The 72,089-nt window shown below is 52.7% G+C and overlaps 2 protein-coding genes across 2 annotated transcripts; both read right to left on the bottom strand.

Moving 5' to 3' along the window:
- Positions 1 to 17,049: 17,049 nt before the first annotated feature.
- LOC119109380 (transcription elongation regulator 1) lies at positions 17,050 to 29,275 on the bottom strand (the record flags this gene model as incomplete). The annotated part of the gene is made up of 15 exons (XM_037232996.1): positions 17,050 to 17,705; positions 18,262 to 18,367; positions 18,629 to 18,846; positions 19,346 to 19,483; positions 20,224 to 20,574; positions 23,608 to 23,758; positions 24,109 to 24,317; positions 24,685 to 24,827; positions 25,133 to 25,335; positions 25,830 to 26,115; positions 26,592 to 26,724; positions 27,365 to 27,633; positions 28,027 to 28,153; positions 28,521 to 28,787; positions 29,111 to 29,275. Coding segments are annotated over 15 exons (3,069 nt in total), but the record flags the coding sequence as incomplete, so codon positions are not given.
- A 6,631-nt stretch (positions 29,276 to 35,906) lies between these two features.
- On the bottom strand, positions 35,907 to 38,801 carry LOC119109671 (zinc finger protein 668). Its single transcript, XM_037233394.1, has one exon. The coding sequence runs from the start codon at positions 38,665 to 38,667 to the stop codon at positions 37,156 to 37,158; it is 1,512 nt and encodes a 503-aa protein (XP_037089289.1). The 5' UTR covers positions 38,668 to 38,801; the 3' UTR covers positions 35,907 to 37,155.
- Between the last annotated feature and the right edge of the window lie 33,288 nt (positions 38,802 to 72,089).

Below are 72,089 nucleotides of genomic sequence, written 5' to 3'. Positions count from 1 at the left end.
GAAGCGCTCTGCTGCACGACTCGACGTAGCAGAACAGTGCAGAGGCTTGAAAACCATCATCATCGGAAGTAGGGCTAGATGGAGGCTGTACCTCGCCTCCAGCACCAATAAGTTTACCGTAATCAGAACTTTGGGGATGAGAGGTGGCCTTCGGTCGTGTCCGGCCGTTTTCTCAGACACTTCCGTCACCCACTGTACCCCGACAACGACGTCTTGTGAGTGACGCGGGAGGTGGTCACAGCCCATCGGACCTGCCGCGGCTACTCTCGCGTCATCAATGCATAGTCACGCAGTCAAAAGGACACCGCTACCGTCAGTGTATGGGATGAATGCATTGTGGCGCCGCGAAGTTTGCCTTGTGGATGACGAACCGCCTGCCATGTGATGTTCGCTTTCTCCTGTTCACACTTAATCCGCTTTGGCATATTCTTATCTGCAGCAAAGCCGCCCACCCAACTTCTTGCTGCTGCTAGGGGGGTATTGCTGCCAGGATGGTCTCGCTACATTTCTAAAATTAATTTGTCTGTAGTTAAGTTTGGGTAATGTCTTAATGTCTCAGGCAAGGTCCCTGTCAAAGCAGTTAAGTGGAAGCAGATATTGAACCCGCGCGGTTTTTTTTCGCTGCGTGTGCATCCTGTACCGAAACCGGGGCGTACTGACATGGCACACAGAACATTCAACATTTCAAAGATGGGGATGGGTTCTTGAGTGATACGTGCAGCCAGAGGATGCGATTAGCGAGTGTTATCCGTCTCGCCTGATCTAGTGCCCGAGGTTTAGATGCCGTCAGATTTACTGAAAATGAGAACTCTGTACGGGCTTGGTGCCATATCCATATCCGCGCTCTACATGACTGTAATGCTTGGACCCACCCGCCAAATCTACATGAGGGCTTCAACCGCACGCTGAATGGTCAACGTGAAATATCATGCCTTCTGGCCGTATACTCACCAATTTTTAAAACTATATTTTTTGTCAGATTATGTGTCTATAAATCACATTGTTACAATTTTTAGGTAGATAAATTATTTTATTGGATGCGTCTATTCAAAATATGGATAAGACAGTGCTGATAGTCTTATCACTTTTAAAAAAGGAAAACTTAGAGATAGATGCGTGGATATTTCGACAACGTGCCTTTAGCGAAACGATCATCAGAGGTAAACGATTATCAAAATTGCCCTCCGATTCTACTCGACTTTTCGAGTTTTTTTTTTGAAGCAGCGAGCCACAGTTTTTCACGGGTTTTAGTGCGTCTTCAGTGAACCGCGCGACTGAGCTTTTCTTTCGGCAGGCAATCAATAATTTAATGCGTAGTTGAATTTTACCTAGTTTCTCTGGGTTCTTGAGAATTTCAGTTAGCACTTTCCGGCAGCTGGTATTCGGTTCATAGAGTTAAAAAATTGCTTGGGTCTGAGGCAAATGTACGCTTTTTGCCTGCAGGATAATGTCCTCCACTCTTTACATCTTACCCATTTATTGCAAGTGGGTGCGTTATTCATATATTTCGCGCACCCACATTGTAACCTACGCACTTAAAGTTGCATACGTTATCCATTTGTCTCACAAGCATTGCAGCAGGCTGCCAGGGCATCGAAGCAGGTAACGATACATATTTATGTTCCGCTAACGCGCGCCCGGGCGGCCGGTTGAATGCAACGCGCTCGGGTGGGAGGGGGTCAATTTGCCACCCACCCCGTTGAGATATACACATATAAGGGAGCTGGATGCTCTAGCATCACAGGGTAGGTAGGACCCTGTGTGAGCTCATCTGTGTCAACTTGGTATGTCTCCAGGTAGTATCAGTTGGGTTGAATAATGTCAAACAAGGGTAAAGTTAAGATCGTGTGCGAAAGGCCATCAGACCCACTCATGCAACCAGCTGTAACCCAGCTGTAGCATTACTAAAGCAACTGCTCGATCGGGATCACGTCAGCTTAGTAACTTCATCCGACCTTTAGATAGAAAGCTAAGCCATTTAAGATTTGAGATTTAACAATTTTATTCCAAATTAACGTCAGAAACTAATTTAGGTAGCATGGTCCTCAAAAAACAACAAACAACAAACTGCTCGCGGTTATTTAAAGCCAACGGCTCCCCTTGGCCTTCATGAAGTCAAACTACTATGTCGGCTGACCTCCTTGTGAGCAATGAATCCGAAGTGAACGGTGGAAGCTATTCTGTAACGTAAGTTTCCAGGAAAAAAGTTGCTTTGTTTGGACCTCGAACTCACCTTCATACCTGATCCAAGGCCGAAGGACTTGAGACAGTCTTAATTTCAATTGTCTTATTGTCTCAGAAACTCTCAACAAAATCTCAAGGTTGTGTGACCGCCTAAGCCCTGTTGTCACATCAGTTTGAAAGATTTCCCAACAATGACAGCCGCTGACAACCATGGCTTTATGTTGACCTGCCAAGGCCAGCGACCTAAAAATGTATTCACGGATGACATCAGTCGGCCATTTGGTCACATCAGCTGCTCTTTCGCTCTTTGGACATACGTGATACACGTACCTGTCAGGCGCCAACGCCGAAAACGGCCATTTACCGTTACAGTCGTCACATCGCGATGTGGCAAACCCCGAAGTCGTCACATCGCGATGTGGCAAACCCCGAATTGACGAACTCCGATGTGACGTCATACTTGGGCTTGCAGCCGTTTTGAACTTGTCTCATCTTGATTTGACAGTTTCCGAAATATCAAAAGGCCAAGTAGATATGACATGGTGTGGCTAACCCTCAAACGCGATCACATCGCTATCTAACCAGTGGAGTTTTGTAAGAATTGAGATGTGATGTGGTAGACAATCCACCACCTGTCATTAACGCATGCACAAAGCCAAACGTTAGTGTTTGGCGCGCACCATGGGTCTTTGCATGAGTTATGCCATACAGTGGTTTGCAGGACTCTCGGATTTAGGATGGTTCAGTCGCGTTTCGGAGCACACCGCTTGAGCCACACCGTGAAGATCTTTGATGGCTGTAGGATTTAGGATAGCTGACGCGCCTTTTGTGATGCCAGGATTGGGTGAAGCTGTGCAAGGAAACATGTAAAATGACTTGGGGAGGAATGAATTTTGTTGCTTCTGTGCTCCTATGACACTTTTTACAACCAAAAATATGATGCAAGAAAACGTCGTAAAGAAAGAAACACTAACCTATATTTGTGTTTACATCGGAATCATCGCGTCAAGCATACCTTCACCTAGAATTACTTTTACCGCAAAACGTCGTGGGCGTGGTGGGCCATGGCCTAACGTTGATGTGGCAAGACACGATTTGCCTCATTGCGATGTAATGATCAGATCAGTCTTGCGTAAGTCAGCTGCTGATCGATCCACGATGCCAAATTGACCGCAAATTTTCGAGACGTTATTGATGTTGTCGAGAAGCTACCGGTGATTTGGCCCACACTCGCGTCGTCTGAGTTGTGCCCACCGAAGGCTCATTAGTAATGCCTTCGTAATCCCTGCTTGAAGCATCGAAGCATGATGTAGCATCTTATTCTTCTGTCATTGGTGCGGAAGGATTTTTCGGCCTGTTCAGACTGATCCTGTTCGTCCCAATAGCTCCTGTTCGTCCAAATAGCGACGCTACTTCACATTCCTGTCCCTCTCTTTCCGTCAATTTTTATTATCCGCTATTGACTTCTAATGCACGTTTCTGGTGTGCAGCTTTCAGATCACGCACTGGCCTAAAAGCTATGGCCCTAAAGACAAGCCATGCACATTAATGCCGGTAAAATGCGACGGAAATTGCCAATAGTAAATAGCAAGCTACCAGTAATTTCTCGCTGATTTCCCACTGTCCGAGCCAGCGCAAAAACACGCACCCCGGAAGAAAAATATCCGTCGGAGCAATTTATTACGGCTAAAAGGGTGTGGAACGTCTCTAAACACGTCAAAAGGCATGACAGACACATAGGTTTATTTCCACTTACCAGGAGTCATTGAAACACTTGGTAAGTCATCGGAGCATATGATAAAAATGCATGTCATGCACATATATATATATATATATATATATATATATATATATATGTGTGTGTGTGTGTGTGTGTGTGTGTGCGTGTGTGTGTGTGTATGCATGTACATATTTGAATGCACGAATGAATGAATATGAATAAATGGACGTAAGTGGATGAATGTGTGGATATGAATGCATGAATGAATGCAGACGTATGAATGAATATGAATATGAAGGCACGTAAAACGACGACCATTTGCGATGAGAATAGAACGCTGGCGTCACACGGAAAAGCGTAGCTTTGATCGCATCGACGAAGAAACTAAACCCAGTCCCGGCCCATGGATTTCGAACATCCTTGCTTGCGTTGTGTTGTGTTGCGTGTGTGGAGCCAGACAGACTTCATGGCACCAAGCCCCTGTCTTGACTCAACGAACTCCACGTCACCTCGTGATGTGCGGCTCCTGGAAAATCCTTGGTAACGTACGCCGTTCATTGGTCAAACCGCGAAGGTCAACGCGATGGGGATAAAACACACATTGAGTCAAGTTTTGTGGGAGACCTTGCATCAACTTAAATCACTAAGTTAAGCCACGTGAGCAGCTACCGTATGGTGCAACTTCAGTGAAATCTGCCAGATAAAGTGGGAGGTACATGAAACAGCTTTCCGAAGATCGCGCGTTTGACGGGAATGTGCCTTATTTGTATGCGGGTTTGAACTAAACAGCCGCCTTGAAGATCATTTGGTGCGGTTTACAGCCCTGCCCTTCATAGAGACTTAAGTCCCTCCAGTTTCAGAGTTACATGCCGGCAAAGATGTGCAGTCTTTTTCGGGGATTTCAAGGTCACCCAGGCATCCATGGCGCCATAATTGCTCTGTTCAAATCCTACCATTCCATTAGCCATATGACGATCAAGGTCAAGAAAAATAGAATTGTGGATTCATTCCCATCTAGTGCTTGTGAGCACGATATTCAGATACGTCAGCTGTGGATTGACCCTCAATCAATGTTGTACAAGGTACGATGACATCAGCAATGACGTGTTGAGAAGCATACTAAACAGAGAAATGGTGTTGCGTAGAGCAATCTCCCCATTTAGAAGCATACCAATACTTATAAGTGAGCCTATTTCATCACATCTGATATTATGTTTGATGTTCTCAAATGTGGAGCATTCTATTTAACACATGAACCCTACTGGCTGGCAAGTTTTCAATTTTGCACAATTTAATTTGACAGATGCGCTGTTGGGATGAAAGGTCTAGCTATTCCTTACATGTGAGCCATAATGACAAACTATAAAGCATATTCTACTTATTCAAAGTTGAAATAAATATTGAGAGTGAGTTACGTTGAAAACCAATGAAACACAGTAACACGATGATATCTACGGGTATGCATTGTGTGCCACACTTGAAGTCAATGTAAGCTTTGATAATCGGCTTTGTAAAACCAGTTAAGCGACATTGGCAATAAGTCCTGACACCTAATGGTGCATCTTTTCTCGTCACCTTTACCAATGACTGCTGCATGGTTTCAGACAAAATTGTTGTATGAACAACTACGCATACCCAAGTACGTGCACCATAGTTCATAGGCAAATGTGTGTTGTGTTTAACCTTCGTATGACAGCAGGGCGCCTGGAAAAGTTCGTATGCGAAAGTTCATAGGAAAATGTCTGGCATTAAAGAGAGCATGAACTACTAAGCCGACCGTTCGCGGAACATTTGCATTTGAAGACGCACGACGAGTTCACATGTGATCTGTTGCCAAAAAACTTACTCTGTCAAAACAACTTTATCTCTGAGAACATTTGCGTGCGAACTTTGCGTACTTGTATGATACACTGGCACACGAAACTTTGCATAGCACCAGGAGCGTAGTTTCGGGATATGGGTTTTACGACTGAGCACAAAAAAATGACGCTATTTCCCCTTAAAATACGCCAGCGAATGTTTTTTCTTGGGTTTAGTCTGTTCCTTCCCAAAATTGGGGATTGCTGGAGGGCTGGAGAGTAAATCGGAGGGAGGGGTGCTGAACCATCCCCCGCCAGCTGAAGAGAAAGCTACACCCCTACACCCAACTCTTTTGTCGAACGAATTTTACCCTAACGAACCTTTGCCTACGACCAGTCCTGTTGCGACATTTTTCCAGATGAACAGCTTACCATACAAGCTTTATCCTATATGGACTTCTAAATAAGGAGCTTTGCACGTTACGAACTTAATAGCCGACGTAATTTGTATTGACGAACTTAATGCAAGCGAACCTCATTTTATGAACAATTTTCCAATGAACTCCTCTTTGCGCACTTTTATCTGCAGTGCACAGGCTGTAAAGCTTCATGATTTGTTCTGTCTGTTGACTTTATTTGCTTTGAGGCGTTACGGCCCGTTCGGACATCTCACACCCAGTAGTTTTAAAACTGCTGTCATTAGGTCACTGTGGTGTGATTGTGTGGGGTGTGCGCCCGCGCCCTCGCTGTCTTCCGAGCTCTGCTTCTGACTGGGTGCCTGGGGGCGTCACGTGAGCGCGGGTCTCCCGATTCCCCGGGGTCAAGGGTCGGTCGCTGAGGCGGCGGCAGGGACCCGACGCTCGCAGGCGCCAGACGGTTTTTGGACGAGTCCAGGCGAATCCACCCTACGTTGCTACTGCGTTACGTTACTCTTACAAGCCACTTTGGCCATCATGCCCGAAACCGCCGCGGCCAGTGGCGACGCTGTGACAACGGCTGCTGCGAGTGTCCCAGCGCCAGTGATGTTTACTACAGCCGGAGTGGACAGAGAGGCCGCGGTGACTGGTAGAGGCGCATTCGACCCGCGACTTATCCCCGAGTACGATGGCACGGCCGACGTCGTAGACTGGTTCACGGGGGCGGCCGTGCTCTGCGGTCACCGTGGAGCAGACTTGCCCAGCATTCTGCCGGCGCGACTCACGGGTGGCGCGTTTGCCGTCTGGCTGCGGATGCTGGAGCAGGCGCGCGCATCGAGTGACGCCGTGCGTGACGCTCTCTATGACGCCTTTGCGATGGATCGCTTTGCCTGGCTAAAGATGCGAGTGAACGGTCTGACGATCGGGTAGGACGACCCAGCGTCGGATGATGCGTTGCGCGCGCATATCCGGGAAATCACAACGCAGGTGAGGGCAGCTAACCCTGCTCGTCGGGCGTGGCGAATGGTCGCCGGGAACACGTGGTGTGGACTGACGCGAGCGCCATCGCGAACGGGGTAGTCCTGGAGGATACGGAGGGCGGCGTTCTCGCGAGGATGCTGCGTGACTCCGGCCAGAGTCCAAGGCGACGGACCACATCAACATGGTCGAGTTGGACGCGGCGATGAGTGGCGTGAACATGACCCTAGCATGGGGCGTTAAGCGCTTCAGATTACGCTCGGACTCGGCCACAGTGTTCAAGTGATTGAGTACGCCTTGAGCGGACGCTCTCGCCTCAGAACAAAGGCACAGGGGGAGATGCCGATCAGATGCAGGATCGGCCTCATCACACAGTTGGACGACGAGTTCCAGCTCTCGGTGACCCTCCAACTGGTGCGGTTACAAGACAATGCTGCCGACGCGCTCGCCCGAGTTGCCCAGACCTGGCTGCGAGTAAAGCCTCGAGATGCGACTTCCGCCGCAGCAGCCGTCGCGCCAAAATGTTTCACGGCACCCCCGCGAGATGCGACTTCAGTCTCCGCCATATCGAGCCGGAAGAAGTGACGGTGCCCCCGGCGGGCTAAGAAGCCGTTCACGAGCCCACGGCAAGCGACGTTCGTGCCCGGATCAAAAGTACACACGAACGGACGGGGCATCAGGGGATTCGCCGGTCCCTGTGGTACGCCAGACGGGACCTCGGCGGATACGTCGTACGGGCCGACGTGCGAGCCGTCGTCAGCCAGTGCGATGTGTGCCGTTCGATTGACCCGTCGCCGACTCGCCGGCGGTCCGGCTCACTCGGCGTCCCGACAACATGGACCCGACTCGCGGTCGACGTGACCCAGTGCCACTGCCGCCTCTACCTCACGATCGTAGACTGCGGGCCGTCCCGGTACAGCATTTGAAGCGCACTGCGACGGTCTGACTCGGCAGAAGTGACGGATGATCTGCATCGAGTGTTTCTAGAACGCGGCGCGCCGGCTGAGCTTCTACTTGACAATGCCTATGAATTCCGGAGACGGCGAATGGCTACATTTGCCGCGAAGTGGGGGTTCAGCTGCGGTTTCGCGCGGCGCACGAGGCCAGCGGCAACGGAATCGTGGACCGCTACCACCGAATTATCAAGGTGATGGTCGCCCGCCAACGGTGCTCCGTCAGTGAAGCGGTGCATCGGTACAATGCGACTCCGCGGGACGGGGCTAACTCGCTGAGCGCGCCGATGGCGCAGGTATTCCGCGCAGCCGGTGCCGACCTGCCGACCGGCCAGCGCGCTACCGAACCCGCGCCGCCGCTAATGCAGGAACCCGTCTCATCGTCGTTTTGCGTTGGCGATGAGGTGTGGATGCGGCGCCGGGGGCCCGCCACGCGGTGTACCGATGTGTCACGCCAGTGCGTAGTTACGCGGGTCGTGTCGGACCAGGTGGTTGAGGTCGATGGCACGCCCTGGCACGTGCGGTGCCTGCAGAGCCGGAACCCACGGAAGGACTCAGACGGAAGTCGAATGCCCGGTGCGGGTGAGGAGTTTGGGGACGACACAGGCACGCTGCCGATGACGAACACCGCGTAGAATCATGAGTCCACGGGAGGCGGTTCAAATCCGCCTGCCGTGCCATCAAGCCCTTTGGTCGCGGACCCTGCTGAGCACCCATCGCTACCGTGGAGTGATCGCGATGAAGTGTGGAGCGCCAGTACGAGTTCTCAGTCAATGTGCTGTGGTGAGCGTGAATTGAATGAGCGCGGTGTGCGCAAAGATGACTTGTTCGTGTCCAGCAACGGTGCAGCGCTACCAACGCCTCGGCCGGATCCTCCACAGGGAGAGCGAGAGTCGCAAGAACCGCGGTTGAGCGGCCGCGCTCGCCGGCAACCAGCCGAGTTGTACGGCTTCAGTGTCCCCACCGATCTCATTGACGATTATGAGTGTTTGTAAATTGGTAGAGTGGCATGATTGCTGACAATCCGGTGGAGATGTGACGTGATTGTGCGGGGTGTGCGCCCTCGCCCTCGCTGTCTTCCGAGCTCTACATCTGACTGGGTGCCGGGGGGCGTCACGTGACTGCGGGTTTCCCGATTCGCCGGGGGTCAAGGGTCGGCTCCTGAGGCGGCGGCAGGGACCCGACGCTCGCAGGCGCCAGTCGGTTTTTGGACGAATCCAGGCGGATGCATGCTACGTTCTCTTAGTCACTACCCCCAGCCCATGTGCCTCGGAAACCTTCGTCTTTAACGCGTGCTGAGGCTGACCGGTATTAATGATCATTTGAATCATCATGGTTTGATTATCCCCTGGCTGTTTGTTGTCATAGGCCATACAGCCGGTCTACGGAATGCACGATTTGCTTCAAAATGTACGTAAAGGCTTTAGCTTTTCTGTATTTGTTTAATGGAAGTCCGAAACCATTATTGCTTTGTAATCTGTACGGGCCGTATAGGACATTTCACAGTTGTGACATCACATTCCATCAGCTGTTCTTCAGTTCGTGACGTTAGGTCACCATTCTGACTTTTGTATGGTGCCTGTTCGAAAAGCACTGGAGTTCAGCTGGCGCGATCGGTCTTTGGAAATTGACTGAACGCTCGCTTACCTTGGTTTTGATTTCGATGTAAGCTTTAGAAATTATGTTTAGCTGCATCCCAAAGCAGTAAGGATTGCGCCAAGTACGCTCATTTTTCCCCCTTCACCTTCGCTAATCAAAAGCAAACTTCTCCGTACTTTTTGTTCAATGGTGTGCTGGGAAAAAGCGTGCATTTAATCGGAGATGCCCTGATGGTCGAGTGTCGTTATTTACCGTTGAGTTCTCAAGTTTTCAGAATACTTGGTTGAACGGGCCTTCAGCTTTCCTCGACCCATGGCATAACTAACACGATCTCAGTGATGCGGATAATGACTCAGCAGTCGGTGGATTTCATTCAATGTAACTAGGCATGACATTTTATTCCTACAGCTGTTACGTCTTTGAGAGACGATTCTTGCGAGAAACGAATGGAGTTAGGATGCGCGCACATCACTCTGCATTGAATTCAGTGTTCAGTTAATGTTCATTGGGGTATTTTGCACGTCACGTGGCCATTGTTCTAAGGGACTTCTCGCCAAAGATCTTCGGTGGTCGCACCGGGTGTTAGTCTTGTTGGCACTGCTCTCCTCATATCGGAAGGTGTACGCGGTGAAGGTGAAGGTGTACACTAGAATAGCAGAGTTTGAATGTCCTTTTTACTGGATTATTATTTGTGACTCCAGCTTAGCTCCAGCGGCTAGTCACATCATTTCAGACCCATTTACTTCACGACGGACAGCCGGGCGACCATGATGGTGACACCATCATCATCACCATGTCACCACGTCACCATGATGAGCGTACGAGAGCAAAACACTTAACATGGTAAACAGCTTACGCTGCCACACATCAGAACAGAAAAGGCGCGAAGGTTTTCATTCTGACCAGCTTAAACTGACAACACTCTATGGTTTGCCTTAAACGCAGTGGGGGATTCCCATGCAAATTGTCAAGTTCATCTGGAAGAGAGAGTTGTCTGCGACTGGCGCAACAGCCGGTTTCACCGGATCATAACCTGAACGCTCGTTTCTACGGGCCTGTGACCTGTGACATGCGCGTACGTGCGTTTGCGCGCGTGGCCGTTTCCTCCCCTCCTGATTACTCAGTTACCTTTGAAGCTTCGGACAAGGGCGCGTGACAACCATAATGTGCATGGAGGAGACCCATGGAGGAGTTCAACTAGATGATGACGATGATGGTGGTGATGACAGTGGCAATGGATAAGGCGACCCATCCATTGCAACCGTCTCGTGCAGACACGTAACACGAGTCAGTCTGCTGTGTCAGGCCTTCAGATGTGATGGGCAAGGGCCAGGTAATCATCGAATACAATCCTGTATATTCACCAACTAGACCGAAATATCAACTGGACAAATAGCGCATCTAGCATGGTCATTCTGGCAACACCATGTCGCGAAGAACCTGTTTTCGTTAACTCCTCCTCTTGATAGACTCTCGATATTGGCATAAAGTGGTTTCGTCTTACTCTTCGTGAGCAGCCTCAAAGGGACGATCACCCTGTTCCCAGCCGCCAACAGCGCGTGCTGTCAACGTCATTCGTGACGTCGTACCTAAATATTGTGAGCCTCTTGGTGTCTGCAGCGACACGAACGACAAAGAGACTGCGTAGTGTTGCGCAGAATCTACATGACGCGTAGAATCTTGTCCGTTACTTGATCGGAATGGGACAGACATGGCGCATCCGATTTGTTCATTTACAAGTCAGTTTGCGCATCCAACTGACGAGTGGTAAAGAGTGTGCCATAAGCCGCAAACAACATAATTTGCGATTTCCATGGGCAAGATGTACGGGTAACACATGTGCACAAAGATGCCCGTGTCTGGCACGCGCGATTGTTGTCACTAAAATTACGAAGATGTTAACAAAAACTCAGTCGCGCTGCTACCACTTCCGGCAAATATTCTCCTTGACGTCACATATCATAGTGTATAGGTCTGCTTGTAGCCTCGGCTGGTTCAGCTGCTCTGGTCTGTCCTGGCCCATCTGGGGCGCTGGGCCAACCTTGACCTGGACCGTCACCTTGGCCGGCGCGACGCACCGGGTACAGCCCCGCGTGGTGCGCAATGGTTGGCCCGTGACCACATGGCCTGTGTCTGGGTCGGGTCGCCGGGGGCAGGATTGGACAAGCGGAGCGGGGAGGGCGCGGGCATGCCAGGTGTCGCCCAGCGGAGCTCGGGGCTGAGCTGCCGAGCACGTACACCACCAAACGTACATCGCGGTCGATCTCCACCACGCCTACGGTAGAACACTCTTGGCTCGCGGTGAATACACCCTTGGTCTCAAGCAAAAGGCTAGCAGGAGAGGGATAAGCCGATTACTGGCCGACGGGCCCTCACGAACAGATGAAACACGAGCCAACACTGCGGCTCGTCTTGCACGTATTCACATGGCGAACGTAGCTCAAACCTCGGTTTACCTGTCGCTTACATCCAATTGGAAAATATGTGTAGGATTTCTGGATTAGCCCAAGAAACATTGACCGCGCTATGTTAACGCTGGGCTGTTTGTTTGCTTTTCTTGTTAAAGATTTGGTCCAAACCTTTCGATTGGATTGATTTCTTTGATCAGCGCCCGTGCTAAGCAATGTCTGTTACGCGAGCCCCTAACACACCATCCGATCGTAAATTCCGTGTTAATAGCAGGGTTTTGCGGCGAGGGCTTGGCGTGCCGCAGCGCTCGACACGGTCCGTCCTGGCCTCTGACGTCACCCGATATTTAGCGCGACCGCAAACTGGCCTTGGCTGCAGATCATTCCAGTCCGGGCAGATAGCGAGCGTCTAAATGGACTCAAACTTACCCGCCACGGGTGGGTTAACCAGAAGGCATACGCTCTAACCAACTGCATCATGAGGCCGGAGAAAGCTTCTTCATAGCGTTGCGTGTGATACGGTAAGCCACGAGCAGTGTTCGATTATTTGACGGATCAATTATTTGACATCTATGCAGATTTCTCCCACCGTCTAGTTTACATTTTTGAGGCATATATTAGGTATTTTCCTAACATGTGTGTAAGTTCTGCGGGAACATGTTTTTAGCGACCACAAATAATACTCCCTTGCTATGGGCCCTGTATGCGCTGAATGCCTCGCCCACTGCAGACTGGTGGGCAGAAAGTGGTTCACGCTGATCCGTGGCCACACGCTTTCTCACCTTCTCACGCTGACATGTAGGCAAGAAATTCTTTGAAACCAGGCGATTATCTGTGGTAGTGTTTTCATTCTATCGGTATGGGCATACACACACATGCACAGTATTCATGGACCCAGTTTTCGCGGACGCAAAGTGTCCCGACAAGAGTGGATGCAGCGGAAAGCAGGCACGGTCGCCTGCGTGCTTAAAATGTGTAAAGTAGCAATAAGGGGTCGTAGGACGAAAATACGGGCGCGGGAGGGGGCCTTAGATGGGCTTATAGCCTCTGAGGGCATGCCATACCATGAGCTCTGGCGTTTTATCTTTCCCATTGGCATGGGAGATGGAGGAAAGCATACATAAATATTTTATGGTGGAGCACGCTGGAGCATGATGAGCAAGGTAAATGTCTGACTGCGTTGTTGCGCCATCGGAACAACAACACTTTTTTAAAAAAAAGACTCTTCATTGTTGGTTTACTGTTACCGAACGTGACGGTCCTGCATCGTTCCTCTAAGTTGGAAACGCCTGTGGCGTGCCCTGACAGATGCCCCGAACTTGCCTCGTCCCGCAGATGGGTCCCACACGGCAGCAATAGAGCAGCCCCCGGCAGTATCACTTGCCATCTGTCTCACTTCCGCGGACATTGCCGCCCCAAACCGCGGCCACAAACACGTCGACACTGCCCACGGTTCGACAAGCGCCTCCGTCGCCCCCGAGGCCGGCAATCGGCGCCGCCGGGGGGGGGGGGGGGGGGAGGGACTGGCGGTGCGTGCCGCGGGCCCAGCAGGGCACCGGAAGCCGGTCGGCCAGCGCGCCGCGGCACGCTACGTCGCGAGACATCCACTCTGCGCCCTCCCCTGACGCCTGGTAATGAGAAATTTCACAGCTGACGGCCGGTGCTGCTTCGTCGCCGACACTTGGCGGTCTGGTCGGCCTTCCACTGGCATCGACCGGCAACTCTGCGTTGCCCCCCCCCCCCCCCCCCCCACCCATCCCGACATATTCCACTCGCCCAGATATGAATGGTGTTTCTGTGTTTCTGAAATGATGAATAGTGTTTCTGTTTAGCGAAGGTTTTCAGGGTTCCCTCGGGGCAAAGGCCGTCAGTGTTTCGGCTCGCTGTGATGATTCGGCTTTTAGAGCCACATCCCATCTGGCTCGTGCGTGGTCGTCCGAGGGAGGCCGCCTCCCGGGATCGACGTGGTGCTGAGGCATGTTCCTGCGGCGTCGGCAGCGCTGGCTGCCGTGTACCTGGCCGAACCACGCAGCCTCCCATACAAAAGAGTCAGGCTTGAGGCTCGCCTGATCACGGATGGGGGTCGCTTTCCTGCGCACGGAGTTGTAAAACAGTTTCATCATATTTCCTTTCAGGTTTATATGTTTGGTTGCACTCTGGCGGAATTGGTCCAGGGACTCGGACTCTAGTGCATTACACCGACTCTGACTCAGGCTGCGGGCAGCACAGCTGAATCTGGAATCGACTCCCATGCCGATTTCAGATGTGAGCAAACTCCGAAATCCATCCCGGCGGAGTTGAATCCGCTCAAACGGTTCAGGGTGTAAGCCGCTCCATCCGTCGTAAAAGGGTCGCATTGAACATTTCATACGAGACGTCAAAACGTCAAACGCGCCATTCACTGCACAGCTGTCATCTTACAGAACAATACTGCTTGGCGGGATCTGCAAGTAGGTTTGAGTTGGCTGATCGGCGATTCCAGCCTATGCGGCTGACTCAACTCTGACCCTGACTAGCAAGTTAAGGGTGGTGTTCCACATTTGTAAGGGGTTTAAGCTGAAATAACCATCTTGGAGATTATTCGACGCAGTCCACAGCCCTGCCCTGCTTAAGACCTAAGCACTTCCAGTTTCTAAGCTACACACCCGCAAAGACTTTTTGGGTTGACTATTTCAATGTCACCCAGACACTCATATGATAGTGTCATTAAGATTCTGTCATTTCGTCGGACATGCGTCGTTCAACGCCAATAATAGCATAATTGTCGAGACGTTCATATCTGACGTTCGTGGGCACGACTTCCAGATACAGCGACCGTTAATCGGCTCTCAATCACTGCTGAGCAAGGTGCGATGACATAATCAAGCAATGACGCCTTGAGGTGCATATTTACTAAACAGAGAATCTGTGCCGCCTACAGCGACCTTTTGTACTTCAAAGTATACCAATAGTTATGTCAGCTCATTCCACCATATATGATTCTTGCCTAAACGTCTTCGAATGTGTAAGATTCCCTTTCAGTGAACCGACTCCACGTTGGCAGACAATGCAGTCCATCCTTGAGCTGACCCCGGCTCCACGCGAAGGCTAGCAAAGTTTGCTTCCTATTTATGTTTGGTTCGATGGATGCGCCCAAACTCACTTGCTGGCGCAGTGTGTGTACTTGCACGCCTCATGGCAGTCAATAGTCACAAATAGTGGTTGTGTGGTGGGTATGGCCAGGAGGAGGGGCGCGATACGGCACCACCAGGCGGGGGCGGCACCACCGCGTCGGGCTTACCAGGGAGGGCAAACATTTTTTGCCCGCCTTGAAGTTTCAGCGGACCCTCGAAGGCCGCTTTGGGTCTACTGCACATGGTCAGCATGTGGTCAGGTTAGGCCATTATCAACTGCATGATATAAGCGAGAGGAGTCCCCCAGCTTATGAAGGGATTAGTATGGTCGGGAACGCTCGTGCTGCAGAAGACCCTTATGAATGAGAGGAAGCCCAGGACTTGCGGTGGTTGAGAGCTACGACACGACAGGGCGCTTTGAACGATAGGGCCCAAACACGATTCAGGAACGGATTCATCGTACCGCTAGGTAAGTTGGATGTCTTCAGGCCACCGTACAGCAAGAGGCGCTGCTCCTTTTCCGAGATACTTTTTATTTGAAAAGGAAGCACCATCGTGAACGAGGTGGAGCCCAAGTAAAGTAAGGATCTCGAGCTATAGAACGACGTTAAGAAATCCATGTCATCACTGAGGTAAGAAATCCATGTCATCACTGAGGTAAGGTCAACGGTCTTCACCATGGATGTCGTGCGCCAGAAGCTTTTCTGTACTCTCTCAGGTGTACCGCTGTGAAAAGTGTACCTGATACGGTGCAAAATTGCATCTACGGGTACATGTCAAAGAACGCGTGCAACAAGTTTACAGCGGCACTGGCATTTTTCTAATATTTTCGACACTTTTTGCACTTACCGCAGATTTACCTTAAGCCTGGACAGTTGGTGCATCTTAAGTACAGGATAACGCCTTCGCTCGCGTGCTGTGTGTGAACGGTAGCATCCCGCGAATTGTCAGCATATTTGGGACCAAAAATCCTTTAAATCACACGAACTACGTTGCTGCCCGCGAAGGGAATGCAGCATAGTTATGGAAGGACGCTGCGTCTTCAGACAGGGCGCCGAAGCCGTGGTCGGCGCCACAAATTTGACCAACGAACTGAACGATGGGATGCACTGGGGGAAACGCGCTTGACTAAGCCCTAGCAGGCAGTGTTTCCGACTGGGCCCGACCCAAGGTGGAGCCCAGTTTTCAGCCCGCGTTTTCAGCCCGACCACTGTGGCCCCTACCCAGCTCTCGCCGCCCGTTTTCGGTGACGAGCCAGCCAGATGCCGCCGCGCCGCCGGGATTACGGCACCGTTGGAACTGCCGTCCAAGAGCCGGGCAGTTCCGCAACCGGTGAGACCCGAGCCGTCGCCGCGCCGCGCCGCACGGGTCTGGGGCGCAGCCGCCCGGCTGCCGCTGCCAGCGCGGGGCGCGGCTGTGCTGCCCGACACCGCACTGCTGGCCACCGTCGCCACGCTGCGCCGCCCGGCTGCCGCTGCCAGCACGGGCCGCGGCTGTGCTGCCCGACACCGCACTGCTGGCCACCGTCGCCACGCTGCGCCGCCCGGCTGCCGCTGCCAGCACGGGCCGCGGCTGTGCTGCCCGACGCCGCACTACTGACCAGCCCGAGGTCGGGCCGGCCCCAGGCTGGCCAGCGCGAAGCCATGCCGGCGCGCCTCCGGGTTCACGCGGCTGTGGCCACGCACGTGTCTACGCGGCTGGGTCATTGCGGACGCTTCTGGCCGCCTCTGCCACGCCGTCCCACTACCCCGCCCTCCACTCGCAAGTGACCGGTGCCCGACCGTGGTCAGCGGAGCCATCTGGTGGCGTCACGAGATCGGCGGGCGCCACACGCGGACACGTCGCTAGAGAGCTAGCACGAGTTAATCACAGACTGGTGCACGTTGTCTCCAATGTATTCGTTTCCTGTAAAGGACATTCATTCCCAGCGGACGTCACCAATCGATTTGGAGAAGACCGCGAGTGGCAACGTAAAACGAGCCGGCCGACAATCAACACAACGATATGTGTACAAAGGAATCGCACTAGTTTCCACGGGGTCGGCGCCCAGCAAACGAAAGGACTGGCGCCGAGCAAGTCCGGCCGCCGCAGCGGCACTCCCGCCTGGCGAGCGGCGCCGCCCAAAGTACACCGCACAGGTCGTGGCCGCGAGCCCTGCACGATTCCACACGGGCCGATCGCCGCCGCAACAGCGCCGACCGGACGTCCCGCCCGCCCGGCAGCCAGCTGCGCCTACTTGACGAGGCGGCGCGACGGCTCGCTGGCGGTGGGCGGCGGCGGCGGGCCGCGCTTGTCCAGGTCCTCCAGGTAGGCCACGATCATCTGCTCGCGCTCCTCGGCGATCTGGTCCAACTGCAGATAGCGCTTGTCCTTGCGCAACACCTCCAGGATGTCCTTCATGTGCTGGTCATTGTCGGTGATCTTCTTGAGCGACTCGTGCGTGATGATCTTGGTCTCCTTGAGCAGCTCGCGGAAGTCGCTCTTGGCCACGACCATTTTGTCCTTGAGGTATTCGCGGTACTCGCGCTCGCATTTCTGCCGGACGGGGCCACAGTGAGGGCTCACGCTTTCACAGATTTCGCAGCAGCGGGGTGACACGCGACGGCTGAGGTAACGCTCTGTAATTCAGATTGCAGCGGGGATATGCAACTTGTCTATCCTACAATCGCATGACTTCAGCAGCTCGACGATGATGATGATTTGGGCTTTGGGGCGCACCGACTACGTTGGTCATATGGCGCCCATGACCTAAGCAGCTTACGCGCCCTTAACCACCAAAACAATCGGTCATATGATCAATAAGGACCACTGCTGCCCGAACCAGAAACGCAGGAGACAAAGCGTGGAGACTGGCGAGAATGCAAAAACTCGCTGCGTTGTTACGTTTGGAACCGCGACTCGGGGAAGCAAGGTGCGCGGCAGGGCAAATGCCTCCGTTTCAGCGTCAATGCACCATCCCATTACACTATCGCTCGCCACCACACTTTTACCGGGCCAATTCAAGCTAGTAGAACAGCTCAGAGCTTAGGAAAGGACTCGCAGTATAGCTGTGTTGGCGCGGCCAACGGTACGAAGGGAAAACGTTACGTACTCTGTCACTGGAAGAGAACTTCGAATATCGAGGGTCGTCTTTCATCTGCTTCTTAACATCCTTCCAGGACGATGCGAGCTCCACGTTCAATTCGTCCAGAAGTTCTCTGTAACATAAAGTCACATTTTTACACAGAACTGAAAGCCCACGAGACCCAAACGTTGGGCTAACTTTCGACACCTGCCCGAAGCGCGAAAGTTATATTAAACATGATATAAAAATCACACCAGCAACGGACAAGTTAAAAACAAAGCACAGATCATCGCCAGATAATGAAAACACGCAAGGCGCCACTAAAACGCACCGAAAAGTTGCCAGTCTTGATTTGCCCGAGCCGCGGAAGTCCTGTGCAGGCAGGCCCACCTACCTGAACTTCTCCTTCTTCTTCTTGGACAGCTGTTCGATGTGCTGCTCGAACAGCTTCTCCTTCTCGTCCTTCTCGAGGCTGTCCATCAGCTGCCAGCGGTGGTCCTTCTTGAGCAGTCGCTTCGCCTCGCGCCACGTGATGTCGGTGGTGCGCACCAGGTCCGCCAGCACTGCCAGCATATGCTGCACGGCCTCCGCGTGTTTGTGCTGCTCCCGCTCCTGCCGGCGCACGGGTGGCCGCGTCACAATCGCCGCCAGCCGCGGTCTAGTCAGGCCAGGCGCCCCACGCGCCGCGCGTGGGGAGGCGTGACGCAGGTCGGGAACGGCGTGGGGCACGTGCGCGGGGTCGGCCCACCCGTCGCTGAGCAGCGCGCCAGCGGCGGGGGTTACTGCTGATGGGGGTTTTGGAGCGTGCAGACTGAGGAGGTCATATTGCGCCCACAGCGGCTGAGGTGCCGCCACATGCCGCCGCATCAGTGGAGTCAGGACGCCCAGGAGCGCGCCGGAGGGGCGATGAGGGAGACGGCGACAACCACACCCCACGGTATCCATGCCCCACTCCACACACAGGCACGGGCGGTGACCAGCAAGGCAGCCGCGAGCAGACGCTCGCATGATGTGCACGCGAGACATCAGAGCTGACAGAGGGCGTCCGTGGACGTTGACGAAGGCGGGCGCTGCGCCGGCCTCTCGCCGCGGATCGGCCGCCGGCGCCCACCTTGTCACGGTCGCGCAGGTGTTCGGCCAGCGTACGCTGCACCTCCTTCTCGCGCTCCCGCAGCGACGCCTCCACCCGCTCGCGCTTCTCCCGCTCCTCCGTCTCCTTCTTCTTCCGCTCCTCCTCCTCATCAGAGTCCTGCCGGCGGTCGGCGGTCGTCAAGCGCTCCGCGGTGTGCCACCACACCGCGCGCCGGTCAATGCGCTGCAGTATGGGTTGGGCATGGTGGCGCATGTCGTCATGACCTTCTCGCTAGAATCAGCAATTTTCTCGCTAGAATGGCCAATTTCCGGCAGGCTCCCCTCGCCAGGTCACCCGCAGTTCCATCCGATGTTCAGACGCGTCTCGCTTTGCTCGGGCTCGCCACGGCATCGCGGTTCTGATGAGTTCGTGCGAATACACCGCACGTCCAGAATCCACGCGTCAACCGTGAAACGGCAGCAGCCTACAACAGACTCGGTAAGAAAAAAACGCGTCACCACGATTTGCCGCTGCCAGGCCTCGCCCATAGAAATACCAGGTCACGGATTGACGGCGGAAAGAATGGCGTGGACTATATTATAACTCTTCTATAAGAAGTCACCGGTTGTCACTAATTGCAAGAACGGTGAGCATAGGTGAAATGGGGGAGGGGGTGGGGGCCTCAAGAATATTGTTGATCTGCCTCCCACCTGTAAACGCTGTGCCACATTGTTTCTGATAATTTAGTCAGACACGAAAAACGTAACAGACACGGTGAGAAGAGATTTGTTACAGGAACAAGCCCGCATGGGCTTTGACTTTATTTTCGCGTCAACCAGCAGAAAATCTGTGTACACCCAGATTCCGCAGCCCCGCTCGGCGGCGACCTGCCACCGGTCAGCGGTCGGCGCGCTCACCTCGTCCGTCTTCTCGCCGTCCTCGCGCGGCGCCCTCTCGGCCGCGTCGGCCGGCTCCTGGCTGTTGCGCTCGCCGTTCTCGCGATGGCCGTCGCCGCTCTTGCTGCGTCGCTCCTTGCTGCGGCTGCGGCTGGCACGCTTGCGTTTCTTCTCCTTCTCGCGCCGCTTCTCGCGGCGCCGCTCCTCTTTCAGGTCGTGCACGTGGTCGCGGAACCAGTCCTCGCGCTGGCCGCTCGACTCGACGGCCCGGTAGCGCGCGTCCGAGTCCAGCCGCTTCTTGACGTCCGACCAGTGCGCGTGGTGGTTCACCAGTTTGTCTTCGCGCAGCATAGTGAAGAAGTCCTTCTTCACCTGGGAGCGGAGCGGCCGGTCACCGGACGCACAGACCCGCAGCACACACACACACATACACACACACGTCCCGCAAACCCGACCGCCAGCGGCTGTGGACGTGGGCGGGTCAGAGCTATCAGCCGACGGCCGGTCCGGCGCGGCCAGGGGTGAGGAAGGAGGTGTTGCCGCCGCCGCCGCGCGCCTGGCGAGAGGACACCAGTTAAAGCAGAGCTGTGAAGGGGAGGTCAACACGGCCGAATCCGGGCATACGCCCCGGTCATAGCACAAGGTCGTCTAATGCAATGTTACTGCGTCGTATAGATGCAAGAAGACTGACAGAGAAAAGCTTCAAACGTCTCAATTGGCTGTCTGCGTGCAGCACGATGTGCAAACTTACTTGGTCATTTGCATTACTAACGTTGAAAAGAAAAATAACAAGAACTGTAGGCACTACCACACACCTTAGCCGCTCTATGCATTTTATTGGGCACACAAGGCAATTCGACGTCACTTTGCGGCAGGGCAGAGGGCCGAAACCATTGCTGGCCGTCAACACCCACTGCAATTGTAATGTTTCAGACATAAATCAACAGCACGCTGCAGCCAGTGAACTCACTGCATGTACCGATCACGGCAGCTTTAGTGGGTCGTCGTGGCGAGTGGGGCTGGATGCCGGCCGTCGGGCGGGAGCTGCCTCCCTCCCCGCTGCCCCACACCCGCATCAGACGCCCCTCCCCCCCCTTCCCTCCTAAACACACGCACACTTATAAGAGTGCCGCAGCAGTGATCAAGTAAGGAAACGATCGACCCTCGCTAACACTCTGCAACACATGCAACATGGTGGCACGCTAAGCACGCGATCGCCAGAAAGGCATCGCTGCCGGATGCTTAGTATGCGACCGTTTCCACTTAACCTTTACACTTCTGGCTTTTCTATCAACCTCATGCCGCGATGTCGCGAGTGTACCCGACCCCCCCCCCCCCCCCCCACACACACAAACCCACACAACCTCGCCCCCACTGCGACTGACGACCAAAGCAGGCGCCTTCCAATACAGCGCCACTGGGAGGAGAGCTGGGGTGGAGGGCGACACGGGACCGCGGCGCTCCGGCCCGACGGCTGGCACCTAGCCCCAGCGGGCCAGCTGCGGTGCCCGGGGGTGCGGTCACCTTGGTCGGACGGGCGCTCCGAACCGACACGCGGGCAACACGCGGCGCGCGCGCGGCCGCCACACACAGTGTCTCTGCCCTGGCGACGTGCGGCCACAGCGTTACGCAGTCTGCTGGTCAGATGCCCACGTTTCAATTTCAGCACGAGATTAGGTCAACGGCAATGCTATTTCCACGTGAGGCGTCGGCGTTGACGGCCGAGATCAATGAACTGAGATCCATGAGCCTCCCGGGCAAAAGGGATATTGCTCAAACAAGCTGTAGTTAGTAATTATGTTAAGTGCAATGGACTGCTTAATTAAATTCTCCTGCCTGATGAGCCAACAAAACGTATATTTCAGCAGTCACAGGCTAGCTAGACGGTGATTGGACTGCCCAGGCTAGCCGACGTTCCCGAACTGCGTGTGAGCTACCGCCCCATTCCAGTGTGGGCGTGGCGCGCCGCGGACCAGCGGGGCGTGGTGCCCTGGGCCGCGGCCGGCGGCCGGCTCCCCTGTCCGGGCAGCGGCTCCCGCCCGTACGCACGCCCCCGTCCCTCCTGAATCGGCACCATCCGCCGCAGCCGCGCGGTTCCGGGGAGCCGGCCGCCGTCCACCAACACACATACAACACACATAGACAAACACAAAGAGAAAGAAAAAGAGCATCACCTAGCGACACGCGGCCGGGCGTGCGCGTTACGTTACGTTACGCCCGTGTGTCTGTCGGCGCGGACAGTGTAACAGCACGCGCGTGGACAGGTCAGCGACGCCGCTCAGCCGGCCGGCAGGGGGCGGCGCCGTCTGCTGCTGGGCCAGCCGACGCCGCCGTACTGCAAACAGCTGAACATGTGGGCCACCGAGCCGGACAGGCGGCACCCGCCGGCCAGCGCTCCGCGCCGCTCAGATACGACTGATGCACGCGCGACTTTTGGCGAGGTGAGCACACACGGGCGAGACCGGTGTGGCAGCGTGAGACAAAATACGCACGAGCAGTGATACAAAGCGACGTGGCCCTGAAAGGTGGTCTGGAAAGGAGGTGGTCACGACTACGAACATCGACGCGGCATGACAAGGCCGTCCGCCGCGGACACGTCACGATGATGCGATGTCGCGATAGGCACGACACTGCAGATCACGCGCTCAGCTGTTGTTTAGGGATAGCAAGGCTACGTATGGTTTAAGTGGGTTTAAAATTGTCTCGATTATTGTCCGTCAATGAAAAAAATGGTCGAAACCATTGACGCTAATTATTATCATGTTCACATCGAGCAATGGCAGGTGGCAAACAATGATCATATCCTGAAAAGGGAACAAAGTGATCCATGGCAACGAAATAGCGGCGCGTTCAAACACCATGCGTACATACAACACTAGTAAACATAAATCGTCGTTCATGACTTTTGGCAAAGTAATTGCACATTCAGGTGTCACAAAAATATGTCCTAACTTTGGAAAGAATGCCTCATATCAACTTTTACGTCAAATATAACTTCAGCGTCAACCCGCTATGCCACACAACCCACGGGCATGTTTCATGTGGCTAAGGGTCAAGTGGGTAGCTTAATCTCCCTTTTACAAGCGGGGCATGGCTTGTTGGTCAACGGTCAACCGCATCGTGCAGGCATACACAGTACATACAGTGCACGGTTTGCATCACTGCGAGACAACGTGCGGCGATTCACCGGACATGTGACGTTCGGTTCCGGGTCACGCCTCCCAGCACACTGCACATGGCGTTTCGCACATGCATCAAGCAGCTGTTCAAGACTTACTGTCAGCACTTTAGCCAAACTCGCGTCACCAGCAGCCTCCGCGGACCGACGGTCCGTTACGTTACGTTACGTTACGTGACGCGCCGTTACGTTACGGAGCGTGTGCGTCAGGCGGTCGGCAAGCGTACCTGTTCGCGTTTGGCGGCGCGCTCCTCCTTCTCCTTGCGGCGAATCTCCAGCAGGTGCTCATTGAAGAGGCTCTCCCTCTCGCGCATCTTCTCCACACCGCGGAAACGCTCCTCCTTACCGTACTTTTGGGCAAACTCGCTGAACGACGTCCTGTCGGGCACGGCCGGCGGTCAGTCGGCGGCCGCGGGAGGACCGGTCCCACGACGGTCGCCATCACTGGACACACGGCGCGGCCAGCCGGGCCCGCGCGCGGCAGCAGCCGGCAGCCCCAACGCAACGTCAAAAACAGCAAGATGATGGTGAGCACTGTCGTTTCAGGGCGCACGACTGCAGCGGCCATTTCGCGTCCGCAGCAGGAGCAGGTTAGAAGCATAACACGCATTGGAGTTCACTTTACACCCATCTGCTAACTCAACATCCCGCCGGGGAGGCCGGCATGCGGCAGCGCTCGGCCGCGGGGCGGTGGCGGCGCGCCTGCCACGGCCGTCAGGTGTACTGACTTCCCGCTGAGGTCCGACTCCTGCAGCAGCTTCTTGAACTCCTCCTTGCTCTGGCGCATCTTGTTGCGCTTCTCGCGCCGCTCCTCCTCGGCGCGCTCCTTGACGTATTTGTCGAACACCTGCTTACGCTCGCGCGACGTAAGCAGCAGGTAGCGCGGGTCGAACACGATCTTGTGCAGCTCCTTCTCCCACGTGCTGAACGCCGACACCTGCCCGGCGGTCACATGGCGGGGTTAGCGGTGCGGGTCGAGGGGGAGGGGGAGGGGGAGGGGGAGGGGGAGGAGCAGCCAGACCGGAGCGGGTGCGGACGCAGGCTCCGGCTTCCCGCACAACACCACAAACTCCCTGAGGAAGACTGGCCGACTCATGGCGGACGACACTCTTTGATACCCTTGATCCAATCTGGGGGCTCCAGGCCGCCGCTAGCAAGCCCGGCGCTAAACCCATCCACCCTTCTGCGACACCCGCACACCAGACCACGGCCGCCGTCCGCCGGACGACCAGCCTCACACCGGAGAGACGGCGAGCGCTCGCGGAGACTCCACGCCGCCAGGACCGGGCGCCGCGCCAGCCTACCTCCTTCTCCGCCAGCATGTCCCGGAACTGCTTCATGCGGATCTCGAGCGGCACGATGGCGCGCTCCCTGGCGGCGCGCACCTCCGCCTCGATGGCCGCCTCCTTGCCCACGTCGATCTTCTTCGGCGGCTCCTCCTTCACCTCTGCAACGGCCCGCGTTCAGCGCTGAGGTCAGGGTGCGGCGCGCGACCAACACAGCAACGCGCGGGGCGACTGACCAGCACAACGGCACCTCCGCCTGGGACCCGTCTGTCGGAGATAATCATCAGCTGGGCACGCCGCGCACCAGTGCCCACAAAAACGGGCAACATCCCGACAAGCTCGAGGTCAAATCGAAGTCCTTAAGACATCCGCTCTAGAAAACGCACCATCCGCCAACTGCACGTTTACTTCACGACCCATCGGCACCCGGCGCGGTTGCTGCAGGCGGCCCAGCTCACGCACGCACCCTTCTTCGGCTCGTCGGGCTTGGCCTTCTTGCTGGGCGGCTCGCCGGTCTCCTCCTTGGCCTCGGCCGGCTCCTGCTTGGGCGGCAGCAGCATCTTGTCGACGTCGGCGCGGCCAGCCAGCTCCTCGGGCCGCTCCCAGACGGAGGTACGCGACGACGGGTTGTAGAAGAACACGCGCCCGTCGCCCGTCCATACCACGCACCTGGCCCGCAGAGGGCGGCGTCAGCCCCGGGGAGATACCACTCGACGAGACAGAGCAACGGGCGCCCTCGGGGACAAAGGGCGGACAGGGCGTGATGCCAACTCTACGGGAATGACTGCAACGACCAGTATGTCACGCTGACATGGCATGGACCCCGACAGTCAGACTTATGATGCATCATTTCCAAAGCGTTGTCAAATGTTGTCACAGCTCACCCCTGAGTCTACTTCTAATCATCTTATTCCAGGCATAAAAGCCTTTCGGCACGTAAAAACGCGCGCAAGACTATGGAAGAAAACGTAAAACATAAGACTGACGACCGTTTGCAAAACGGTGCAATTTTTGCAAAACCACATTCTAACCACTTGGAACAACAATCCTCCGCGCCACGTTAGCCAGTTCCTCGGCGCTACACGCTACCCGACCCTCCTGCTTCGGTGACAGACCAGCCCCCTGGCGGCGGCGGTCCTCAGCACGCGCGGCCGGCCACTCACCAGGGCGAGCCGGGCACGGGCGTGGAGCTGACCGGCCGGCTCTTGTCCTCCTGTTTGGCCGGCGCCGGCTCCTCCTTGGTCTCGGAGGCCGAGCGCGAGTCCTCGTCGTCGTCCACGTCCATGCCGTCGTCGGCCGACTCGCGGTCGTCGGTGGCGGCCGCCGGCGGCGGCTGCGACTGCGCCTGCAGCTGCGGCTTCACCTCAAGCGGCTCGGCCTTGACGTCGCCGGCGGCCACGGCGGCGGCGGCCGCCGCGGCCACCTGCTGCTGCGCCGCCAGCCGCGCCGCTGCCGCACCGGGTCATCAGAGTTCAGGCACGAGGGACGCATCCATGACGGCGAATTACATGAGATCGGGGTCGCTCCGGGCGAGAAACACACAACAGACATCTGCGGTAAAGATGGTGTTATCTTACGCGGTTGTATTGTGATGTTAATCGCATACGTGGAGACCCAACGTAGATCCAGCAGAGGTATTGCCGAAGGTTAACATGTCACATGTGAACACGGTAAACCTCACTTCCGTCTTTGACACCACCACAGCTTTTGGCCCAGCCTCGCTATCAAACCGACACAATCCGCGCGACCCGTCAATAAAAACGAGCGGCTTAACCCTACACATCGATGGCAGTGACGGAGGCACTAAGATCCCCGCGCCACCGGACTCGCGGCCCACTCCAGCCCTGGCGGTACATGGTACCCGCTGCCGGGGGGTGCCGAGCCGGGCTCCTCCGGGTACCGGGCGGCCGGACGCGGCGACCCACCTTCGAGATCGGCAATGGGCTGCGGCTTCACCCAGACCGACTGTTGCGACTTGGCGTTGTAGTAGTACTTGCGTCCGTCGGGCGCCGTGTGCTCGGTCCACTCGGCAGCCCTGGCCACCAGCTCCGGGTCCAGCTGGCGGGCGGGTCAGGCGGGCGGGTCAGGCGGCCGCCCGGCTGGCTCACCGGCCACAAGGGCGGGGCACGGGGCCGGCGCAATGCCCCGCCCCTGAAGCACGGTCTACACGGCTGGGCACGGGTTGGGAACACATGTGGATGGCGCCCCCGGGCTGAGGCCGACGGCCACACTGCAGTGATGCTAGGGCTACGTGCGACGGAGCTCGTGAAACACAACGGCCTGTCAAAGGGGAGTCACGCCTTGGTATACCGAGACAAGCGCTCCGAGGTCTACCACAGCCGCGTCAGGCCAAGTAGTCACCACAGTCCACAGGAGCGCGACATCGCGGTCCTGGGGTGGGGCTTCCCGACCAACATAGGCCCTTGGGATACCACTTTATCACTGATCTGGAGCGCACAAGCAAGCCACTGACTGTGCAGCAGATGACAACCGAAAATGGCGTGGGAAGAGCAACTCGAAAACATTCACGTACATTCCAATGATACAGAAACCCACAGTTACTCGATTAGCAGAAGCCCAAGTGTTTAGCACATGCACACCTCCTGTCTGTCCAAAGCCCCCCCCCCCCCCCCCCATCCTCCCCCAGTGACTGACCGCCTCATTGCGCGCGCGGCGCCGACGCCCCTGCGGTTCTCACCTCCTTGTTGTCGACTGATGGTGCGCCCTGAATGACGGGCTGTGTGGGCGGTGGCATCTGGGTGCTGGTGGGCGGCGGACCGGTGCCGGGCGCCCAGCCGCCGGGCCCCGGCGGGCCGCCGCCGCCGCCCCACGGGCCGCCCATCCACGAGGGCGGCGGCATGTTGAAGGGGCCAGGCGGCGCGCTGCCGAAGGGCGGCGGGCCGCCGGGCACCACGGGCGGCGCGCCGCCGCCGGCCGCGCCCTCCGCGGCGGCGGCCGATGAGTCCGCTGCAGCGCGGGCCAGACACGGCATGGTCAGCGTCAGACCGACCGGCGCCCGGGCCGCACGCGCCCCGGCAGGCGCCACGGCTCGTAAGGTGACCGGCGGTGTAAGTCAGCGGCTCGCCACTGGTCAGCGTGGCGAGTATCAATCTCTTGACGCGGCGCTTATGCACACCAAAGGACATCTCACCACACAGCCTAAAAAAAAAAATGCCACGCCCGGGACACCGTTTCCAGTCGAGCTTAAATGCTGGGGTTTTCCGGATTATAGAACCTAGCAAATGTTGTAAATCTCCCAGCAGTGAGAGTGTAAACCCGACGTCTCGTCCGTCAATTTGTCATGAAACCAACCACCAAACACCCTACCCAATCCACCGAGGCCAGCCGGGTCGCTCCTACCTTTGTTGTCCGAGTCCTGGCTGTTGTCACCCTCGGCATCGCTCTCCGACTTGACCCTGTTGTGCTGTCCGGCGGCGGCCGCGGCGCCGCCCGCCTGCCCTCCCACCGACTGAGTCATCTGCTCCACCTGACGGAAAGCGTGTCGCTCACACCTCGCCCACCGACAGGCTGGCGCCCGACCCGCCCAGCAGGCACCAGAGGCCCGGGGGTGAGGACGGTACAGCGCCAGGTTTCCCGGCTCCGCTGGGGCGTGGGTTCTAGCCTATCACCGGACGTGTTGCAGACCTCATAATCGCAGCGCGGAGCTCCAATGCCTATGGTCATGGCAGTTTTGGGCACGCCACAACGCCAGAAAAACGAGTCAGCTCAAGGCTCGGTGCACCAGGCGGCCCACCATGAAACCCTCCGACACCACCCAGGACATGGTACACAGCGTCGCAGGAGGGCGTAAGGGGGCGGCACCACCACCCGCTGGCCGGGCCTCCACCACCCACCTCTTGCTGCGTGAGGATGCGCACGCCGTCGCCCTCCGGCTTGGTCCAGGTAGTCTCTCGCGACTGAGCGTTGTAGTAGTAGGGCTTGCCGTCGTCGTTTTTGGTCTCGACCCACACGTTGGCCAGGTTCATGCCACCGAACTGGGGCGGCGGCGCGTGCTGCGGCGGCGGCCCCTGGAAGGGCGGCGGACCGCCGGGCGGGCCCATCGGACCGCCCCAGCCCGGCGGCGGACCCATGCCCATACCCGGCGGAGGCGGGTACGGACCCTGCCGAGACGGCCGGCCGTCGTCAGACACGCTCGCGATCACCCGATGCGCAGCACACAGAGATTACACAGCTGATTAACAATGACCGGTGCGATGGACGTAGCTGGGATGGTTCCAACATACCAAAGATCAGTACGCTATTGGGAACATGTCTTTTGACGCGCTAGGGCAGGTTGCACATGTCACAGGTTCTTTGAGAGCAGCCAACAAACCGAAGAGCCCAAGCAACACGCAAATCAAACGCAGCCACTCGTGCCACGCTGCATTCCGTGCAGCCCCCACGGCTATCCGGCGCGCCGCGTCGCCCGGCGTCGGCCACTCACCATCGGCCCGCCCATCATGCCCGGATGCGGTCCCCAGTTCGGGTCGAACGGCGGCGGACCGCGGAAGGGCGGCCGCGGGCCGCGGAAGAAGGGCGGCGGCGGCGGGCCGCGCCACGGGCCGCGCGGCGACCAGGGCGGGCCGGGCGGACCGGGCCGGCCGCGGAAGCGGGGCGGCGGCGGACCGCGCCACGGGCCCGGCGGACCACCTGGCGGACCACCCGGCGGACCACCCGGCCGGCTGCGAACATGACACGGACCACGTCAGGGCTCGTGACGCGCCGCCGGCGTGCTGCCGACCATTCGCAGATAGGACAACTGCATGGGCGAACAGTACTGGGGAATGCTCGTGTGGCAATCTTGCTGGAGTGCAGGTCCTTCAATGGCAATGTCACATTGTGAGAAGTTGTATGAGGAGTGGTGCACCACTGCTACCTTTGCTACAATGCATTGTCCACCAATGGATCTTTGAATGGTGGAGTGCAACAGGCAGCATTTACAATGTTTGCCCCATTTTGAGCCCCCTTAAGACCAACATTGTGTATAACTTCTAAGGATTTCAGAGAAAGTTCCTAGCAAGCAGACAGCAAACAATTCAAATGAGGTAGTTGCACCTCTCTCTATAGGTAACTTAATGGTTTGGTAGGCCAGGTCCTTTTGGAACAATTAAATGTAAAAATCAACAAATATGATGTCTTCTTGGGTAGCACATCATCCAAAACTAATGCTGTTACCATCTGAAAGCCTGCTATATGATCTTAAGTTTAAAGGAGAAACATTCATTATGTGGCATTAATGCATAAAAGAGGTAACAGACGGACAAGCCTGTGTGCCTATTGTGATGGCCTGAGTGCAAAATATGGACTCAAAATGAAGCAGAAGATAATCATTTACAAGTGAACAAGGGATTCTTTTATCTTGCAATCCACAGCAGTGTGACTCCTCTCAGCCACAGTCTGAGATGACACCATTTAAGTTCTGTCAAGCTAATCTAAATCTTCAGCAAGATTGACCTTAGGTAACTACTGGCCTTTGCCATGCAGCCATCATCATTAGGGCTTTAAGACACACTAGACTACTGTTTTATCATGTTGCCTCCCTCTCCCCCTTGCAGGAAGGGCTGGCACTGCAGGACATCAAGCCTGGTACCTCTGGTCTACCAGATGTGCAGAGGTGCACACAGATATGTTAACTGCTATGCTATCTGCATCCCTTTGACATGCGGTTTGCACTAGCTGTCCCAACATAGAGCGATGGAAATTTGAAGGCAAGCAACTAGCTGGGCTGAATACCTTGGACTTAAACACAATTAAGTCAGTTCATCATTTTGATAATTTGCTGGTGTCTACTCCAACTCCTCCTGTCTAAACTGTTTACTTGCCTTTGTGTAACAATTAGATGACTGGTCCCAACACTTCACCAGAGTATGTTTGAAATATTTCTGATGGTAAACTCCTGTGAGGATGCTGCTTATCTTGAAGGATGCTGAATTATCTATCCACAAGTAACAGTAATCCAACTGTAATCAATAGTGCATGTGCAAATGGTTGAACTATAGAAGGTAATTCTTTAAACATGATCATAACTAATCAAGTCTCTAAGACTGAACATCATATATGTTAAATTAAGCCTGGAAATAAAAGTGCATGAGTCATCCTATCATGTTGATGCCACCCTCATCAACAACACTCCTCAACCCTTTGCCATGTGACCTCAGGTTAATTGAGACTTCTCTTTTTCCAGCTTAAATATCAAGATATAAATATGCATTTTTATGAAACCACTAGGGAAGTGGGGGGCACATGGCCCTGTACCCTGCTCCAAAGTATGATTTTCTCTCCTGTAATGTTGCCTTAACAATTGATATTCTTCACTTTTCCTGATTTACATATATCATTTCAGGTTGAGTTCACTACCCTGGACTGCAGTCTGAGCCACAAATCTTGAGAGCACACACTGGAAAAGGCTACATACACCATGGTCTGGCAAAAATTATTCCATTCTCCCACATGGCCATTTGAAGATGTTGCTCTGTATCTGGCATATATGTAAGCCATACTCTGATGTTAAATTACACTGATTTTGAGCTTGTTTAACTTCAATCAGCAATTGACATATTTGGGAGTACTTCATATCAGAACAACTGCTACATTTCAACTCAACACTGGCTCTCCATGCACTGAAATTGTTGGGACTACACTAAACTTATGGCAGCCACATTTTGAGTACACAGGGACCATAATTTTTGGCAACATTTTACCACTACACTAAACCTAACATGGTCAGCTTAGCATGTATTTTGTGCTGCCTAGGCTGCAACAGTCAGGACAGTTTGCACCCCATGGCATCTGCCAACAAGGTCTTGTTGGAGCAGAGGTGGGGCACAATTTCTAGTTTGGGGTGGCACATCAAAATTTTGTGGAACAAATTAATGAAATGGAGCACCAAGAATATCATTAAATGTTGTGACATATTCATCCGGTATGATAATACAGGGACTTAACTGATAATTCATTAACTGCACCTGAAGGAAAAGAAAGGGTAGTCAAGGTTAGCAAAACCTGTCCCACATGGGGCAGCTAACTGCCACATTTTAGGCATGATCTTGTCTACCTTTAACATCTCACTGGTGTTTGTCATGGTTTGTGGACTGGAAGCCAGGTAGCAGTACAGGCAAACATCAACTCTCCAGAGCGCACATAAGTCCAACACTTACGGCGGTCCTCGACCCCAAAACCCTCCTCGCATAGGTCCGTTAAAGTCAGGACCAGGCCCATCATCCATTTGATCCATGTGATGGCCGGGACCACCATTATGAGGCTCCGACTCAGGCGGTTCTTCCCTCTGTTCATTCTTGGCGGGGATGTCCTGCTGTCCAGGCGATGACGCCTCATCTCCATCAGCCTGCTCAACGTCCGCCATTTTCACGCTTTTACTTGTCCAAACACAGTACGATGTCTGGACTTGTGGACAACGAACGCAGCACACAACTACTGGCGCGGGAACCCAGCTCACACCGCCAACACGCTGGCAATGGCGGCCGCCGACTCAGAAAAGTACGCATGCGCATTGGGCTTGAAAAATGACGCTACTAAATATTAAATACTTTACTCCACTGCGGCCAATAGTTTTAGATATAAAATTTATCCCCTGGCCCCACTTTGTCTACAGAGTAAGCCGAAAAATGGCTACGTCTCCGTCAAAGTTGGAAATTCTAGAGCCTGAAAAGTTGGCTGAGAAGGAAACCACACTTCTGCTGTGTAGGACAGGAACAAAGTTAGTCATGAGCGTTCTGGGTCAACAACGTACTCTGAGTTATTCAGTTTAACATCCCAAACCTTTGAGTGGATTGTGACCAGGAATGGACGCGGGAGGGGGGGGGGGGGGGGGAAAGGGCATGTGGTCATGCCCCTGTTGGGCCCTATGAGGCTTTGGTGCCTCAAGAAGGCACCAGAATGTGTGGTGAAGGGGCACTAAAACCTTCACTCCGGAGCCCCATCACAACCTGATTTTCCAGGGACAGCACAAAAGGCTCCAAACATTCATTCTTAACGGTCGTTAAGTTGCGGGGCATAACAAATGTCTAATCTCCCACCCTAATGAGACCGAAGATTCTATCATTGGACGAGCGGGCACCAAACCAAAACCTTTAGTGTGGGGCATCGATAACCTCTACTTTCAAGGGGCATAAAATCTAGGCGGGCGATTTACAGGGCCCAGGATCATCATTTTCAAGGGACGCAAAAGTCCAGGAGCACCACAATTTATGTGCCTTTCCCTCTGACGACATTCTTGATAGGCCTGTCCGGCGAAAGGGGACCAATTTTTTTATTATTTCGGTTTGTCATAGCATTCAGCTTCCAGAGGCACCTCATTCCAGTTGGCGCTATAAATGGTTCCAATGCCTTCATTTCACAATGAAGAAAAATGCCGAGTGCATCACAAATGACTCCAAAATAACAATTTCACGAAGAACCAAGTTCCAAAGGCACGGCCATGAAGGGCGCACGTGGTGCTGGGGAGCGTGCCACATCCCCCTCCCTGAGGTCCTTAGGTCCTCAGGTCCCGAGGGGCCCTTTGGGCCCACTGGAGCTGACGATCAAGGACCCGATCGGAGGGTCCAAATGGCAAGCCAACTGTCAATGGCAAGTCAACTGATGCCCGATGCCTGAAGTCCAACCTGGAAGGCCGGACCCCCATATGTGTCAGAGTACCTCTTGCAAAGATCAGAGGCCCCTTAGGGCAGAGAGGGCCTCTTCATCAGTTAGCTGACTGACACCACCAATGCCGAATGCGGTCTGCTCTGTGCTGGTCTGCGCCCCGGATGGCCCCTTGCCCAAGCAAAGGTAAGGTCGGGGCCTGCCAATGTCAATTAGAAGGCCTCTTACACTGCTCGGGGCCCCTGAAACAACCAAGGATCTCCTATGCCAGTCAGGGATCACAGTGTCTAACAGTGCACCCTGTGTTGGCAACGAGCCCCAGGTCAGCCAGAAACACATTTGCTAAATGCGGACAGAGAGAGGGGACCCCGAATGTCAAAGGGCCTCTCGCACTGGTCGCGTCCTCTCGACAGTATGAAAGAAGACCTGCGAGATGACGATGCGGGGACTTACATCCACAGTGGGACAATGGAAAGTCCCTGTGTCTGTCGGAGGCCCCTGTACCGAACAAACGGCCCTCCGCACCGTTCGAACTATAGGCCAACAAGTCGAACTGGTGTCTTGGTGTCAATTATTGGACTCCCCGTGTCGATCCTTTAATCTTTTTGAACGCGTGAGGGACGCTGCGTTTCCAGATGTCCCGGCCGGGGAGCCTGTCACATCAAGAAGGGGAACGGTGTGCGATGCGTCCCTCTGACAGCCTTCGAAATCCACCAGGAGGTCATTGCCCCGTAATCGCCAGAATGGCAGCTGCTGGGGACCACGGGTTGGGACGAAATGTCCTTCATCTCAAGCCAATAATGGACCCTCTGCTGGTCAGACTGGGGTCTCTACAGGTCAGTATGGGCCCTCCACGGCCAGTAATGGCTCATCTACAGGCTAGAATGGTCACTCCACATTCAGTAATGAGCCCTCTACAAGCCTGAATGAGTCCCCACACATGCCAGATGGACCCTCTGTAGTCAGTAATAGCTCTTCCGCGGGCCAGAATGGGCCTTATACGGGCCAGAATGGGCCTTGTATGGGCCAATGTTGACCCTCCACAGTTAATACGCGCTCGGGAGGGGGGGGGGGGTAAAATGGACCCCCCGAAGGTTTCCCGAAATGGTTTCCGGACTAGATGCACATTGTAAAGTCTCTGACCTATAGCAGGTCAAACTCAGGCCACAGTTTCAGCGAAGGCAATTCTAGGGAATTGTTCAATCTGATGCAACAACTGAGTGTTTGACGAAGCCATACATCTCTGAAATGCTTTCTTATACAACACAAATATTGAATGGGCAAATAACGTCGACCGAAGGTCAGGTATGAATGTCAGGTCCAGGTCAAAACCAACCTGTTGTATTTCTTTAGGGCTTGCCGTATTGGATTGTTTCTGGTGCTCGTTTCGAATTTATTGATAGCAGGAACCGCATTATACATCTTTCACTGACTTGCTAGAGGTCAAAATAGATCATTGACTTCAGATGACCCAGATCGACATTTCGTTTTTTAGGAACATACTGCCTGGCGTAATCCTTGTTGCTTATTCGAATGCAAAACTAAGAGCAGTCTTGTATGTTTTTGGTCACCATGGCCTTCAAGGGGCCAAACAGGGTACGTGACCTTAAGTGAGCTCGTGACCCTTTGCTTAGAAGCAGCTAACTGGGTTCTGGGGCACTTTTGAGACCAACCTGGAATTTGACCTTGTTTGACCTTATTTAACCTGAAGATCATAACCTGGGGGCCTCAAAATTTGTTCTAAGTAAGTTTACATACAGGTTAACACCCTGTAAATTTGGTGTCTCTAGCTTGCTTAGTTCCGGAGATCTCAGCGGGGGGGGGGGTCAAATTGAACCCCCACCCGAGTGAAGGGTATCTAGCCGGCCACACGGGCACGTGCTAATAAAAGGCCCCCTAAAGGCCAGAATGGACCCTCCAGTAAATAGTGGCCTATCTTTAGGTCAGAATAGGCACTCTGCAGACTCGGAAGTACCGTCTCCTGGGCAAAATGGTGACTAAATAGGCAAGAATGAACCATCGACGGGTCAGACCAGAACGGACTTTCAGGCTTGCTTAATCCATTCGCAGCTCAGAATCGGCTAATAACGTGCCAAAAAGGACCTTCAAAAGTCCCTCCAAGTTGAAGGAAGGGAGGGAGCGCCCCCCCCCCCCGCTTTCAAGTCGGGGAGCGAGCTGCCCCGTTGCTCTCTCCCCCCCTCCCCCCGCCCCCGCCCCCGCCCCGCCTTCCGCGTCTTTAACTACCCATTTCCTTAAACGCTTAATGGCGAGCCCAGATTCTCTGATTGTGTGGTTTTGCGTGGTAAACAACGCTAAGGAAGATGTCTAACGTTTCCGCAAACGGGGATTGAGCAAACTAACCTTGATTGATCATGCATGGTATCATTTTCTGAGCACGTTGTTTCACCCTTTGACCACCACGCAGCGCCACTGTCGCTATCAAGGAAATGGCCGCAGATGGCACACAACACAGACGAACGATAGCCAGAAGCTTTTGACTACACGCCACGAGCGTTCTCTGGCCCCACGTGCTTCGCGACACTACGGGCGTTGAACGTGACGATTCTGGCGAGCGACCGGACGCGATCCCTGCAGTGATGTGCTGGGAGTGAGGTTCGCTGAAGTCACCTGATGCAAGCTTTCAACGGGACACGTCTTTATTTCACCGTAAAGTATCTCATGGATGATCAGCAGAGTAAGACGCTCACAAATCACAGAAACGTAACTGTAATGCACGGCAATGAAAGCAACGGAATCGAGTGAACAAACGACAACGCACAATTAAGTAAAAATGATATGCCTCAACGAGCTAGCAACAACATATCAAAATGACTAGTCGAGTTGCACCTTCATGGAACGTTTCGTTCAGTGGAATGAATGGCGATAAATGCAGGTGTTAACACCTTTCATAACTGCAATAAAAATATGTTCTCTGAAATACCCGACACAAGTGGAGTTGTCATGCACTTGACATATCTCTATTATACGGAATAAATACTGAATTCTACTCACTTGAATACGACTCAATAAATACCCAATCATCCTCATAAATACCAAATAAATAGGCATAGATCCGCGACGTACCACACACATTTAGCTAATTACACGAAGGGGGAAATGTCAAAATGACTGGCTAATCGTTGAATGGTACCTTCTCTAATACTGGGGTAGCCGTCTAAGCAGGTTAAGGTCCTCCAAATACCAGTTACCAAAATACTAAATGTCGGATTTTTAGACACGCCATAGCAACAGGCACTTCACTCTCGTATCAGCACCAGTGCACACGAAGAAATACCCGCCCGCGGCGGCGCTGTTTGACTAGAGCAAACACTGTCTGTGCGGGCTTACTGAGTGCCGCAAGTCCAGTCCATTTTGACGTTCTGTAACGATAACCGGGTTGCCTCCGTTGGTCTCCAAGCGTCAGCCAAGTACGAACTGGACCGGCCTTTTTCAAGAAGGCCTTCATTTGCCTTCGTACCGGGCAGACTGACTGTCGTCTGTGACCTGCCAGCCCTGCCGTTCGTCCATCATAGGGTCGTCTGCTCCCTCGTCAGTGGACCAATCGTGAATAGGACGAGCCGTGCGTTCGGTCATGCGTTTGGTCATCGCTCTTCATGTAACTATCGGTGCACTCGTCTTCGCCCGCAAGTGTGCGGTGGTCGCCACCGTCCAGGCTTTCACATCTGATCAAATTTAGCGCGTTCTACAGCTTCACAGGCCTTCAGTGCGCCTCACAGTTGACCAAACCCCAGTGCGCTCCGCAGCTGCCCGACGCCTCATCGCACTCAACGGCAGGCCGAATCCCAGCGTAGGCTAGAGCTGGGTAAACCAGAATGCGTTTTGCAGCTGATACCACCAAAGCACGGGCACGGCGACCCTGAGCGCGCTCTACAGCTGGCCGAAGCCAGTGGACATGCGCAGGCCCGCCGGCGTCTCCTGCGCCACGATGGCGCCGTCGTCGGGCGCGAAGTTGAGTCGGTGCTGGATCCAGCGGCGGCGCGGGGTGCGCGGCGTAGCGCTGGGGTCGCTGGTGCGTCCCGGCTCGCCGCCCTCGGCCGAGAGCCGGCTCGACATCCAACGTCGACTCACGTCCGTCCTGCTGGTTTCCGACAGACGCCGTAGACGCACGCTCGGCACCGTCTTCGATACGAAGATCGGTGTCGACTCGGCGCCGCCGTCCGCCTCCGTCGGCTCCAGCTTCACCCGCTTTCGGCCGCGCTCGATGTCCGCCTGCAGCCGCCGCTTGTCCGCCTCGTTCTGGCGGAGCAGCTGCTGGATGCGCTTGCCCTCCTCCAGCTTGGCGCGCAGTATGGACCGCATGTGGTCGATGTTCGGCTCCGGGTCCCTCACGAAGGACCTGGCCTTCAGCGTGACAGCGTCGTCGAATTTGTGCGCGTTGGCGGCGATCTTGCGTCGTATCGTCGAGCGCATACGCTCGATGTCGATGAACATCTCAGTGAGGTTGACCTCTGGCTCCAGCAGACGGGCCCTGTCGTCATCCAGCTCCGAGTCCTCTGAGCCCCACGGGTCGCGCGTCGGACCCTCGTCCATCTGCTCGGCGTCCGGCGGCTCCTCCTTGACGACCACGCCGGCGCCGTCCGCGCTCGAGCCGGCCCTCGACTGGACCTGCTCGTCGGTGGCGATGGGGTCACGCGCCGGCTCAGCGTTGACCTCGACGCCGACCTCGGGCTGGAGCGCGCGCGCGACCGCCGGCGCGGCGTCGGCGTCGCTCTCCGACTCGGAGCTGCACGGCTGGTACGGCGGGTCGTCGCTGTCCTCGTCGCCGTCGTCCGCGACGCCCGCCGCGCCGTCCATCTCGATCTTGACGGTGATCTGCTCGTCGAGGTCGTCGAAGTTCTCGTCGGCCGTGTCCTCGGGCTCGCCCTCGGCCTCCTCGTCTGACCGGCCGGCCGGCGAGGCGGCGTCGGCCGGCTCCTCCGACGCCTCGGCTGGTCCCGGGCCACTCGCGCGCTTCCCCTTGCCGTGGTGAATCTCGACGTGCCGCATCAGCGCCACCTGTGTGCCGCAACCGACGCCACAGTCGATGCAGTGGAACGCCTTTCGGCCCACGTGCGTACGCATGTGGCGCTTGCGCTCGTCGTTGCGGGGAAAGCCCCAGCCACACACCTCGCACTGGTACGGCCGCTCGCCGGTGTGTATGCGCACGTGCACGCGGTGCTTGTGCCAGTGGCGGAACGTCTTGAAGCAGTACTGACAGGTGTATGGTCGCACGCCGCTGTGGTTACGCTTGTGCACGTACAGGCTTTTGGCATGCACGAACGACTTGTCGCACTGGTCACACTTGAACGTCGAGTTCTTCTCCATGTGCGTCTCGAGATGGAGCACCAGCGCCTCGCCATCGGGCAACCGTCGGTGGCAGACGCCGCAGAGACGTGACATCAGGTGCTGGCGACAGTGCGCCACCAGCGAGTACTTGTGCTTGAAGCGGCGCTTGCAAACGCGGCACTCGTTGTCGGCTGGGTCTTCCGGCTCGGGCGGTTCGATCACTTCCACGTCCAGGTCGGCGGGATCAGTGGCCGGCGGCCGCGGCCGCAGCGGCGGCGGCGCGGCCGCGTCGCGCCGCCGCCGTGCCGCTGGCTGCTGCATCACCATCACCATGCTCTTGGAGGCGTTCTGCTGCAGGATCGGCTGCAGACGCAGGAACGCCGTCTGGCTGAGCACGATCTGGCGCGTGTTGGCTGCCTGGCCGACCGGCGCCGGCACCGGTGCCGGCGCCGTGTGGCCCGCCATGTGCTGCAGTAGGGTGTCCAAGTCCTCGAACTTCACTGAGCAGACGGCGCAGGAGAGCGGCGCCGGTGACGTCATCACCTGGAACGGACGTGTCGCCGCCGGTCAGACAGGACGGGGTCATCGGTCGAGCGTGGAGGGGGAATGGGGAGGGGCTTCACTCTGTCGGGCTCGGCAGACCCCCTCCCCCATCTCGCGTGAGCACGGCCGTCTTGAAAAAGTGTTTCCAAAGTCTTTCGAAATCAATTTGCACCGTTCAAAGACCAGACTAATACGAATATGTTTAAAACAGCAACATGATTATTACACAGGTGAAACATACGGCCGAAATGCATTTTCGATGTACGAATCGATGCTCTAATGCAGTAAGGTGCTCATAGTCAAATGCATCAACATTTTCGGCCGCCCATTGACCGCCTTATGCTATCCGCGGGGCTGATACCACACGACTTATGGAGACTGCATCGCTATGCTGCGTCTTTTCTAACGTGACGGGCGAGCGTGCATGTTTAGAACGATGCTGCATGGTTTTTCGCAAATCTATTCTGATTGAAGGCTAAACATTTCCAGATTACCACGGGCTGGTCACGATAATGCAAATCGTTGACCCCTTCTCCATCCACAATATACGTTTACGGAGCACTCAATATCTTTGTAAAACCCAGAAAATTCTAGCAAAACCTTTCTATACTATTTGTGTAAAAAGAGTTCACTGAGTCATCGCATAACCACATCCCGTTATTTCCTCTTCTTCTTTTTTGGGTGAAGGAGTGGGGTAGGGGGGGGGGGTCTTCCACCATCAGTGGGCCTTTGTCAACGATGTATGCTTCTGATAGCAAAGCACGTCGGGGCCTGTTGCTGGCCTACCTAGAAGGACTGAACGAATTTGACCGCTATTTCACGTTCTATGTACAGCCTTGCAAGATCGTTCTCTTTTGTGCTGCGAAAACGGCACGCTGGTACCTTTCACTGTTCTCCGTCTCAGCACTCTGTCTGGGCGTTGTGCGCTCATGCTGCAGCGCGTGCATTCGTATTCAGCTGCCCGGGAAAACCGTTCAAACGTCTCCTTCAGCCATCGTTGCTCCAAATAACTAATCGGCGGTTTGTGAAGCCCCACTGAGACAAGCAATAGAACCGATCGCCATCTGTCCTCAGGCCAATGGAGCCGATGGACATTTGTTCGATGTCCGCAGGGCCGATGAAACAGTTTTCTGCGCCGGTCCCATACGCCGCCTTAAAATGAGCGCCGCGCGTACGGCGGCGGCTGATTGGTTGATTTGATGCAACGCATGGCGTTCGTCGGCCAATCAGGATGTCTCTCCTCTGGCAATATGTGTCAATCATTGCTCATGAAATGTGTGAGAGAGGCAGGCCATGAACTTATTGCTGTCAGCCTCCGAAGCCAAAAAGGGTAAGTCATAGCAAGGATGTCGCTGTGGATGTCTGTGCATCACGACTTGGCGATCGAATTTCAGTGCCAAGAAAATCTGAAAGATTTCATCTGATATCAAAGCAATCTCCTTCTCGGTGAAGGGCCGTCCTTAAAAGTTAAAGTACTGTGTACAACGACCACTGCTTTTGTAACCAAGACGGTATCATAATATGAAATGAGGTTGAAAATGTATTTATCTTACCACAATATCGCCCTTCAGTTGAATGTGCAGAAAGTTGAGAAGAATGCCCTTAACTTATATCATGTTTCCCTTCTCCCAGCATTTTTGGCTGCACGCTAATGATTGTGCAAGTCTCTAGCATTAATACAAACCCGATGAGGGGCGAGTACCACATGGCGGTACTTCAGTCTGGTAGTATTTTGTTCCCGACGTTACAGCTGAGAGCAGCGCGCTAAAGAAGTTATATTTCAGGTGCTCCATAGTTTTGATTAAAAAAAACGCTGTTCTGAATGCGAATTATTTCCCGCCCGCCTTGAGGAGAACATTGCTTAAAAGTTTTTTGGTGTTTCTAAGCAGTTTGAACCAAACATTTACTCCCCAAATTAACCCACCCAAATCATCTAACCATTCTCTCATTTCACTGTGGCGCGTGCCGCGGACGCGGCGGCGCCGCCGCCGCCGGTCGATAGACCAGCTGCCGGTACGTTGCCGGCCGGTTGGTCGCGCGCGGGTCCATCCCTCGGGCCACGACCGATCAATACGCACCAGCCGCGTTTAAAGGCTGCCGTGTACGCGCCGCGGCGAAATTCAGCCACGCCGTCCCAGCCAGGCACGCACAGCCCGCGCGCCGTCACACGGCTGCACGGATCGAGAGGGCGCCGTGCGGCGGCGACGCGGCCACGAGACGCCGACACCTCGGGTACTCACGTGGTGTGAGGTGAGCGGTACCAGACCGCTCCGCCAGCGCCCGCCGCCGCCGCCGCCGCCGCCGCACCGAACACGAACGATCAATGCCGCGGCGCCGCCGCGCGAGGGTTGTGCTCGCAGCCGTCAGGTGGCAGTGGCGTCGGCGCACGCCGCCCGCGTCCGCGGCCGCAACGATCGCGTAACGCAAGCGACTGACGCATGCGGACAATGCGTGCGGGTAACGTAGGCGGGTGAGACGGTCACGATGAACCGTGGCCGGGCCTGCCTGAGCATTGTGGTCGCACGGGAGACGTGTGATCTTCACCGAGGTAGATCACTGACCCCCGGTCTCACGCGTGCGCCCGCACCCTGGGGCTATCGATCGGTTCACCCCCACGCGACCTGATGGGGTCCATGGCTGCCGCGGCCCTCCGGTGCGTGATGAGCCCTATCGGCTGCAGGTGTCAGGTAAACGGGACTCTAGCACTGGGAAAGCATGTGCTCTCCCTGCTTCCCTGGCCAGGGACTAGTGACTTCCAATGAACATCGGACAGCCACTTGTGAACATCCGCATCAGATTCTGGGCAAATTAGCGCTTGATTCCACTCTTACGGAAATTACAGATTCCCGATCACCGCACCTAGAGCTGATTGGCCCCGGATAGCCCTTTCGTGTATCCGTTGGTCTGCCTACCTCTGATTGTACGCTCTCTAAAGCACGGTACTGGGGTCCATGCCTGGAGGGATTTGGCCTGCCGAAAGTAGTTTTTGTTTGAGCAGATAGGTAGAACGTCACAGCTTTATCACCTGATTTACTGATTTAACAAGTTACGTGTCTGTATACGCTGTAATAGCGCCTTAACGCGGGCCCATTGAGAAGTGGGTGCCACGTACTCGCACTTCGACTATGGTGGCGGTTTAATCCACTGCCGGCGACAAAGCACAAAGTAACAACATATCAGGTGCACGAGATTGATGAGGATCTATTTTTGGAACAATAACCTTTGCCCGTTCTAGATCCGAAAACCACGCGTGTTCAGTGAGCTCGACCCAACAACTTGTACTCCGCATTGATAACGACGCGCTATAACTTCACTTAGCTGCAGAACGATCCGTTGGAAGTTCTCATTCTGACAATAACTGACCTTCAAAATGCCACGAGGCAGTGATTAAACGACGTTATCAAGCCAGCACGGGCTATGTTGGCAAAGCGCGACGTCACAATATGTGTTCCTCCTCCAGAATCACAGCTCAGGATCAGCTGATGGTCACAGCATTCGCCCACGGCCACCACACCAGGTGGCATAGCTAAGCGTTTAGATGTGCTCCAAAGCCACTCACCTAAAGAACCAACGCATTATAAATATACTGAGCCACGCTGCGTTATGTCATTCGATATTGAGCAATTGTGCGAGAGTAACACAGGCTCATTTTTCTAACAATTTAAAAAAAAGACGCGTGATGTAATATTGGGCCTTAAAATACCTGAAGGTAACGTAAATGCGTAGACATGCTATCATAAGCATGATGGACGTCATCAGGCAACCATACAGCAACACCATGTTGTCATTTTGACGCGCGCGATGTTCTGTTTTCAAATAATAAAATACCTGGCACTTGATGCACTCTTGCACCACTGCACCCGGAAGGATTATCGCAACTTTGTTTTGGGGGCAGGCTGTCGACCGTGGGTCTCCTTCAAGTTTTCTAATTAAACACTCGAGTCTCTGAATGAAGTACTCAGCTCCTCGCGGTAAAAACTCAAGTCTTCGAGTTAGGAGCCCTTGTTTTCTCTTTTGTTGCGCAACATAGTGCAGACAAAATATGTCGTGGGGCGAAATGGAGCATACGATTGGGCGGCGGATATAAAAGCACCGAGCACCTCCACTTAAAAGCAAGACAGTGCCGTTGGCAGTTTTCATTGTCAATTTTGAAAAATGCAATCAAATTTAACTCTAAGACTACTAGTCGTGTCACCATGAAATTTTCTGAAACATGCAGTGCACTTCTTGCAAGGCTGTGCTGCATCCTAGGCCGAGACATTTAAATGCGGGACGTTTGCCCAGGCAACGCATTTATGCTATGATACAACACAAGCACTGCGTCAGTCGCTCGCTCTATGAACATTGGAACGTAATTTTAAGAAATCGCTAGAAGACTGAAGAATACAGATCTGGAACAGGTCTAGCTCCCAGTACCTCGGCGTCGCAGAGACAAGAGGCAACTAAGACTGGCAGGGGAAACACCGACAATCGTGCTGGCAGCGGTGTGTGTCGAGGTGTTCAGTTCTTCACGAACCATAGTGTGCGAACTATTGAATCTGTCTGTTTCTTGGTGTTGATAATATTAACGTCAGATCTCAATAAAGGTAGATTTTCCCGTTTTCTTGAGCTTGTTCCCAATTTTACGATGGTGAACAAGCGATGAATCAACTTGAAACAAAGTTCAGGCTGATTGTTACGTGCGCCCATTCACAATTTCTCGGGATGAGAGGAATCGGGTACAGAATTTACTTCTTAACCAGCAGCTTTGCACGAATGGAGACGTAAGCAGCCGACAGTGAAGCCAAGCACATTCCCCACTGTCGCCAATGCGACCAATGTCACTACTGCCTCAAATCGTGTTCTATCACGGCAGCGAAGTCAGCGCCATCTTTTCGCTGGGCGCTCGCCTGACGTCGACGGGTGTGACGCCACCTGCTGCGTCAGATCAGATTGGTCCGCCGGGCGAGGGTTGCGAACAAAAGAACGCATAGCAAAAGTTCGCTTTGCAATGGCTCGTAACGTAAAGCTTGTGCTTCAGTTGCTGGTCAGGATAAAGCATGAAGTATATTAATTGCATAATGCCAAAGGTTCACAATGCAAAAAATCGTATATAATAAGGTTCGTAAAGTAAAATATTCGTCGGGTAAAAGTACAAAAATGCTGATCACGCACAAGTTCGCCCTGAAAAGTTCGCACACAATTATTTGAACGCAACTGTAAGTACACAATTTCTTATCAGGAGCGAAATTCATATGACAAAAAACAAGCAAAAACTGATACGCCGATGAATGGTGAAGGTACGCAAAATTTGTACGCGAATATTATTCGGGGATTAAGTTAACTTGACAAAAGTGCGCATGCACAAGTTCGCATACAGGTGCGCATTGCAAGTTTAAATGTAGATTCGTTGTCTTCACGCCTAGCCTCTTCGCGCTGCCACTGCGGGACCAACACATCCCAACGCATCTTCGACGTGGGACGGGGCGGGCAGGGGTTGGCGGTGGGCAGCGACAATGGCATACGTTAGGTCCAATATTATGATTCATGGAGCTCTTCAAGGTAATAAATTCGAGGCCCTGTGGTGGCCAGAAAGCATACTGGAATTAATGACAGAAGTGGGAATTATCCGTGGAGTGAAAGTGACCAAAGGAAAAAATGAAACAAACACATGTCCCCGCAGATCGAGCACCGTACTTGTTGGGGTTCTGCTTGATCCCCACCTTTCTATCGTCTCTGTCTGTCTCTCTCGCCCGACACCTTCTGAACACACCTCTGACGCCAGCTGACTGTCACGCCAGAAGTCAGCTGGCCTGTGGAATACGGTGGGCGGACGCGTGCCTGACGCCCGGCATGGGATTGCGTGTATAATGCAGCCCGGAGCCCGGAGAGGGGTGCAATCGCTGTACCCTTTTTGTTGCACGCCCCTTTTAATAGGACTTTGTTTGAGTCCTAGTACAAGTACAATATAGCCCAAGTTACCATAGCCCAACATAGTACAAGGGTATGAATTTTACATGTTCGCCAGATAGATCTAAATATGCGTTTTCGATTAACCAGCGCACACCAAACTTCAGTGAAATCTGCGAATGGACGATGCATGATTTGGTATCCGGTAGGTAGGTCTTTACAGCCTCCATGGGCATAGCATCCACAGATGCTTTCTGCCTTATGATCAATACTTACCAAGCTTTGCGTACCAGCTTTTTCCAAACCAACTTTACCCCTTGCAGCCTTTTGCGATCATACAATTGTTGACAAACAGTTTCGTACGTTTTTTATGAACATTAACTTTTTCCATGCGCGTTTTTGTCCTGACAAACTGCTTTTCTAGCATCTAGCTTACACCCGGACCAGCATTCCGAAGGAGAAACACGAATAGTTTACGAAAATGTCATTATCTTAAATCACTCCTTTATACCATAATAGCATTAGCTTACAACCATATCCGCTCGAATCTTTGCGGACATATTTCTACCATACAAACTTAGCGCCGTAAGTACACCGTAGTCGTAACCTCAACCGTAACCGTAACACCGTAACCTCTTCTTGATGGCCTGCACGACGCCTTTGGTGCGAGCAGATCGGCTCCGGCCAGGAATGGGCTTGCTGACAGTCGTACCAGTCTGGTGGTACCGCTTCATCACGCTAAAAACAGCTTTTCTGCAGACTTTTAGTTGCTTCAGGATCTTTTTGTCACTAACGCCAGCATTTTTAAAGCCACTATTCTGTCACACACGGACTTTCGACTTATGCTCGAGGTTTAATGTTGAGTTCTTGACTAAATCACCGAAAAGAGAGAAAAACACATGTTAGGGAACATGCTAACAACGTGAAATAACACTTTGATGAAAAACAAGCGCGCTATACAATGTTTTTGGATGGGCAAGTCTTTACGCCGCACCCTGTATACTGGCCTACCAACAGCTGCGTACACAATTTATCCATCCGTACTTTTCCTCCCAAACTTTCATCCTAAAACCTCGGGTAGCGCGAAGATGGCACACTTCACGAGATCAGTGCGCTGACGCGAATGATGAAGGCCACTTTGCAGCGGAGAAGAAAACAGTGCGTAAGCAGATGAGTTTGTTTGCTAGCTTTGACTCGCCCTATGTAGGCTTTTTCACTAGTTTGAGTCCCAGATTGGGGACGAGGCGGAGCGGAAAAGATAAATACCGGGGCCAAGGCATTCTTGAAAGTCTTGAAAGCCAAGGCATTCTTGAAAGGGGACGCAAAACCGCACTTATCATAAGAGTCGTATTTGCATAACCTATCACAGCTTCATAATTTGTACTCACGCTTCAGTGTCATTTACTAAACCAGCTTAATTATTGTCTTTCCTCTTGAACCAGCAGGACATTTCAACTCCAAGTAAAAGCTTTTCTGGTCGGCCAATCGGGATGCACAAATCAGTCAGGGGTTCAGTGCTTCTGGTGTTTTGATTCATTTCGCGTGGAAAATGAGCCATCTAAGAAAGCAGTAGGTGCAGTGCATAGTAACTACTTTGTGAAGTGTCAAAAGTCCCCGGGGCTGAAGCTTGAAGAGCAGTGATTCGATTTAGGCCGACAAGTGGCGGGCTAGGTTCTGCGCATCAAGCCACCCACCCTCAACATTTCCGTCACCGGGAGATGAACTCGCTAAGCCCCGGCTCATGTCTCCTGGGATGTCCCTGTTCGTCGGCGGCCGCCACAGGATTGCGGGGAACGCTGCGTCACATTTATTTGCGTCCATGTTCGCGGTGCGCTACATTACATTGCGTCTTCGCGCTGTAATCTCAGCAGCAGCCGGAACCGCTTTTCTAAGAAAATTGCACTGATGCAAAACTTCGCATGCACATAACTGCGCACTTGCAATGTTCGCCGAACATTCAAATCATCTGCATGGTCTTTTTTCTCGCCGGCGTGATCGGCGGGATCGCATTCACTCCTAAACGCGATTATCATAAGCGTGATCTTTAGTGGGTATGCCATTTTTGCATCGTCCCTATTCACAAGCGCAGCTAAGTTCGTACCATATGCATTCGTAGATCGCCGCACCATCACATAGAATTCGCCAGTGGGAGCGGGCGGGGAGGGGGGGGGGGGGAGGGGGGTGAGCCGCGGACGCCGCGCCGGTGGCAAGACATACAGCGGTGTCGCATTACGGCCGATTGTTATCTTCCCGGCCAAACTAGGCCGAGGCATAGAGGGTTCTCCGAACCCGTCGCTGTCAACAATATACGATCTGTACGGAAACGGCACGTTGAAGCTTGGCGGCTTCTTGTACACACGAGACGCTTGGGGTGCGCCTGCCTCATCAGATAGGTGTTTAGACTAGCATTGTGAAAGTTGCCAATACCCCAGACGTATGTTGTTTTTTTTGGCCTCGACTATTTCGTCATGATTTCTGTCGCAGTGAAGTGAACAATGAGTCGTAATCACTATATTCACTGGGTAAAAACAACATAGCTTAACGGCTCTTCACGCAAGCATGAATCACCAGGTTGTTAGTAAACACCCGGTGATTCTATAAAACAAATATGGGATGTTCATCAATGCTCACGACTTTCACTTAGGTCATCCGAGATCAACGTCACATCAAGTCTGATTTTAGGAATCCCGTCAAGTTAGGGCTCCAACCTGCATTATTATAGACAAAAGCGACTGGATGCGCCAATTGCGGCGCGGTGATCGCGCACTGCGGTCAGATGAGCACCGAAGGCTGCTACATCATTCACGAGGCGATTGGAACGAAATGTTTCGGGGCTGTTGTTAACAGTTCCATTTAGCCTTTCTTTTACCTGAAGGCATTCCAGGAAGGGTCCTCGCACTGACGCAGTGGCGAATCGAAGAAGGGTCGGTGGTGCCAGCAGTTTGCAGCGTAAAGGTCTGCATGACGTGGCTTCCAATTCCTTCGCGACATGGACATGGGTGTCACCTTCTAAAATCGGGTGTAGGGGGTGGGAGGGGGGGGGGGGGGCAAGCCGAAAACGTTAATCTTACATACCCTTAGAACCTTATTTCTCTCTGGATTTTGGCCACCTCAATTTGCATTTCTATGTAAGATGTAGAAGGCTATATCTATTTCGTAGATTCCAAAATGGCTTTGGTGCAGATAGATGACTGACCATTCCAAAGAGATGGGAATCTGCCTCTTTGTAAAAAGCTTAAACGGGGTGTAATTCGCAGAAAAAAGATATTAGGTCCTGGTAGGGGATCACCGATGAGTACCGCTATCCCTGATCGTGCTGCGCCGTTCAGCAGACGGTCGGATAACCACCTGCACAGCCACGACTATCGGATAACCGCCTGCACAGCCACGACTGTCGGATAACCGCCTGCACAGCCACGACTATTGGATAACCACCTGCACAGCCACGACTATCGGATAACCGCCTGCACAACCACGACTATCGGATAACCGCCTGCACAGCCACGACTGTCGGATAACCGCCTGCACAGCCACGACTATCCGGATAACACCTGTCACAGCCACGCACGTATCGTGATAACACCCATGCACGCCAGACTATCGGATAACCGCTATCTGCACTGTACGACTACGGATAACCACTGCACACCACGACCTATTGAGATAACCACCTGCACAGCCACGACTATTGGATAACCACCTGCACAGCCACGATATTGGATAACCACCTGCACAGCCACGACTATCGGATAACCACCTGCACAGCCACGACTATCGGATAACCACCTGCACAGTCACAACTATCGGATAACCACCTGCACGCCGATACCACGCAGACTATCGGAAAACCACCTGCCAGCCACACCTGCCAGTCACAACTGGTAACCACCTGCGCGCCAGACTAAAAACATGCACAGCCACACTTGCGACAATTGCCCTCGTTAGCGAAGCATGACAGAATTTTTACGTGGTGTGTCCCGTACTTTCAAAAGCTGCCGCGCGTTGCCACCAAATGTTTTTATCCCAGTCGGGCATTATCACTTTAAACACTCCTCAAACAGCTGTGAACAGGCCTAACGTATGAAGGAGTTAGCATGATACAGCCACTAGGCACGGGATACTTTTCCTACCCACCTGCTACTATTTGGTACAGAATGATTATGATATTCATGGCGATGTGCCTAGGTATCTACCAAAATTTACTTAAGTTAATCTTTCTGCATTTATTTGACCCAGTAGTCCATCTTTGCTCATACGCATGATGCATTGGGTGGGGGGGGGGGGCTCAGGGGAGCACTGGGAGGGGGGGGGGCTTAAGTTAGCATAAGAGGGGCTCAGCCCCCGAAAGTATATGAAGTACGACCCTGGACAGGAGACAGGAAGTGAAAATGTTCAACCAAAACCAGTCCGCATCGTCTCTACGAGCAAAATGAAATGGCATCCTTACTGAAACCAGCTTTCGCCCTCCCCATCAGACGTTTGCTAGATGAAACAGGCGTTTCATAAGACGTAATCAGTGTCCTTCTTTTTTAGCTAAACAGCATTTGCGCAAAAGGCGGTTGGGATTTTGATGCTTGAGACTGGAGTTGTACTGTTTATGAATCCGCTAATGGAACCCAACGCATTCATGAGCATTTACGGAAGCGTTCTGGCGTAATTTAGCCTGCTTTTTTATGCCGGTCTTGAACGATAGCATGTCATTTCTGCTGCTGAACTGTACGGTCGTGCTGTAACCCTGACATCTGCAATAGATCACCGTAAGCCTATCTAGACGGTTGGAATATTAGATGATCAGTTGGCCCAAAATGACTGGCGTTTCTTTAGAAGTGGCTATTCAGCATGCAAAAGCTCTTGCTTGGTGCGGAATTTCACGCCGTATGAATTACCCATTAATACAATTTATCTGTTGCAACTGATGTCTAGATCTGAGCCCGTTAGTTCCATTTTTATGGTGTGAAGGTGCAGCCTGCAGTTCGGATCGCACCGTTTAGAATAAAGCGATGAGAGCGTCTGCGTGATAGTATTCACCAGCTACATGCTTTATGTTTCCGAAATTCCACCCATAACGCCACATTCTTTGACGCGGCTCGCTTACAGTATGAATGGCTCCTTGTCCACTTGCGGGCCGCTTTTAAAGCAAGCGTTTTAAGTTCGATTTGTTAAATTCTTCTATTTTGCTTCTTAACGCCGCTTAAAAAGTGCTCGGCCACAATGCTGCATGACCTGTTACGAGTATTGATTGAGGTAAGAACTCAGCATCTGCATTAAAAACGGTTTGCCGTACTCCTTCTCTCTCCCCCTCCTTCCCTTCACTTGGTATCGCTTTCTTTGGCCAGTGCTTTTCCAACAGCATTGAGGCCAAGTGCATGCAGTTATGAACGTGGTTTTTAAATCGAGTTTTCGGCACTGTTCTGAGGCTTGGACTGAGATGACCACTTAAAAGATCATTCAGTGCAGTTCACGGTCATGCCCTTTAAAGGCTCAAAGCCCTCTTGTTTCTGAGCTTGACCACCTCTAACTTGTGCGACATATTTCGCGCAGGCCAGTTTAAGGCCACCCAGACAATCATGACGAAAAACGAACGTCATGTAAATACCAGCACTTCACTGGCCATGTATAGCTCAAATCCAGGAACAAATATAGCCATCGAATTACTTATGTCTGGCGTATACCAGCGAGATTCGTAGCGTAAACGGTCATTAGTTGGCCTTCGTTTATTTTGACGCGTTGAGTGCAAGTTTCAAACCCAAATCATGCTATGTGCTATATAATACAGGCATCTGGGCATCGGTACGAATTATGATAGAAGTAAGGCTGGGAATTGAGTAACTTGACAACGGCGCCATAACATGTAATGAAGAATTTAAATGTGGGTAAACAGATGCAAATCACGGGGAAACATATAAGAACACCACAATGGAGGACCAAAATATGCACACAGAACGATATAGGGCTTTCGCAAATACGCACTAAAACGGGTTTCATCTCTCGGCAGGTTAAAGCACTGAAAGTGAGTCAGCTCGTCCGCTACAGTGGCAATTGTGACCTGGATCTGGCAGCGACTCCGGCGTCTTAGAAACGTTTCGTGACGTAATCAAACGATGACATGAGAAGTTTAGTTGCTAAATGGTGTACATTTTCTATCTAGAACAGTCTTTTCCACCTGAAAAGTGCATCAACAGTTGCAAGTGAGCACATTTAATAACATCTAATGTTTGTTTCAAAATACAAACATCTGGAAAATGCTCTCTAAAGCCCACATCGGCACTCCTAGGACAATTATCTCATGAATCATGCTCTAGTCAAGTTAGCTAGACACGCAAGTTATTTATTCGATAGCCTTCTTGACAAAACAGCAGTTCTTGGTTTAACATCCAAAGTTCTGTACATAAAACAATTTATTATTTTCGAATCCTTAACACGCAGTCAACGGCTCGTCACAAAATTATGGCTTTCTTTCTTTTCTTTGAAGCCTCAGGTGTCATTTCTAGAAGTGGCGATCGTTGTGCATGCAGGGCATTTGAGTGCGATCTTCAGCATAGCCTCTGTGACTGTGCGTGGGGACTTCGCGACGATGTCTTTCAAAACTGGCAAGATAATTGGCGCGATAAAGAACAACGGCCAGCTACGAACACGAAGAAGCATGCTTTGTTGCACCCGAAGTGTTTGCTCTGAATATACTCCGCCGTTTATGGATATGAGTTTGAGAAGCCATCCCTAAACTCACAGGCCCGCAAAACGCGGATAAAAGGAGGTGAAAAGCTGTATCTTTAGTCCAAACAACCGGCGACGGCGGGATCTTCTGTAGGCCATTGTCAGTTTGTACGGTCGAGACGTACTATTTTTGGCTGTTTTCAGGTCATGTCAATTCATTACGTAGTCATTGCAATTTTTGTCTTAGTGTTCTGGTGATATCACACGGTTCAAAAGTAAAATAGAAGGCTACACGGAAAACCAAAACGCTGATGAGGAAAGTCGTGAAATGAAATCTCATGACAATAAAGATGCACCGCACAGCACAGCAATACTCAGCATCATCAAGTTTCCTAATGAATTCGTACAGTATCCGAGAGCTGGGGATGACCTGCAACATGCAGTTCCAGCACGACGCCGCGCGGAAAGAAAACAAATGGCGCGACATTGCTGGACGAACAGCTGGCAGCTCCAGCGTGCCTGCCACGATTCCCACGATGGGTGCCAAGGTCACACGCACCGCACCAGCTCAGTGCATCTGCGGTCGGCGAGGTACGATAACAAACACGCACCCCAAGGCGACCTGCGTCTGTGCGCGTGGCCTTGCAGCTACACTTTTGCATTTATCATTGAAAACTTCAAGACTAATTTTGCACGTTTTGACTTGTAACACACATCGTCAGAAGCCTGACTTTAAAATATACAATTGCTGGGAGGGTAACATGCAGTTAAGCCCGCGAGCACACAGAAATTTACACGTCTGAAATACTCTAAGCCCACAAAGCCGTAAATCTTTGCTCATGGTTGCTCAGAATGATATGTATATGTGGGTATGTAGCTGCTGGTCATGAAAAGAATACTGAAATCCTTGCCGTAGTTGGTTCTTCGATGGCAGATCAAACGGCAGAGTACCACAGCCGCCAACCACTCTGAGAGACACTCACCGCAGGTGTCGGGAATGTATCGATTTTTAAAAGAAGTCCGCAAACAACTTTACCACCCAAGGACTATCGTGCAGGCTGCTGTATCGCGGCAGGCTGAGGGACCAGTGCAAGGGCTTACAAATGTTTACCGTCACCATTTATTACGCATTGCGTGCATGACATAACGGTGAGTCGCTTTAGCCAGATATTTCCCCAACAGGTACTGCGGAGCAAAACACACAGGAGAAGGAAGAGAACGGGCAAAGGATGCATCATCTTAATCCCAGACCAAACATAATGTGCTAATGATTTTGTAAGGTTAGGAACACGTCACATGCATCCGTTTATTCAGTGTCACAATCAGTCTTTTCCGGCGAAACGTAGACACAGGACCAGCAGCCAGAATCGATCCCACAACCTTCCGTCTTCTGTTGGAAGCGTGTGCTTGGTGAACCATCCTGAGATGTATCTCCACGAAAGCCTCTGCTCCAATGAAATTCAATTACTGGCTTTGGCTGGTAGTGACATTTCTGATTACGTTGACGCTAGAAATGCCTACCTAGTATGCCAGGCTAATAAAGTCAGGATTTTCTGGGCATGCCCCAGAAAGCCAGCCCAGGAAAATCACCATCGATTAGCGGGTTTTGACAGGCATGGTACTATACAAGTAATCATTGGTGCTCTTTATTTTTAAACAATCTCAGCTGTTCCACATACTCTGGCTACGCATTTTCTCGCTTTGATGTACGCTTGAATTCCGTGCAGAAGAAAGCGAAGTCAAGGGGACCGATTCTGGCTAGCGCGGCCTCCGATAAAAACAGTTTTATGCAACCGATCGTCCTAAACCAGATTAAAATTTCCCGAAACGTCAGTGCAGCACACCACGACAAACAACTGAGCTCAATCCGACCATTTCGTTGTATGTGACTAAAGAACCCAAATATGCATCACTTTATATTTCAGTCTTGATTAAGGCTTGCAACATGCATGCGAAAAAGGTGCCCAAAAGCACGTATACATGAATCCGTTTAATTATCAAAATTTTATGCAGGAGGTTGAAATTTCCAGGGAATAACCTAAGTCATAACTAAGCTGATATAAAGGCAGCGAATATTAGTTTCTCGTTCCCGGCAATATTGCAACCTTTATACCTACTTCCAGCAATGCCTCAGATCAGTAGCGGTTGTGGGATATGCGTTTTTGATGCCGCCAGACTCGTATTTCATGCGACATTGAGTTCATCACAAGCCGTAGCAACTTCCGCCCTTCTCCCATATCTAAGCACCAAGTACCACAACCAACTTAAGTAGCAGTTCCAAAGCCTTCCCGTATAAACCATACTCATCTTCAATACCAGCACCATCCCTGCAACTGACCCGAGCATTTCGCTGCCCAGCACCTCATCTGTCATGATTCATCTACCTCTGTAATATTTAGACTCTGCTGAGGCGACACGACGGCCTTACCGTCAATAAACTACCCGTTTGGAACTGCATAAATGAAAATATGAGCCCCCCGTCCTTTTCATTCCCTTTCCTAGGTCCACGCATGTCGCCTGCACATCCCTCTTCACCATGTGTACTCCTAAGATGAGATACGCGGCTGACAGTGACAGCTGACAGGGATCCACAATGCCCGTCATGCCTGGTAAATGTGTGCCTGGGTACTTATTACTCACAACACCCTTGGTGGTATGGAACACATTTCAGTCAAACGTAGGTGTTCAGTAGTACCGGTATCAGTAGTGGACCATGCGTCAATGCCCCCCCCCCCCCCCCCGGCTGTGACGGCCAGCGTCAGTCACCAACGTCATCACCAACGTCAGTTGTGATGACCGCTGCCACCGCCGCCCGACTACGGTGACACACATTGCAGTGGCTAGCGCGGCCGTGACGGTGACGGGACAGCGTCACCATCGTCGGACGTGACGGCCGAGCCGCAGCTGCTGCGACAGGTGTCGACGTAACGACCGGCCGTCGCAGCTGACCTGCCATCCGTAACGGCCAGAGCGCCACCTCCGCCAGCTGTGACGGCCGCAGCATCCCTTCAACCAGCTGTGACGACCCGAGCGTTACCTCCGCCACCTGTAACGGCCCGAGTGTCACCTCCGCCAGCTGTGACGGCCCGAGCGTCACTTCCACCACCTGTGACAGTCCGAGCGTCACATCCACCACCTGTGACGGCCAGAGCGTCACTTCCACCCGTGGTGACGGCCCGAGCGTCACTTCCGTCACCTGTGACGGCCCGAGCCTCATTTCCACCAGTGGTGACGGCCCGAGCGTCACATCCAAGAGTGGTGACGGCCCGAGCGTCACATCCACCGCCTGTGACGGCCCGAGCGTCACTTCCACCAGTGGTGACGGCCCGAGCGTCACATCCACCACCTGTGACGGCCCGAGCCTCACTTCCACCATTGGTGACGGCCAGTGATGCAGTTGACGTAGCAGTCCCAGCCAAGGCCAGCAGCCACGGACGCCGCTGTCCAGGAGGTGCGGCCTTTTAATCTCATTAGCCTCGGTTCAGGTATCGCCATTGAAAAACTGATATCACAAAAATGTCACGGGCATTCATTCAATATATTACTAAAACAGACTGCATCTTCTTACGGAAGGTGTCCAGAACGCTTACCACCAATCACAGGTGGACAATACTGGGTGAACTTGGGCGCGGTGCGGGTACCAGAGCAGGGGTGGATTTCGCAAAACAAGTTTGGAACTGCTCGAGACAGAGCGGCTAGCCCGCCCCCGAAATACGTAAGATCGGGATGTTTTCCGCACTTGATCCACTTTCATCTCAGAGTTGGAGGAGTAGCTAGAACGTCCCAACCGAAAAGGAAGCTACTCCTTGTCTGTGCTGAAACGAGCTCCTGTCGAGAGCCGGATGCTAAAACCGGGATGCTAAAACCAAGTTGAGTGAAAACTGGTGAAGACGACTGCCCCCTACCTTCACCGTTACGACTGCGCCCAAACAGCTGTTTAGCACCACACAAGCTGACGGCGTAGACTAACCGCACACCGCAGAACCGCGGCTTAGTCCCGCTGGGCAGAGTGCTGAGCAAACCCTCTAGGTTTCGAACAAACCTCCCAGGCTTTCGAACATGATCACAGCAACATGTTATACAAAAAAAGCTGTAGTCGATTGATCGTGCCTCTGTCAGGTTCTCACACGACTCTGCTAGTCCACAGCAGCGGAAGCCAAAACGCAAACCACAACCGTAACGCTAAAAACACAGAGTCCACGGTGAGGTCGGGAGGTCCGGCGTCCAGCACAGCCATCCGCGAAGCCAGCGTGAGGGGCGTCGGCAGTGGCTGGCGCGGCCGGTCAGCCCAGGTCGGCGCGTGCCTGCCGGCCGGCTGACCGTTGCCCGGGTGACGGCGTGAGGGGTGTCGACAGTGGCTGGCGCGGCCGGTCAGCCCAGGTCGGCGCGTGCCTGCCGGTCTGCTGACCGTTGCCCGGGTGACGCCGCAGATTGAACTGCCGGCGGCGCGGCGATGATCGGCCTGACGCGATAGCCTGTCATCAGCCGTGATCGGCCGACCGATGCGGCTTCCGCGCGGCCGAGTCGGCCACCTCCGCTCGGCCGCCGCCGCCTCGTCCCACTGAAGAGACCAATCACGCTGGCCGAGCAGCGTCGCTCGGCGCGATGCGCGCTGCGGCGACCGGCACCGCATTCAGACGGCCTCCAGCCGACACGCTAATCTCCGCAAAGAGAAGGACGCCGTTTTCAGCGTTCCCGCAATCAGGGCTCCGTCGATGGCGTGTTTCCGCGAAACAGCCGGATCAGCCGTTCAAAAGAGTTCGTTTCCACCCAGTTTTGCGCTGGTGCTGATTGACGTTTATCAAGAAAAGCGCAGTAGTCACGTGCTCAGCGTAGCGCCCTGCTTTCGCCCCGCCAACCATCTAAGGAATTGGCCCCGTCATCGCTAACTAGTGTTAACTGGTGCAAACTGGTGTAGCCAGGCGGCGTGACGTGTGACTCCTTTTACCAGGAACGTGTGTTTCAAACTGGGTTTCTGTCAGACTGCCGTCAAGAGTAGCTTCAGGCGACTGGTCACGGCGCCTGGTGACACTAGCTTGTGATGCAAACGGGGTCAGTTCCCCAGATCACCTGAGAGGACCAGGGGTCTGCATTGTGCACCGTCTCTGGCTTTCTTGATACCATTCACGGTGTCCTGCGTTCCTGCTTCGCTGTCCACAGTGGAAACCGATTCTATGTTCGTTGGTGTTTGCTTTAAAATCGATGTCTCGCAAACTGCTCGGCACCCAGCACACACGGCCTCGCTTAACTTACCGCGGCTACCATCATCATCAGCAGCAGCATCGCCATTATTTCCAAGTGCTGCCGGACTGCCTGTAACGAAAGGACATGCAACAGGGAACCTATACATTACATGCATTCAGGCTACTCATCTCACCAATCCATACATAAAATGTGCGCTAGCCTTCCGGCCTCTGGGCCGGCTCTCGTCAAAGACCATCTGAGAGGCTCAGTCACACCGTACTGGAACCGCACTAAAGAAAGAAGGCAGCCTGCCCATCCTGTCATAGGCCAAGTTTACTAGCCGCCCCCAATCTTGACCGATCAGCAAAAACGCGGATCCTGTAGAGCTTCCAGTGAGCTCACACTGTCAGCAGGCAAGGAAGGCCTTCAAAAGGGCTTGGAGCAAATGATGTGGACAGCGGAACGGGCTGCAGAATTTTCTGGGCACAGCAGAGCAAGCTCCATATTGTATTAGCGAGCAGGCAGAGCCCTGAGAAGGGCTGTGCTAAGCTTTAACCGCAGGGAGAACGACTGCTGCTTTTAAGGTACACGCCTGCTAAGCCTACATGCGCTCAATGCCCACAAATGCGGCCAAAGCCTCTTGTGCGCTCCCAAAAAGAAGCACCGGAGATGACGATGGATTGCCACAGGAAAGCTTTATTCAGTGACGGAAGGCGGAGACTCAGCATACCGGCTAGTGCCAAAGCGTAACAAGAATTACGCGCACGGTGCAGACGTGGGACCCGCTTCGCAACTCCTGATCGAGCACGACATTCAGATGCTCAGTCTGGACTCCCGCGGCCAATCGTTGTCCGCACAGTCGCCATTCCTGCCTCCGAAAACAAAATGGTGGCCTTTAGCGTGTGCTGGATCGGGATGCGTAAACTCCAAATGCTATCGGGTGACGCACTCTTCAACAATTATGAGCATGGATGTGCAATGGAAATTGCACATCCATGTCCGGAGGAGCATGAATGTGCAAATGAGCCCATGGGTGTCGCAACTGACGAATGTTACGTCAGAGGGTTGTCTGTCTGTGACAGCTGCTGAGTCCGTTGTCTGGGTGAAGTGCTCTCCCGCAGGATGGTGTTACCTGTGACGTCACTTTCACAAACCCTGTGCCGACGCTAGATTCGACAGTTGAATTTACCGCCCTAACACGACATTGGTCAGTTTGTTCACGTGATACGTGATGCGTTTGCTAATCAATTTCGCCGATTTGAGCAACGGGCAATGGAACGTCGTGATGTAGAATTATATGGCAACTTATGCGTGCAAGATCTCTGCAATCCTTTTTATAAATAACAAGTTGGTACGGGCTTGTTAAATACGTACAAAAAAGTTAGGTCTCATCTTTGAACTAAGTTTTCTGACTAGCCTTTAATGACAAGCTTCGTGCTTTTACCATATTTTCCCCATTCCCTGGCCGGGTTCACTTGCATTTTGAGCTACAAAACCCACCCACAAAAGTATCACTACACTATTTACCAAGAGAAAAACCACGTACTTTCTGGACCCGTCATCAGTCAGGCATGGGCAAAGGCGGCGGCATGATCTAGTGTTACGCAATACATGCTCACCTTGAAAGTGATGAACAGGTTTCGGGGCCCTCTTTTGGTTGTCGTTGATTTACCAAAGATAAACTGAGCACTGGCGAAAAATAGGCCTAAATGATGGTGTAGCACTTGACAAACCTCGCAATTCAAAGATTATCGATCGAGCACCATTCAGGTGGTCTATACACGAAACGGCCACCCATGGTTCTTGAATATAAACTGACGGGACTGGAGTGAAAGTCAGCAAAATAACAGATGACCATGGTACCCTGCCCTTTATTTCCTTCCCGAAAGTCATTTAATACGTAAATGTCAAATGAGACACGTGGCGCCCTCCCATGCCAAAAATTGCCCTGGATCTAATAGAATCCCTGGCATCTGATCGTACATCAGTCTGACACCACTGTTGATCACCGAAGGCGAGATGAATACTGAAAGACAAATGCTAGCATATCTGCCTGCCATTCTTGTTCGTTTAATGTGATTGATGGATTCCATGGATCTACAGCACAAATTCATTCAAGACTGGAGCAATGCCATGGCCACCGCGACCGGTCGGAGCCAGCCGCCGGGATATACCCCGAGGTGACCCAGTCACGTGACTGACTGACCCGAGCCAGAACCCGGGCGGCACGGCTGAAGCCAGGTTAGAATCGGAGCTCGCTGCGGTTTACTGGCAGCGAGTTTAAAACCCACATTGCGTTTGTGTGCAGGTGAGGAGGGGGGCGGGGAGGGGAGGAATTCAACGATTCCGTTAGCTTATGGTTTTTGTTGCCTACGACTTGACAGCTTTCTGCGATACAAAACCCTACTGCGTGGACCTATATCGACAAGAAGCGGGCGGTGTTCTTGTCGCCGGTGGCACCAGAGACGCATACTCCTTTAGAGGATCTCGTAACCCCGGCTGGGGTGGCAGGGGCCAGTGACGCCCAGCTCGCGTAAATCCTCACGTTTCGACTGTTAAGTGAGCGGCAGCTGGCTCTGAATTCTGCCATATCGATTGTGGCAGCTCACATGTCAGCTGTGCGCCGCGCCAACGAGATCTCAGCAGCCTGTTGGGGCAGTCGGAGCATCGAGTCGTCCACGGGCTCACTGTGAGGGATTAACCCGTGCCGGTCAACTCGCCACCGGCCTGGGGAGGAGGCTTGGTGCCACGCTCCTGCTGCCTTAACCCGTGCCGGTCAACTCGCCACCTGCATGGGGAGGAGGCCTGGTGCCACGCTCCTGCTGCCTTAACCCGTGCCGGTCAACTCGCCACCTGCCTGGGGAGGAGGCCTGGTGCCACGCTCCTGCTGCCTTAACCCGTGCCGGTCAACTCGCCACCGGCCTGAGGAGGAGGCCTGGTGCCACGCTCCTGCTGCCTTTATCCGCGCCCGGGCCGGTCAACTCGCTACCTGAATGGGGAGGAGGCCTGGTGCCACGCTCCTGCTGCCTTAACCCACGCCCGGTCGGGGGAGGAGCTTACTCCCCTACGAATTTTCGAGCACAGGTCAGAAACGAACGCTCGGAGCTTCGCAAAATGTTTAGTATCTGCCCATCTATCAATCTGCCATCTTTTTTTGGAAAATTGCGGCTCTGATCTACCAAGACCATTGACCTTGGTCAGGTCAAAGAGGTCAACCTCTTTGAACTGAAAACTTTGACCACACATAACTTTTCTGTGGGTCATTTGCCGTTGTTCAAACTTGGTATAGTAATAGAACATGGTAGACTTACAGTTTGCGTGTTTCACATCTTTCGAAAGATACGAGATCATTGACCTGGTGCCAGGTTAGTTGCTGCTATTTTCCTAAATAATGCAGGTTTGTACGCAGTTTTGTGTAGTTTTGGTGCTGTATACAATACAAAGGATACTGACATACATGTGCAACCATCATAGGAACACAGAGCACATGTCTTTCGTCCTAGTCATGACCATTCTCCATTGGGTCTTTCTACACACACATGCTGAGCTCAAAATGAGCAGTTTTCAGTAACTTTGGCCGCAGAATTTGTATACTTCACTGAAAACGTAATGAAATAAAATCATAATGTATTTTAAGGTCACAACAGGTCATTAAATGTCATGTGACGGCATCCAAGGTCAATGGCCCATGTTGCCAGTAGCAGAGGGGCTAGATGAACAAGTGCGACGCGTGTAACCACCTTCTTATCATGTTTGTAAAGCTGATGGCGCCTAATTTCATGTACCAATGTACCTGGTCTCAGTTTGTTGCAAATGCATTGCCAAGTATCAAAGGGACTGTGTACAGCTATGTGATCTTGAGCACCTGTATATGTCCAATACACTATTTCTGACCACAAAAAATGCATTGTACTGGGCATATAGACCCGATTAGCACTCAGATTTGTTTCACTTGGATGGATTATCAATTTGACCTAAGTTAACCTCTGATGACATCTAGGTTACCATAAATAAGATATGTTTGTGTTCGGAATACTTTTTCCCCACTGCTGCACCTAATAAAATGAGTTTAGCCGGAAGCACATCGTGAAAAAAGTTTCGTTCTTGTAGGCTACTGGTGGACCAATTTTGACCTGTGACCTAATATGACCTGACTCACGTGGGACAGTAAAAGGGTCGAAATGCACTCCCCACAGTCTAAACGCTTATTTCCGTGTTCTCAATAACCGTATTGATGCGTTAACGCAGGTTTTAACTGCATCCGTTGGAACAACCGTTTTTGACCTTTCGCGGCCTCTGGTGACCTCACGTTTGACCTCAGGTAAAAATCTGGAGTACATTCTTAATGAGTTGATGAGATCTTTATAATTTAGCTCTGTTTTTCTCACACGACGCCTGGAAGTTGGAGATCCGAGGGGGGATTCAACTTCCCTTCTCCCCCGGCCGGGCGCGGCTGTCTCAGATCCCGGCCGGGCGCGGTTGTGTCATACCTCCGGCCGGGCGCAGTTGTCTCAGATCCCCGGCCGGGCGCGGTCGTCTCAGATCCCCGGCCGGGCGCGGTTGTCTCATACCCCCGGCCGGGCGCGGTTGTCTCAGATCCCCGGCCGGGCGCGGTTGCCTCAGATCCCTGGCCGGGCGCGGCTGTCTCAGATCCCCGGCCGGGCGCGGTTGTCTCATACCCCCGGCCGGGCGCGGTTGTCTCAGATCCCCGGCCGGGCGCGGCTGTCTCAGATCCCCGGCCGGGCGAGGTTGTCTCATACCCCCGGCCGGGCGCGGGTTAAAAGGAACTAGCCGCCCTACATGTACCCATTTCGCTAGGGGTGTATTTCGTGTGGAAACACGCGCAGTGTGCAAGGCTGGTCATCGTGGAATTGTCCAAGTGCGCCGGGACGCGGTCGATGTGTGAACGCTGTCACACAGCCAGTATTGGCGGGGTCGTCCGCTGACACTGGTGGTCGTTCGTACGCCTAGGTGGTGACCTCTGCCGACGGACTGCGGGCCGGGCTGAGGAGGAAGAGGAGCCGCACTCTCCGCTTCATAGCACTGGTGGTCGGCGAGCACCCATCACGGCGGATCGCCCACCAAGCTGGATCAAACTGAATCGTCCATCAAGCTGGACCGACAGCATCTTCGACAGCAGCATTCAGCACCGGCCTCCTGCGTCCATGGAGCTGGGTACCGGGGCTGCGCTGCCCGTTTGCGCCGAGGCATGCTCGGTCAGTCGCGGCCGGTTAAACCACCGGTGCCGTGCTCACGCGCGTATCATGGGAAGGTCCACAGCGAGAGGGCACTGCCCGCTTGCGATCAGGGACTCACTCAGGGGTGATACCAACAGCGAGAGGGCGCTGCCCGCTCGCGATCAGGGACTCACTCAGGCGTGATACCAACAGCGAGAGGGCGCTGCCCGCTCGCGATCAGGGACTCACCCAGGTGTGATACCAACAGCGAGAGGGCGCTGCCCGCTCGCGATCAGGGACTCACTCAGGTGTGATACCAACAGCGAGAGGGCGCTGCCCGCTCGCGATCAGGGACTCACTCAGGTGTGATACCAACAGCGAGAGGGCGCTGCCCGCTCGCGATCAGGGACTCACTCAGGTGTGATACCAACAGCGAGAGGGCGCTGCCCGCTCGCGATCAGGGCCTCACTCAGGTGTGATACCAACAGCGAGAGGGCGCTGCCCGCTCGCGATCAGGGCCTCACTCAGGTGTGATACCAACAGCGAGAGGGCGCTGCCCGCTCGCGATCAGGGACTCACTCAGGCGTGATACCAACAGCGAGAGGGCGCTGCCCGCTCGCGATCAGGGACTCACTCAGGTGTGATACCAACAGCGAGAGGGCGCTGCCCGCTCGCGATCAGGGACTCACTCAGGTGTGATACCAACAGCGAGTGTCCGTCTGCCGTGCCTTCCTCTACTGGTTAAAATAGGACCCCCTCAGAGGGTGGCCTCCTGGGCAGTTTAGCGTGGGAGGGGAGCAACCAGAGAACGAGTCCCATTATGAAATTTTGACGTTCATAATATCCATGTAGATGTCTGTCGCATATGAACGAATCTAGAACAGGAAACTTCTAGTTAATGCAGGAGTCTTGTCGATCCAGCACAGGACCTCCTGTTCCGGGAAGCCCTGTGCATAATGGTCTCCCGATGCATAGAGGGTCTCCTTATCTAGAACAAGATCATTCCAATTTACAAAAAGGGCATACAACTTCACCAAAGGGCCTTTGTATCACCAAAAAGGACATTCTGATCCGAAACTGCGGCCATGTGATATATGAACGCAGCCTCCTGGTATATAAGGGGTGCCTCATAATACAGAACAGGGACTTCTTAGTTCATGACAGGAGTCTCCCCAACCAGCAAGAGGGCCACCACCTTAACACAAAATACGGCCTCCTGACCTAGGACATGGGCTGCCTTTTCACAGAAGCGGTCTCAATCCAGAAAACGGGTCTCCTGTTGCAGAAAACGGGCCTCTTGATAAAGAAAACGGGCCTCTTGATGCAGAAAAGGGCCTTCAGAAGCTCGCTTAATGACCCTCTAGCTCAGTTATGGGGCCTCATTGATCTGAATTTTCGTAATATATATATATATATATATATATAACACAACAAAAACCTCTAGCTTTGGGAAAGGACGACCTACCAATATTTTAAGGGGCAAAATCTTGTTTTGCTTCCTCTGTCCCTCCCCTGCTGTGTCGTCCGCACATAGGCGCCGCCACTGACGATTGCCAAGAAAGCGAACTGATCGATTTGGAACTTTGGCGACCATTGTATACATGTTTAGAAAGTCATGTACCAGTATCCATTACCTTGCTTGGGAGATCTGTGATTCAAACTGCCGAGGCTAATATCAGGGCTCATTTGAATTGTGTCACAATTAGATCCAAGCAGATGAAAGTACACACGCAAAACCTCGCTGTGAATGCCCACCGCGAACTTTTGAAACCAACTCGAGTATGCATCGGTCGCATTGCTATTGCAGAAAGCTCTTGAAACGCTTCTTAGCGGTATTTCCGTTGTCGGTGTTTTTCTGGACGATGTGGTTGTGTCGGAAATGGGTGTCAACTTTTCCAATCCAGCTCTGGAAATTGTCTTCAGCCACCGTGGGTGTCTGGCCTCCGTGTTGAGCAGGGAAAGAGCTAATTGGTTTGGCTGAGGTGACTTACTGGGGTTGCAAAGTATTAAAGTAAGCCACAGAGAAGTGGAGGCCACCGAGGGCATGGTGCGACCTTTGCTGAAGGGTCCTGCCGCAGACATTGCGAGTAAGCTTCAGTCTTGGTTGGCTTGATTGGTTACGATGGGAAGTCGTTAAAGAGTCTGTCATTAGCCCTGGCGCCGCTGTTTGTGTTGTTGCATTAACATCAGTACTGGCCGCGAGCAACGAAGTATTGGCATATCCATGGCACTTTAATCATTTCTTGAATCTTGGATCGTTCTCACCAGTCAGACACTCGGGGTAATAAAGAGACAAAACTTAGTCTATGTCAAAGAGCTGTACACCTTTTCCGCAAGAGGGTGACACATAGTTACGGAACTGAGGCAAGAGTGCGATCACCTGGATATTATGGCGTGTAGACCGTTATCCGAACCAAAACACGGGTATCACCGCACTGACCGAGAGAACTCTCGGTCTCCGAGCGGCCTCAACAAAGACGAAGTCTGCGGAAAGGGCCATGCATTTCAATCCAGCTTATGGCACAACATTTCCCAAATCGCGAAATGCTAGAAATATGGCGTATAACTGAAAGCGACAAATTTGCCTTTTGGAACGATGTAGGAGAAATAGCGTTTCGTTCGATACATACATAGCCAGCATTTCACGCGTTTTGGGAACAGGTGTGGAATGCTTTCAGAAGAGGTACTGGTGGATATCGGAAAGTGAAATATTTCAGTTGCGCCATAATCCTTCTTGGAGTTCATACCGTCAGAGAATACGATCCCAACGCGTTTCTGTTCCTCGCCAAATGGTCCATATGGAAACGTGAGTAATAAAAGAGACCGGATTTGTTTTTATGCATGGACAAGCCTTTTTAAGTGCAAGTGTGCGTACGTGATATGATGATATTCGTGATAGATCCGGGAAGTTCATGCTGGTGTGTAGAGCCACAGAATATGATGAGAGCGCCATGGGCTAACGCAGCTATGAACAGTGCTAAAAGCTTATGGTGTTTATCATGTGTGTCTTTTATGTGAAAAACATCAGCGCTGTTGATGTGATATTGAGCGCTTCGTGATCGGGCGGGAAGTACATACTGCTTCAGTGTAACAATATCGTTTGTTGGCGCACTTTGACCCTGACCGTGCAGCAGCGCTGTCAGCTGTCGGTCAGCGCTGGCGTAGGATGCACCCGTGGTCAGGTGACACCAAACGACGGGAAACCAGTGGCTCTGTTTTCTCGTACTCAGGACAGCATGAAACACCGCTGCTCGTCAGCGGACCGAGAGGCGTTAGCAGCATGGTGGGTGTAAACAAATTCCACTTCACTTCTCCGGTGTGCCATTTTGGCAGCAGACCAATAGCAAGCCTCTCCTCGAAAGGTCTGCCATTCCAGCTTCCTCTTTTCAATTTATGAGGCTGTAAAAATCACTGCATAGCTGGAAGCTTTGCGAGACAGGACTTCCTGTCACTTTTGATTTCAAGTCAAGGCACACATAATATAAAAGCAGTTTTGCATGAAGTACCAATATTTCAAACACATAAGTCAACTAAAAAACTATACAGATATAAAATACTTTTGCATGAGCACGGTCATCAACGAAACACTATCATCTCTGGCGTACCATTGCCAGATGTTAGCCCAGGTAAAGCAACAAGCGGAAGATGACATAATGTTCTATTCTTCATTCCCTCCCTCCACCTGATTACGGGAAATTGGGGGATATCCGAAAGGATCAGTAGGATAACGTACATCTATGAATACTTTCAGTTATTTTCCCGTCATATTCTGAGCTTTTGGGAATATATTGAGAATATGTTGGGAAATTATACCCCGGACGACAGGTGTAACCATAATAAGCAATGTACTAACCTGAGGTGAGGACGGGGGGTAGGTGAATATGACACTCCCATTTTGTTTGAATAGATGTTCTTGTCGGGAAGTTGTCGGGTTGTAAACTATAGTTTAACATTCCATGCTTACCAAAAAGTATCCCGAACCGGTGAGTCCGCCTCCGCCTCTTCTCCAGTTGAGGCGTATCGCCACGAGCACACGGGTCGTATTACCACGCATTCCATGGGATATGAGGTAGGGAGTGAAGAAGCCAGCAACGCATCTTCTAGCTCTGGTATGATCTGACTGCTTGGCATCAGTGTCTTCATCAGTTTAGTTTAATTGCATCGCAATGCCGTCCATTGAACGCTGAGGCTGGTTCAATTGCACTTCCGACCTGGCCGACAAGTGGAGCATGTAACAAAGGTACGGATTTACTGTCATGTAAAGCAGCAAACAGACCGCCATCTCCAGATAATGCCGTTCGCTGGGGCCACCTACAAAAGGTGGCTCACATTCGGTTGTTATTCAGGACCGTACTTGGCTCCGATCCCGACACTAAACACCGTAGTGGGTCAGCCCAACCATATGCACGTCAGGTGGAGTCAGTTAACGCGGCGCGTCAGCACAGAACGCGTGTACTTCTCGCCCAGAGGAGGCAAGATGGCACAGGTAGGCCCGTTCCAGCTACTTCGACTGCAGGAATCCCTTGGCAGCGAGCGCCGCCTCATGTGACGTGCATCGGGAGTGAGAGAGGATGCCCTGTGCGAGGGTACAGGACATCCGGAGGGTTCACACACGGCGGCAAAGCAGCGGGTACAGGCGCCGACTGCTCCTCTTCAACATGATGCAGCAACAGCAGCCTAGGGTGGGTGGGCTGGTGCCTGACTCGGAGTCCTGCTGTCTGAAACAAAATGAAGCAACGATATGACGCTCAGTCACAGAGTCGGGATCGGAAACACGGCCATATAGTCATGGTAGTCATGACAAAGAAGATCACACTACGTTTGCCCAATTCTTTGCTAAACCAAAACAAATGAACACCCAACACCTTACAACACAACACGTTTATTTCACACTGAATACGTGCACAGGATATAATTTTATGCTACCTTTGCAGTAATCCAGTCAAGACATATCCAAACAAGATTGCACATGAAAGTCTTCAGCTGCCATCTCTGGCAAGCAATTCCGAAACGCCACATTTTGATAAAACAGTATGAATAAAATATGGCATCACTAAGGAAGTGCCATGACGCAAACCAATCTTCAAAAATAATAATAAAAGTAGCCATCTTATTTAAACAACATATCATCAGATTATGTGTCTATGGTAGATGTGAGAGCCGGACTGCTTGTAATCTGGGAACCTTCATTTCAGGGTCATCGTATGAACTACGAAGGAATACTGTGATGTAAAATGTGTGACGTGGCCTATTTGTATCCACAATTTTTGTTTTAGATAGCATCTGTCATAACTAAGGACGGTTCGGGGGCTGGGACGAGTTAGAACTGTAGTTGGAAAGATTTATGGAAGTTCTTGGGTAGGACCCGGCAGAACCACCTAAACTTTGACCTTAAGTCAAGTGGAAGGCCACCAGAGGTCACGAAAGTTCAAAAATGTCCGTTCCGATAGATATGGCTAAAGCCTATGTTAACACTTTAATACTGATATTAAAGGCACAGAAATAAGCGTTAAGACTGTGAGAAGTCTGTTCCAGCCATTTTTGTTCCCCACATGGATTAGGTCAGATCAGGTCACCGTTCAAATTTGCTTTACCAGTAGCCTATGTGAACGATAGTTTTCCACAATGCGCTGCTGATGTAAGATTATCTTATTAGATGCAGGTGTGGGAAAAAGTATTCCAGACACAAAACTATCATTTTATGGTTATTTACTAGAGGTTATTTGAGGTTAACTTAGGTGAAATTTAAGTAACAGACTGAGAACAATTACCAAGATCATGCGCTCTGTGGTCATTTAATGGTTGTGTATATAAGTTAGTGTCTTCTTTCTCACATATAAACACGAGAATTACATAAAAATGCACACGAAGTTGTATTATTAATGAGAAGCAGCACACATTGACCTGACTTCATGTCACTGACCGCACATTTTTAAAAAACAAATTTAAGATGCAAGCTAAAGGTGCTATCACGCCTTGTTTCTACGAGAAGTGTGAACAATGGCAATTGACTCACAACAAGGTTGTGTGGTCAAAGTTTTTAAGCGCTGACCTCTCTGACCTGAACTAGGTCACTGATCTTGGTAGATCAAAATTTCAAATTGGCATTAAGGTGTCAAATTGATAGGTGAACAGGTGCTGAAAATTGTGTGCTGCCGCTAGCCTTTTTTGCATGAACTTGAAAAACCTTAGGCGTGGTAAGCCAACTTCTCCCAGGCCAGGTGTTGGTTACCACTGTGTATTGCTGTACACCCAAAACATATTAGTAGATATGTTTTGATTTATATAGTAGATTTATATATATATATATATATATATATATATATATATATATATATATATATCGTTACATATATATTAATGATTACTTTACCAAAATGTACATTCGTGTGACCACAACGACACTCACGACGCCTGGCAATGCACTTACATGACGGGACACCTCTGGACCACATGGGACACGAACACAACATGACATTGACACAACTGACAGACAACACCGGCATTTTACGGACGTGCAATGACAGAAGACGCCTTCAAATTTGGGAACGCATATTCATTAACGAACTCTCTTCGGCCCTAAACAGACAAACAAATTTGTGCACAACTCCTGAACTATTAGGTGGTGAGTGGTGAGCACTATTAATGTGACGGTGGCAGAAGCGTTCTCACTGCGTGTTTGTAGCGCTCCCATTATGAGTGTTTCTTATATACATCGAAATGAAAATAGGACTCTGTCTTACTTCAATTAGCCATGCTTCATTTGTGTTCTCCGTACCGAAAGACGGTCTCCAATATATATATATATTTATATACAGACGTGTGTGTGTGTGTGTGTGTGTGTGTGTGTGTGTGTGTGTGTGTGTGTGCGTGTTATACCAATTTCCACTAGCATAGTAATATGATACTGATATATGACTTTCAAGGATTGCCACATGTATATTGGCACTGGTCTTACCAGTCAAGCTGCCAAAATTTAGACCCCGCAATAGTAACTACAGGACGCTGTTTCACGGAAATATGCTCTTTATAATAAGGAAAGCCAAATTAGCTTGATCCCTATTGCTGCAATATTGAACATTTTTCAAAATTCAAAATAGCGGTTATCGTCATCTTGAACATTAACCACTTTTCTAATTTTGATTTGGATGACGTAGATGGTTGTATTCTATTTATTTGAGGGGGTAGAGATTATTACGGGTGGCGGGTGCATATATATCGACTTACCTTCAGACTACGAACCCTGATTCAACGCCAAGTCAGGGGCCACATATCACACTCAGAGAAGACCTTTGACGTTCAGTGACATGACATCTTAAGAGACACTGAGCGCAGGCTACCAGCTAGCATCAGTCACATTCCTCTACGACTGTTCAGTCAGTATCGTTATGTTCACCTAGCTCTCCTTCGTTTTATTCGATGTTCATATGCATGCTAGTGCGACGGCCACAGTGCGCAATTTCTCCCTGAGACTTGCACGCCAAAGACCTGCTTTGTAGCTGTTGCAGCTGCAGCGTGCAACGCTGCATACCTTGCTTTCAGCGGTGCAGCTGCAGGTCACTACATTCAGCAGCGCCCCTGGAGAAACTGCCGCTGTTGAAACGCCCGGTAGGATGATGGAGCCTTCGACGCTCGAACTAAGGTTCGCAGTATCTCCAGCTCCTCTTCTTTGCGGGTGGAGTGGGGGGAGGGGGGGATCACGGGAAAGCCCTTCAGGCTGGGGTGGGGTGGGGGCTAGAAGTATTTTCGGTCAGTCAAGTCTCCAAATTTTCAGTCAGCGCTTCTGCGGTCCCAATAGACCAGACGATGCGGTACAGCAGCTGACCGAAGTCAGCAAACATCCGATCTGCTGGCACTGCGGTCTCGCTGTCCGAGCGTCACCAGGCGTGCGCGCCCGCCAGTAACTCATCCCTGGCACGCTGGGGAAGGTCCCTGATCCGTCTCACATGTCCGCTCAATCAGCCAGCGTAATTGTGGTAACTTACCACAAAGAAATACGGCAGCATTGCCTCGGATCAGCACTGCCGAAGGAGGAAATTGTTCTTCCACCCTCCTCGCAGGAGCATGAGCGTCAGCAGTGTAGGCTTGAAAAGGCATTTCACTTACACGTCTCTGGCCATGTTCTCTTTGGCCTACCCATCAGGCTGTGCGGCCGCAGCGCTAGGGGCCTTCCAATCTGAGCGTATCTGAGCTCCCTTCAAGACTCTCCGCTGAAGAGTGACGGATTAATTCCACTGCCGTCAGGTTCAGTCAGCACTGAAACGTGGCATGAGTGTCAAAAATCCACAAGACTGAAAAGCCAGCCGGTTGGACGGGTTTCAATGCTCAATGACACTGACTGGTGAAGGTCTCTGCTCTGAAGTCTAAGACACTGGTGGTGTTCGGGCCGATGGTCGACCAGCCGCCTGAGTCAGACACCCTTCTATCTACGCTTGTGTGTCTCGACAGGGCTCTGAGTGCTCTCGGGATGCAGCACACCCATCCCATAGCCGACATCCACTTGCATCAGACTGCATGCATAGTCTCATCCAACGACCCTCAGCGCCGGACCAACCCCATACTTTACTCACACAGGCGTGATGCACACTCCCATGAGGGCCCTGGGCTGTGCAGGGGCATTAATGAGGCGTCTGTCGTGAGCGTAACTATGAGCGTAGCGTTTAGTGTGGACATCACCAGCAGGACAAACGGGAAGGCGTGGAACAACACCCTAAGAATATACCACCTCACCTTTGCCGCTCCGCCGCATTTCCTGTGCCTAATGACAAGTCAAACCAGGAGCTGAGCGACGACCAGAGTTACTCCGAGAGCCCTCGGCGGAACGGCTCTTGGCAGGCTGCTTCGTGGAGGGGTGATACTCGGGAACAGCACAGACACTGTTATAACAAGGGGCATGGTATTGAGCGCCCAGGGAGCATAAGAGCTGTCACTGTAGCCCCAGACGCTCGCCAGCCGTTTTTACTATGTTTGGTTCAATGCAATTTTATTACGCTTATTTACGGCTTTGCACTGTCTGAACGGCACCCAGCTGCGTTGGTCTAGCTGGCTTTCGTCTTACAGCGTTTCCTAGGCAGGAAACAGTCTCGCTTCAAATCAATGTCACTATGAGGGGACTTCAGCAGCCTTCGAGGAACCCGATATGAGCCTGCGAAGACTTCCTTTTTTCATCGTTTTTGCTCCTCGATATACAGCTACGGTAGCATGATTTGTGAGCTAAGCCATCGCGTGCTGGCGGAGCTATGTGCCACTCAAAGCATACCGCTTTGCAGCGACGAGTTTCTGGACGGCATCTTTAATACATCCGACAGAAATTGTGTGTGTATGTACTTTGGTTTCGTATAAACATGTGTCGTGTGTAAGACGTTATTCCGTATTATTATAATTTAAACACATGCAGCTGCTGCAGTTTGTACCCCAACAATGAGTACGAGAAGACGGCAAACGGCTTACATCGATCAATAGAGAGGTTTTGGTGATTTGTAATCAAGTTTGGCCGTTGACTTTTGATTTGACCTTGACTTTGACCCCATGAATTTAAAGTAACTGCAGAAATAGACTCACTGCCATCAAAAATCCTTGTAAAACGATATCATGCAACCCCCTCAAGTCGTACAGATAAAACGTTGAACGTGGGCCAACACCATCTTGATTTATGAGGAATGCTCAAAGTTGTGCGAGTAGCAGCCAAGCTAATTTGGCTCTCCTAGCCACTTAAAGCTAGTTGCACAGAATATTCCTGTCAAGAGGTCGCAGCAGATAACATTACATGGCCCCACACTAATGGGTCGGACGGGGGGGGGCGGAGCCCAAGTTTAGGGGGAGCTGAAGCCCCCCCCCCAACTGAATAGACGAACTTCACCCTGACCTTACGGTCGTTCCGTCTTTACCCACCGTCCCTGACCTGGTCTGCAAACCATGACAGACCTTGACAGGGGCTCGTCACGGCAGAGTGGGCCACAGCTTCCAATTTGGGGCAGGTTGTTAATAGTTTGCGATAGAAGTTGTTGAGTTGGAATATCGAGGCAATCGTAAAGTGTTTTGACATAAAAGTTGGTGAGATCACAGAAAATGATCAAAGATGATGGTAAA

The sequence above is a fragment of the Pollicipes pollicipes genome, unplaced genomic scaffold, assembly GCF_011947565.3.
Source record: "Pollicipes pollicipes isolate AB1234 unplaced genomic scaffold, Ppol_2.1 Scaffold_7231;HRSCAF=8579_pilon_pilon_pilon, whole genome shotgun sequence".
NCBI lineage: Eukaryota > Metazoa > Arthropoda > Thecostraca > Pollicipedomorpha > Pollicipedidae > Pollicipes > Pollicipes pollicipes.
The sequence above is the reverse complement of the archived record's forward strand: the minus strand, read 5'-3'. Positions and strand labels throughout refer to the sequence as shown.

What these genes read in the sequence shown, in the direction of transcription:
- LOC119109671 (XM_037233394.1), bottom strand. Translation starts at nt 38,667, where the DNA reads ATGTCACGTCTCTGCGGCGTCTGCCACCGACGGTTGCCCGATGGCGAG.